The sequence below is a fragment of the Antennarius striatus genome, chromosome 18 (assembly GCF_040054535.1).
Source record: "Antennarius striatus isolate MH-2024 chromosome 18, ASM4005453v1, whole genome shotgun sequence".
NCBI lineage: Eukaryota > Metazoa > Chordata > Actinopteri > Lophiiformes > Antennariidae > Antennarius > Antennarius striatus.
The window spans coordinates 19,848,360-19,916,020 of record NC_090793.1 but is presented as its reverse complement, the minus strand read 5'-3'; the positions used below and the strand labels follow the sequence as shown (position 1 = coordinate 19,916,020).

General features: G+C 46.3%; 9 protein-coding genes and 3 non-coding genes across 18 annotated transcripts in view; 5 read left to right on the top strand and 7 right to left on the bottom strand.

Annotated features, from left to right (window-relative positions):
• LOC137611836 (F-box-like/WD repeat-containing protein TBL1XR1) overlaps positions 1–5,538 on the top strand; it is a 14,118-nt gene extending 8,580 nt beyond the window's left edge. For 3 of the 4 annotated variants that reach the window (XM_068339952.1, XM_068339951.1, XM_068339953.1), the window contains exons 8-16: positions 1–32; positions 115–212; positions 281–341; positions 517–638; positions 1,173–1,247; positions 1,335–1,462; positions 1,691–1,856; positions 1,937–2,038; positions 2,794–5,538. The exon at positions 1–32 is cut by the window's left edge and continues 32 nt beyond it. In XM_068339952.1, coding sequence (XP_068196053.1) covers positions 1–32; positions 115–212; positions 281–341; positions 517–638; positions 1,173–1,247; positions 1,335–1,462; positions 1,691–1,856; positions 1,937–2,038; positions 2,794–2,820 — 811 coding nt within the window. In that variant the 3' untranslated portion in view covers positions 2,821–5,538. Of the gene's footprint in view, positions 33–114; positions 213–280; positions 342–516; positions 639–1,172; positions 1,248–1,334; positions 1,467–1,690; positions 1,857–1,936; positions 2,039–2,793 lie in introns of those variants that run through there. The other variant, XM_068339954.1, reaches the window with a different exon arrangement.
• Positions 5,539–7,220: 1,682 nt separating this feature from the next.
• On the top strand, positions 7,221–11,344 carry LOC137611837 (lactosylceramide 1,3-N-acetyl-beta-D-glucosaminyltransferase A-like). Of its 2 annotated transcripts, none has more exons than XM_068339955.1 (2): positions 7,221–7,491; positions 8,905–11,344. In XM_068339955.1, exon 2 carries the CDS (start codon positions 9,220–9,222, stop codon positions 10,381–10,383), a length of 1,164 nt encoding a protein of 387 aa, XP_068196056.1. In that variant the 5' UTR covers positions 7,221–7,491; positions 8,905–9,219; the 3' UTR covers positions 10,384–11,344. The 2 variants fall into 2 exon arrangements, with proteins under 2 accessions (XP_068196056.1, XP_068196058.1); XM_068339957.1 differs by lacking the exon at positions 7,221–7,491 and adding an exon at positions 7,835–7,983.
• Positions 11,345–15,566: 4,222 nt separating this feature from the next.
• On the bottom strand, positions 15,567–20,368 carry eif4a2 (eukaryotic translation initiation factor 4A2). Its single transcript, XM_068340488.1, has 11 exons — positions 20,275–20,368; positions 19,383–19,440; positions 19,159–19,291; positions 18,825–18,964; positions 18,341–18,509; positions 18,139–18,248; positions 17,575–17,718; positions 17,156–17,293; positions 16,985–17,074; positions 16,677–16,756; positions 15,567–16,587 (listed from the first exon to the last, which is right to left on the bottom strand). The coding sequence occupies exons 1-11, from the start codon at positions 20,322–20,324 to the stop codon at positions 16,443–16,445; spliced, it is 1,257 nt and encodes a 418-aa protein (XP_068196589.1). The 5' UTR covers positions 20,325–20,368; the 3' UTR covers positions 15,567–16,442.
• On the bottom strand, positions 17,364–17,548 carry LOC137612906 (small nucleolar RNA SNORA81). Its single transcript, XR_011038888.1, has one exon. It is a non-coding gene; the product is annotated as a small nucleolar RNA SNORA81 (small nucleolar RNA).
• On the bottom strand, positions 18,598–18,671 carry LOC137612907 (small nucleolar RNA SNORD2). The gene has a single exon (XR_011038889.1). It is a non-coding gene; the product is annotated as a small nucleolar RNA SNORD2 (small nucleolar RNA).
• LOC137612908 (small nucleolar RNA SNORD2) lies at positions 19,043–19,116 on the bottom strand. The gene has a single exon (XR_011038890.1). It is a non-coding gene; the product is annotated as a small nucleolar RNA SNORD2 (small nucleolar RNA).
• Positions 20,369–21,909: 1,541 nt separating the features above from the next.
• On the bottom strand, positions 21,910–24,055 carry setd9 (SET domain containing 9). The gene has a single exon (XM_068340489.1). It carries the CDS (start codon positions 24,018–24,020, stop codon positions 23,178–23,180), a length of 843 nt encoding a protein of 280 aa, XP_068196590.1. The 5' UTR covers positions 24,021–24,055; the 3' UTR covers positions 21,910–23,177.
• A 198-nt stretch (positions 24,056–24,253) lies between these two features.
• On the top strand, positions 24,254–27,255 carry dcun1d1 (DCN1, defective in cullin neddylation 1, domain containing 1 (S. cerevisiae)). Its single transcript, XM_068340784.1, has 7 exons — positions 24,254–24,357; positions 24,913–25,126; positions 25,264–25,432; positions 25,830–25,960; positions 26,040–26,122; positions 26,569–26,665; positions 26,834–27,255. The coding sequence occupies exons 1-7, from the start codon at positions 24,355–24,357 to the stop codon at positions 26,908–26,910; spliced, it is 774 nt and encodes a 257-aa protein (XP_068196885.1). The 5' UTR covers positions 24,254–24,354; the 3' UTR covers positions 26,911–27,255.
• Positions 27,256–28,398: 1,143 nt separating this feature from the next.
• On the top strand, positions 28,399–42,522 carry ccdc39 (coiled-coil domain 39 molecular ruler complex subunit). The gene is given in 21 exon segments (XM_068341636.1): positions 28,399–28,541; positions 36,863–36,982; positions 37,070–37,216; positions 37,297–37,455; positions 37,528–37,620; positions 37,700–37,828; positions 37,910–38,101; positions 38,173–38,276; positions 38,397–38,529; positions 38,601–38,795; positions 38,884–39,048; positions 39,124–39,261; positions 40,065–40,273; positions 40,372–40,504; positions 40,581–40,878; positions 40,881–40,993; positions 41,169–41,309; positions 41,411–41,590; positions 41,682–41,770; positions 41,842–41,940; positions 41,942–42,522. Coding segments are annotated over 21 exon segments (3,030 nt in total). The 5' UTR covers positions 28,399–28,442; the 3' UTR covers positions 42,036–42,522.
• Positions 42,523–50,606: 8,084 nt separating this feature from the next.
• On the top strand, positions 50,607–52,270 carry wu:fc46h12 (uncharacterized protein LOC568958 homolog). The gene is made up of 5 exons (XM_068340286.1): positions 50,607–50,784; positions 51,146–51,254; positions 51,397–51,507; positions 51,984–52,059; positions 52,140–52,270. The coding sequence occupies exons 1-5, from the start codon at positions 50,654–50,656 to the stop codon at positions 52,229–52,231; spliced, it is 519 nt and encodes a 172-aa protein (XP_068196387.1). The 5' UTR covers positions 50,607–50,653; the 3' UTR covers positions 52,232–52,270.
• A 959-nt stretch (positions 52,271–53,229) lies between these two features.
• Positions 53,230–57,513, bottom strand: LOC137612001 (Y+L amino acid transporter 2). 3 transcript variants are annotated; one of them, XM_068340284.1, is made up of 9 exons: positions 56,879–57,513; positions 56,044–56,169; positions 55,827–55,971; positions 55,184–55,307; positions 54,973–55,076; positions 54,804–54,900; positions 54,552–54,701; positions 54,191–54,374; positions 53,230–53,367 (listed from the first exon to the last, which is right to left on the bottom strand). In XM_068340284.1, exons 1-9 carry the CDS (start codon positions 57,396–57,398, stop codon positions 53,285–53,287), a joined length of 1,533 nt encoding a protein of 510 aa, XP_068196385.1. In that variant the 5' UTR covers positions 57,399–57,513; the 3' UTR covers positions 53,230–53,284. The 3 variants fall into 3 exon arrangements, with proteins under 3 accessions (XP_068196385.1, XP_068196383.1, XP_068196384.1); XM_068340282.1 differs by having other exon boundaries at positions 55,827–56,169; XM_068340283.1 differs by having other exon boundaries at positions 54,191–54,336; positions 55,827–56,169.
• Positions 57,514–58,905: 1,392 nt separating this feature from the next.
• Positions 58,906–66,897, bottom strand: LOC137612000 (receptor-interacting serine/threonine-protein kinase 2-like). Its single transcript, XM_068340281.1, has 11 exons — positions 66,386–66,897; positions 65,320–65,473; positions 64,675–64,830; positions 63,932–64,089; positions 63,293–63,342; positions 63,035–63,196; positions 62,620–62,705; positions 61,619–61,720; positions 61,441–61,531; positions 60,802–60,972; positions 58,906–60,728 (listed from the first exon to the last, which is right to left on the bottom strand). Exons 1-11 carry the CDS (start codon positions 66,586–66,588, stop codon positions 60,340–60,342), a joined length of 1,722 nt encoding a protein of 573 aa, XP_068196382.1. The 5' UTR covers positions 66,589–66,897; the 3' UTR covers positions 58,906–60,339.
• Positions 66,898–67,661: the final 764 nt, after the last annotated feature.

Below are 67,661 nucleotides of genomic sequence, written 5' to 3'. Positions count from 1 at the left end.
CGACGGTTTTGCCAGAATATGGACAAAAGACGGTAAGAAGCTGACTTCCTGTGAGACGGTAACTGAGACAGGAAGCGTGTCGGTGCTGTCCGTTAATATTTAATCTGATGACAGGGAACCTGGCCAGCACTCTGGGTCAGCATAAAGGTCCAATATTTGCACTCAAGTGGAACAAGAAAGGAAACTTCATCCTCAGCGCTGGCGTGGACAAGGTGAGAGCGTCACGCGTGAGCTTTGTCCTGACGTGACGATCCTGAATGACAAGGCTCTCCCTCCACAGACCACCATCATCTGGGACGCCCACACGGGGGAGGCCAAGCAGCAGTTCCCGTTCCACTCAGGTGAGTGACAGGAGTCACCTGGGGCGGGCCGCACAGAGGATGTTCAGATTTACGTCCTGTCCTTTCACTCGTGTGTCTGTAACGAACGCCTGAACAACACGTGTGTGTTCAGCAGCGTGTCCTGTTGTTAAATTAAACCCGTTGTGGTTCCTGTCACCCCCCCACACACACACAGCCCCCGCTCTAGACGTGGACTGGCAGAGCAACAACACGTTTGCCTCCTGCAGCACAGACATGTGCATCCATGTGTGTAAGCTGGGTCAGGACCGACCCGTCAAGACCTTCCAGGGACACACGGTGAGACACACACACACACACACACACACACACACACACACACACACATCATGTGATGGATGTCTGTGTGGATTCTTGTTCATCCAGGTCACGGTCATCCAAAGGTGTTTCAGTCAATCCACTGGACAGGAAAGTTCCTGGAGCGTGTTTCACCTCTCATCCGAGACGCTTCTGTTCTTCTTCTGTTCTTCTTCAGTTCTTCTTCAGTTCTTCTTCAGTTCTTCTTCAGTTCTTAAGTTCCGCTTCAGTTCTGAAGTGAAGAAGCTTCTTGGATGGGGGCTGAAACTTCTTCAAGGAACCTTTCTAAAATCCAGTTGGTTGATTGAAACACCTTTGGATGAAACGGTTGTAGTTCTGTCTCAGCCTGCTGCTGTTCCTCTGATCCACTGGGGGAACATCTGACCTGCTTTACAGGACAGAATATACAAGATATATTTGACTCCTTTGTTTTGAGTCTGAATGACCCCCCCACCCCTTAAAGATCCAGGAACACGGTTGTGATCCACTCTGAATGTTTTCTGTCCTTCGCCGTAGAATGAGGTGAACGCCATCAAGTGGGATCCCACTGGCAGCTTACTGGCCTCCTGCTCAGACGACATGACGCTGAAGGTTAGGATGGGGAACACGTGACCCTGGGGGGGTTTGGTTTGAGATCAGACACGTCCTCTGACAGCCTGTTTCTCCTGCCTGACTCAGATCTGGAGTATGAAGCAGGACTCCTGCGTCCACGACCTTCAGGCCCACAGCAAAGAGATCTACACCATCAAGTGGAGCCCCACCGGCCCCGGGACCAACAACCCCAACGCCAACCTCATGCTCGCCAGGTGAGGCCCCCAAAAGCAGCAGGTTTTATTCAGACGTTAAGAGTAGAGAAATACGACGTCCCTGAACGTCAAAGTAAAGAAAGAGGTCATCGGCGTGTTGCAGTAGGAGAAGAGAACAGGCTTCCTGCTGAGCGTGTGTGTGTGTGTGTGTGTGTGTGTGGGCAAACGCACTCGGTGGTGTCAGGAATGCTGCTTGACTCCTTGTCCCCCCCCCCCTCCAACCCCCAGTGCATCGTTTGACTCCACGGTGCGTTTGTGGGACGTGGAGCGCGGGGTGTGTATCCACACACTCACCCGCCACCAGGAGCCCGTCTACAGCGTGGCCTTCAGCCCCGACGGCCGACACCTCGCCAGCGGATCCTTCGACAAGTGTGTCCACATCTGGAACACTCAGGTCTGGACCTTTAGTGAGTGGGGGGTAGGGGGTGGAGCTCCAGGGATAAAGGTGTCGCTGATGCTTTTGTGTTTCCTCAGACGGGGGCTCTGGTCCACAGCTACAGGGGCACGGGAGGGATCTTTGAGGTTTGCTGGAACGCCACGGGAGACAAAGTCGGAGCCAGCGCGTCGGACGGATCGGTGAGTGGTGCTGAGTCAGCGCTTCATCACACACACTTTTGGTTTTGATGCCAATCTTGTACACCTGAAGGTTGACCCAGGAAGTTTGTTACCGACCCGAAAATATCTGATGTAGACGAGGCTTCCTCGTTTTTTTTAGAGCCATTTTCACGTGGTTAAAATTAACCAATGGATGATTTGTGGACATCAAACTGTAAACTGAGCTTTCAGCCTCTGATTGATGCTGCAGTACCGGTAGTCACCACTAGATGTCGCCCCCTGCCTCTCCACTTTAACCTGCGAGGCTCAAACTGTCCAGACCAGAGATGACAAATCATTTCCTGGATGTTCACAATCAAACGCACCCGAGGCAGTAAAACGTCAGAATGACTCAGCGTCTCAAACTCACAGACACATTAAAAACGTTAAAGACGTCTGTCTGCCTGTAAAAATAACTTCGAAATAAAACGATTGGCCGGAGTCGTCGTCCGGACGACGTGCGGCTAAAAGAGTCTGGAGCTCCGCTGGTTCTCCTCCGCTCCCAGAGCGGAGAAGCTAAATGTCGTTATAACATAATGAGACGGGTTTAAACGAGTTATGGATGCTTGGCGTAACCATGGAGACGGTCGAGCGATGCTACCTGTGTGTTAGCGCTGTGTCGCCCTGCTAGCGTCTGCTTCAGGAGGCTCGCTCCACACGCGTCGTTCAGGTATACAGTGTGTGTTTGAGCCCCCCCCCAACAGAAAGCTAAACATTTACCCCCGCTGTTCTTCCAGGTGTGTGTTTTAGACCTGAGGAAATGACCCTCGTCGGGGGGAGCCATGGACCGACTACGAATGTGTACATAGCCAAAACGAGGGGCCGCCCCTGCCTGTCCACCACACTGCTGTAGTCCCGCCAGACGCCATGGCCCGCCATCACAGCCACACGGAACGCACACGCGAGGGGTCACGACCCCACCCAGACGGACCAGGCTGGACCCCCCCCCACCCCCACCCAAACAAACACACCGGATCCCTCCTGCGTTCCTCTTTCGATCCTTCGCTCCAGAATTCTGAGGATTCTTTGTCGGTCGGCGCGTGAACATCGCACATGGCGGCATTTCGTGTTCTTTTGGAGGGGGAGAGCAAACGTTTTCTGTTTTGTTTTATATGATTTATGGGGGTGGGAGAGAAAAGAAAGGTTCACAGCTTTTGGGGGTCGGGGGGGATCAGTCATCCTCCTCACGGCTGGAAAGAACGCAGCTGCAAATCTGTTCTCGCCCAATCGGTTTGTTCCGTTTTTGTAAACAGGACGTCAGAAGCGGTTCATCAAAGGGGGGAACTTCTTTTTTTTGGGGAACTTTTGACCCTCAGAAGTGACTTTCAGGTGCTCACAATCATCAATCAGGTGCAACAGCTGGAGGACAAACACGACGGGTGGCGCCGCTTCAGGTTCCCATCGACGAGCTCATTCCGCATCCAGGCCACGCCTCCGTTTAGCATCAGTTACCATGACAACGTGGAACAGGAACAGCCAGCATTCTGCCGTCGGGTCAGCTTGTGGGATCCGTGGAGGGGAGGAAACAGGAAACGAGCGTCACGAGCGCTCGCGTCCATCCATCGTCAATAATACGAGCCTAATCGAATCTGATTCGTCAATTAATGGCTTGTTCCTTCCCGGCGCTGAATGATGATTGGACTAAACGGTTCTAATTGCTTCCCGTTTCCCCTGAAACACGGGGTCATCATCATCATCTGGAGCGCCATCTCCTACTCACCTCCGAATCCAAACGGATGATTAGCGACGTCGGGGAGGGGTGGGGGGGTGTTTGGAGGGGGGCCCACCTGGCTGTTACATGTTTGTACTCCAATCACGGATCGGGTTTGGCGACGTCCATCCAGCATCAACACACACACACACACACACTCACACACACACTGGCGGGGAGCAGACGGGCTGCGTTCAGGCTGACGCACCGATAGACGGAGCTTTTTGTTTGTAGTGTTCAGAGTCGGCTCGAGTCTGTTCGTTGAAGCAGCATAGACTTGTTGTAACGTGCTGTCTGCATATAATATATATAAATATATATATAAATATAAAATCTATATCTGTGCTTTCACAGGCGTGTTTTTGTAGCCACTCCTGCGCTCAGGGTGGATTTTAAAGTTACGTTTTAAAGACGCTTGAACTCCAGTCGATGGGGGGGTTGTGACCATATGGAATGGTTGTTTATAAAATACCATTGGACAGTGATAGCTGAAACGAAACGAGGGGGCGGGGGTCCATTCTGCACTTTAGAGACTAAAAATGGAGAAACAGGGAGGTGTGTGTGTATGTGTGTGTGCGTGTGCGTGTGTGTGTTCAAGCGATGGGAGACAGAAAGGAATCGGAGGCGAGGGCGAGAGGTGGGAACCCCAGCTGACTTCATGGCATTCCAGGTCACGTGTGTGTGTGTGTGTGTGTGTGTGTGTTTGCGCCCCCCCCACCACCACCACCATGCCCGTACGACCTGACACACACACACACACACACACACACACACATTGTCTGACATTTCAGAGGTTTTTTGTTTAAAATGTTTTCCTTGTTTTAAAACGATTTTGTACGGAAGCTGGAGACTATTTTGGAAGTTTTTTATAACGGCGTAATCAACGATTGGACGATATTTCAAACGATGTCTATGACAGTGGAATGGTATTTTATAATGTTTTGTTTTTAGACACAAAAAAAAAAAAAGCTTTTTACACTGCATTCAAGCGTGTTTGCTATTTTCTGTTCCTACCAAAAGTACTGATGTTTTAATTCTTATCTTTGCTATGTTTGAGAGCCCTTGGAAGTTTTTTGTACTAATCAAAAACTTTTTGTAATTCTGATTTATTTGTAGTCACGTAAACAAAATGAACAAAAAAAAAAAAAGTAATGAAATCTGGATTTTAATTGTTGATTTAAAACACAGAAAAGGTTGAGAAGAAAAAAAAAAAGAGGCAATTTTGAGTTTTTATTTTCTCTGTCGTGCTGTCCCGGACATCACCCATTGTTGGAATCTTTCTGCCACCTCCTGATCGGACTGTTGGAATATCACTCAGATTTCAAGGTGGAAAATAAAATCTATTTTGATAATATCCGGTGTTTTTCTTTGGGGACGATGGGGGGGGGGTGTCTCCTCTGCTGAACGGTTTAATAGGTTGAGTGTGCTTTTAGCAGCCTTCTGATTGCCATTTAGATCAACAGAGACATGAGAGCTGTTTGTCTGCCGCGCCTCATTTTCATGATGTTTCCAAACCACTAATCTTCCATGAGTGCTGCTGTGGGTTCTTCATGCAGTTGTGTGTAGATTGATCACTTTTAGTCTCGCCGGCGTGGAAAAACACATCTTTTGTGTTCCTTGGATTTTCGTCTTGGATAATAATTCATAGAGGGGGGGGGTGTAAGCTGCACATACCTCATTTTTCACCCTGTCTTTGAAACATCCCATGATGCATCAGTCATGCTCAGTAGGATGTGACCTCTTGACAAGACTCTCCTGTAATCAGGTCATTCAGAATATTTTTAGATGTTGGTCTCCAGCGTGAAGCTGTCGTCAAATGAGGTGACGTTTCACCGAGATGTTATAAATAAATAAATAATGACAAATAAGAATCAAATCTCTAAACCTAAAAATTATTTAATCACAAAAAAAATAACCTTTTCATCAATTCAGCATATGTTTCAACGTTGTTCTGAAGTCTCTAAACGAATCGTTCCGGGTGAGAAAGGTTCCGCTGTTTCCGCACGACCCCTAACCTCAGCGGCCCAATCACCTTGCTAATGCTAAACAAACCGATGCTACGGGTCACGTGAAACAATCACATATCCTAGCAACGCGGCTCCCACACACCTGACGTCCACGCGACTTTTTCCACGCGGGGTGGATTCAAAGCATCGCGGGCGCGCCGCTGACATCGTGATTGGTTCGGTGATGTGGGCGTGGACAACGGATTAACAGCAGCCGTGACGTGACGTCATCTCGGACGGTCGTTACAGAGTGACGGGGGGAGTCAAGGAAACTATCAAATCAGGTAAATACCGAACTAAACCGACTGTTTATGACGTCAGACTCCCGGATCCAGACTTCATCTAATCTGATCTAATCCAGTGACGTTTATTCTCATTGGTTCGTTGTATTTCATGATTGGTCCAATCGATAAGCAATCAAAATTAAAATCAATAGTCATCAAATCGACTCCTTTGCATCAGGATGCGGCTCTGAACAAACGTCAAAAGTGACGTTTTTTGGGACAAAACCAGACAAACATTTAGCAGGTCAGGAGGATGACGTCACTAATTAAACCCTTTGATCCCTGGACGGACCAGATTTCTCATCGACAGGCGGGGCATTCAAGGGTTAAAGGTGAGTCTGTCATCTGTTTGAAATAATGACATTATTCATGATGTTTAGGGAAAAAACCCACATGTGAACTAAAGAATTTTATTTTCTGAAGGATGTTTTAACGTTACCAGAATAACTCACGACTGTCCAGGTGTAGGTGCGGCGCTCACAGGTGGGACACGCCCCGACGCCGTCACCCTGTGTGTTCTTATCACCACGATGGCCCGTAAAACCCACTCCTCCCAGTAAAAACCACGTCCTTCATGGTCGTTTGTCTGAGCCCAGACCTCCTGATGATGTCATCGACATCAGCGGCGTGTGTTTGCCCCCAGTTAGACCCCATGATGCCCTCAATAAACCCACAAAACCTGTGTAATGGTTTTCATCTGAGCTGCGTTTGAGGAACTTCTGGATGACGCTTTGTTTTTTTTCTGAGCGGTGCGTTCATGGACCGGGGCCAACGGTGGCTCCAGTGTCTGGATCCGGTTTGATTCGGTTCGTTGGGTAGATGATGGGGGGGCGAGCTGACGGCGTTCCCTTTTCTTTGTTTCAGCGACAACCTGAGGAATCGAGAGGGAATAAAAATCCTTCCTGAAGGTTTTTTATCGTTTAGCGTGAATCAGTTTCTCTGCGTGATGCACAAACCCATCCCAGAGATAAAGCTCAGGCGGAGCCTCTTCAGCCCTGCCTACCCCTCCCTCCCTGCTAGCACTTTGCGGCCACCCCTCCACACACACACACACACACACACACACACACACACACACACACACACACACACACACACACACACACACACACACACTCCTGCTGAAAGAGAAAGGGAGGGCAGAGAGAGAACCAAGGCAACTGCCACACTAACACACAACTCACAGTCCACAGACTCAGTCAGGGGGGGCCGCCGCCGCCGGACAGGAGACAGAACCCTCCCTCCCTCCTGGACGGTCTCTGACGGACGCGCCGAGAGGGGTTCGTCTGCTCACCGGGGGATCCGTGCCCCCCTCCCGCCGGGCGTTTCCCCCCCCCCACACACACCCTGTCATCTGGATGAAATGTAAACTTAGCGCGGAGGATCGTCGGCGTGGAGAGAAAACTGTTGCCTTCAGGGTCTTTTCCTTCGCCGGTGAGTGTTGGAGAGATCGACCGGGTGATGGTGTCTCTCACTTTCACTCCCCCCACCCCAACCCGCTCGACTTTACAATCTATTTATACTAACCGTGACTTTAGAAGTATGCTGGGGGGGCGGTTGGCTTTCAGACAGACCTGAACCGGCTCACATGTAGCATCTAGCGGTTTTCAGGAAGTAGAGTCTCTTCCTGCAAAGACTACAATGCGATGCAAACTGTGTGCAACAGAAGTGGGACATCGATGAGGAACTGACGGGGGTATCTCCAACTGATGGGTGCGAGTGATGCTAACTAGAGCAGGCAAAAAAAAAAAAAAAAAAGACGTTGGGTGGGAATGTTTCTCCTTAAAAGGGCTGCTGGAAGTTCCAACATCTGTTGGCAGCAACACCGAGGAGCATTTCAGGGTTCTGAGCCTCGTCCGGAGGCAGACTAGTTCCTAGTGCTCTTTTTAAGGTGGTATTCCAGTGTTACGAGGGCAGCATTGTGAGGTAAGACCACAAATCTGCCTAGATGACCTCTGACCTCCCGCGGTCGACTTAACTAGGAGCCGTTTGTGAGATAAATAGACGTAAGATAGTCTTTTAATGGGGGTGAAACCAGTTTGACCACAGCAGGATCGTCATGTGAGCGTCATCCAGCAGGTAGGCAGCTTATCTCCATGTGGGGCAGTAAAAGCCTATAAAACCCCAGAGTAGAACAGGCTCATGCTTTATGACGGGGGGGTTATAAAGGTGAAGGGTGCGATAAACACCTGGCTGGTGTTGGTGAACCAGGAAGAGTCTGGTCGTGTCACGCCAGGGAGAAGGGACCTCATCAGGATTGACCGTCCAATGAGGTTTGAAAAGCTGCGTGGGAGTCGTGACCCCCCCGGTGCCAGTCCGCCCCAATCGGAAGCAGGCTATCCTGGTCCCTTATTGTGCCGCCGAGCTAATCTGACGCCGTCCATTGTGTCCAACGCTTTCCATGACTCTCAGCGATTTCAGTGGGTCTGCACCTTAAACCCCTCCATTATGGGCCGCGTTCCACATTTGCTGTGTTGGCTTTTGCATTCAGAACCCCCACCCTACCCGTACCCCTCACCCCACCCCCCAACCCCTCGTCTTCACCCCACGCTCTAACTTTGAACTTTCCAGCTAAATGTAATCAGTGGGTTCAGGCAAATGCCAAGTTCACGTCCGACCGCGTAAGACCATCATTGATTCCTTTATCGTCAGATTAATAATCAACATGAAAAGAGGCTCTTGAGAGCCAATCAGGGATCAGAACAGAGAAGTGTCTGTCATTGTTTTGCTTCCTTATATGGAAGAGACTTGGCAAACACACACTTTATTATCCGGAGCAGAGATTTGGTGTGTACTCCAACCGGACATCCATCCAATCAAACGCTCTCTCCCGTCTCTCCATTTCAGGACGCGAGCCTGGCGGGTGGAGGATGCGTCTCCGGCTGCTGGGTCACTGAGTGTGAGTGATTTTTTGCTGCAATGGAGGGCGTTTCCCAGCAGCCCCGGTGACTCAGAGCGCCGCGTGAGCATCCCGCTGAATGTGGACAGTCTAGAATGGAAGAGCCGCCAAGTGTTGCTCCGAGGCAGCGGACTGGTACTCTCCATCTCCACAGCGCCACCACCAGTGTGTCTCCTTCCCCTTCGTCCTCCCCAGCACCACCTCTACCATCACCCCCAACGCTGCCGCCGCCAACCGCGCCTTGATCGCCACCACATTCCAGGATGTTTGTGAATTTCCGTCGGATCAACAAACGCCAGTGCGTGCAGCTGATGACCACCTGTCTGGTGCTGTCGCTGGTGATGCTCTGCTGGGAGCAGCTGGACAACCGGGTGGTCAGCCACGTCAAGTCCTACTCCTACCGTTACCTTAGCAACCGTTTCGTCTACGTCAACAGGAGTCTCACCATCTCGCGCCAGCAGGCCAGAGTCTTCAGCGACTTCCGCTACCTGTTGGATCATCCAGACAAGTGCGCCGGCCAGGATGTCCTTCTCCTGCTACTGGTCAAAACGTCACCGGAGAACATCGAGAGGCGGAACGCCATCAGGTCCACCTGGGGTAACGAGACCTACATCCAGAACCATTTGGGGGTGACCGTCAAGGTGCTGTTTGTGTTGGGGGCACCTCCGACCAAAGAGGAAGAGCCGTCGTGGAGCAAGAGGAGCGGCGTCGGCTTCCAGGAGCATCTTGCCGACGAGGACCGTCTCCACGGCGACATGATCCAGCAAGACTTCCTGGACTCCTTCCACAACCTGACCCTGAAGCTGATCCTGCAGTTCCATTGGACGCACAGGTGCTGCGCCCACGCCCGCTTCCTCATGACGGCCGACGACGACGTCTTCGTCCACATGCCCAACCTGGTGAGCTACCTGCAGGACGCCAAGAGCAAAGGCGTGACTGACTTCTGGATTGGACGAGTGCACAGGGGGGCGCCGCCCATACGCAGGAAAGACAGCAAGTACTACGTTTCCTTTGAGATGTACCAGTGGTTGTCCTACCCAGACTACACCGCCGGGGCCGGGTATGTGGTGTCCGGAGACGTCGCCGACAAAATCTACCAAGCCATGCTGACCCTGAACGCCTCTCTGTACATAGACGATGTGTTCATGGGCATCTGCGCCAATGCCGTTGGCGTGTCCCCCCAGGAACACATTTTTTTCTCAGGTGAGGGCAAAGCCCCCTACCACCAGTGTATCTACGACCAGATGATGACCTCACACGGTCACGTAGAGGACATCTACGACCTGTGGGAGGCGGCGACGAGCCCGCGGGTCAAGCAGAGGACCTCCGGGCTCGTAGGGAGGTTGTACTGCACCGCAGTGAAGACCTATCTCCTCTGTAGGCCGTATAACTTCAACACCTACCCCTGCAAAGCGGCCTACTCGTAGCCGTACCGTTAGCGCGCGACAGGGTGAGGTGCACCCCGCGAATATTACCTCAGTCCTTGCAGTCGGACGCCCCGTGCCATTCACTCGAACATTCGTTCTGCGTTTTGAGAGGCTAAGAGATTCGAGTTTGTTGTAACAAATCGATGACCTCTGGCTTGTGTCGAGCGAATGCGTTCCAAAGATGCTGTTGTCGATTTTTATTGTTGACGTATCGTTCTTCTACGTCAGTCCAGGAAGAGTCGACGAAAGGTCGACTCTTTCTACCGTTCTGAAACGCCAAACGGTTGCCAAAGTCTTTCCCATCACCTCCGTCAGCGGCAGGCAGACACTCTGTGAAGCTTTGTGGTGATTGGTGTCAAAAGTAGAACAAACTCATTCTGGCGTTGCTGCTGAGTCAGTTTAGCTCAGATCTACAAATGTAGACTTAAATAAGCCTGAATCCAGCCCGACTTAAATAAGCCTGAATCCAGGATTCCAAAAAAAGCTGAGATATCTAGAGTACCGTTGATCTTAATTCGGACCCACTTCAGGAACTTGATGGTCTATGTCTCGCAAATCCGTCGTTACCACGTCCGTCGTTCGTAGCAACGTTGTTCACAGGTAGATGGTAGCAGATGAAGCCATGTCGAGTAATTCTAATGAGATAAAGGTCCCAATCTGCCCAGTTCCCCAAAATCAACCACTAAATTTAACGGGTTCTTTCTTACCACAAGCCCGACCATGCCTACCAACGTTTTGAAAATTTGTCATGCAGTTTTTGTGTAACGCTTAAACTGAGCTAACTTGGTGGAGGAAACATGTCTGCATTTCCTGTGCTAAAATAACGAGCAACCGCGTGTTCAAAGCTGATCGTTTTCTTTATATGAGGTTTTTTGTAATTCTTTTTGTGATAAATGTGTTTTAATTAAAATCAAATCTCCAAAAGTGAAAGCGTGTCTTTCTTTATTGGAGTCGACAATGACTGATTGTTGGTCTGGAAACTTCTATTCAGAAAGAAAAAGAGAAATTGTGGAAAGTTTCACAGGTTTCATCACACGTTTTCATTGGTTTTACAGATTTCCAGAAAATCTCACATTAATTCTAATCTTCTAGTAAAAAATTTCTAGTGTTAATTAGAGACATCATAGAGCGTGCTTATCCAAAATAACACTGAAAGATTTTAAAATTTATGATAACTTTTACTTGAGTTAAAGCCATAAAATGAAAGTAAAAGTATTTTTTTCGTCACCAGAGAAACAGAAGGACCTGGATTCTAAGAACTGAAGCAACGTTCATCCTGCTGTGGTCGACCTTCCTGCCCAGAAGCAGAACAGGAAGGTCGACCACACGCTGACATCACACTCACATTTACGTTTTTTATTTCACATCACAAGTACAGAGTTCATGTTACCTCCAGAAAGTAGTGCATCCCTGGGATGCGCTTCAAGAAAAAACTGTGCATCCCAACATGACATTTATGCATACCAAAGGTAAAAACAGAATATACGCTAGAAGCGTATTCAAGAAAGGATTGAGTTTAGCCGATGATAGAATATAAAAACTAAACAAACTTAATTTGTATTTCTGTTTGGTTCCCTCCTCACAATGCTTCAGTCCTGGCTCCGCCCACTCCACCTGTTCCCTTCCCAGCTCCTGATTGGTGCAGCGTGTTCTCCAATCCCAGACCCTCAATCAGAGCGGGAGCCCTCAAATCGTCTTCAGCTGTTCAGACGGGGGGGGGCTGTTTCCTAGCCGACAGTTTGCTGTGTTTGGTCTCTCGAGTTGCGATGTTTTGTTTCTGTTCCTCTGATTGAGCCGCTTCCTTTGGCCCTTTAGTAATCTTGTAAACCTTTACCCCGTCTAGGGATTAAAATAATCCCTGGTTTATTAAATATTTTTACGTTAACCCTTTCACATCGGTTTCTTCTTGTTACAACTCTTTCTAACGATCTGGGTTGTAACGGCAATCCATCCTGGAACTGGTGGATCCTGTAGAGCAGCGGTCCCCAAACTATGGCCCGCGGGCCGGATGCGGCCCTCCTCACTTAGTTGGGTTTCTTAACTTGTTTGCTTTGTTGTTTTCAGGGAAGTTGATGAGAGAGAGCTGCAGACAGAGTCTACGAGCTCCTGGACCCGACAGAAGGGTCGGTCAGTCCAGCAGGAAGTTAACGTCCAAGACCTTTTTCGCTGTAAGATCCCAGAGAGGTTCTTATTCAGTCTACTAGTAGACGTTACTTCACCTCACAAAAACTGAAACGGAACGCTCTTCGCCTGGCGGCAGCTAACGCACCGATTACAATACATTTAATGTATGCTGATAACAGCAGTAAAAGGTCAGCCATTTCTGGCTCAGGGCTCCATAACCCCCTCTTTCTATAGTCCAGACAACGCGGAGGGGACACGGCCCCCCCCGGGCCTCGTTACTGCGAGACACAGTTTGATCCAGAACCTGCAGCGCTGGGTTGGGACATGAATGTGACACCGGGGGCTCAAATGGTTACGGGCTAACCCACCACGCTACCGATTCCTTCACGCTCACACCTTTTCTCCGGGCGTATTTGTCTTCGTCGTTCAGGAAACAGCCTGAAAAATGATAAGAAGGGTGGGATTTGAACCCACAACCTCAGATCTGAGTTCCTCCTCTCATCTCTCTGAGCTAAACCTTCAGCTGCTGGGATCTGGTTTGGAACTTGTGTTCATGGGTTCACAGGTGGAGGAAACGACCAAAATGTTTGTGTAAACAGGTTTAGAACCAATTCCCACTACAATGACCCCCCCTGGGTGTGTCCTCACACCCTCCTTCACACCTACTATCATGTTAACTTTAACTATGCGCATGTTTTTGGACCCACCAGACACGTGGAGAACATGCAAACTCCTCACAGAGAGGTCCTCAGTGGGGTTTGAACCCCTGACCTCCTGGCTGTGAGGCGACAGCGTTACCGCTGCGCCGCCGTGCTGCTCTGATGGAAGGACGAGGACGACCTCAAGAACAATTCACACCTTTTTCCACCTTTAATGTGACCTTTAACATGTACAAAAACAAACTGAAACCTTTAAGCAAAAACATATTAAAAAAAACTTCAAATAACCTGGTTGTGAAGTAGGTGTGAAATCATTTGTCTTGATTTAGTTCTTTTACATCACAAAAACAGTGTTTGAACAGGTTGTGTGTTGACTTTTTATATCCACTGTAGATATTTTTATTACTGTGTGTGTTTGCATTGCAAACTTGTGTTCCTGGGACGTGCCTGTCAAAAAATGTGCACCAAAGACACAAAGAACGCACGCAAACGAGAAAACTGCAAGTATGGTACAGTTAAAGTACACAAGTACCTCAAGATACGAGTCATTTGAGATACGAGACAGATTTTTGCTCCGCATTCGAGTAAAATCCGAGATATGAGTCGTCAGATCGTAGAACCGACCTTCAACTCAAGATGGATCTTTGGATCTTTGTGAGTCCCTCAAGGGGGAACGAGACAATGACGTACAAGAACACAACGTAATGTAATAACAGTGCAGTAAAATAATTAGCCCAGAGGCGCACGACTCCGAGCAGGAGATGATCCAATCAGTCTGCTGAACTCGTGATGAGTTCAAGGCCCTCGGGATTATTAAGCTACTTCTGCTCTGAGAGCTGCGTAACGTTTTCACCTGAAGAAAGAGGAACACGACATGACATTGGTTATGTCATCTGATGGGAGGAACTCGTCAGGCTGCTGTCATGTGACCATGTGGGATTGGAGTCAGAATGAGTAATCCACTGTAATCTGACGCTGTGGAGTTTCCTTCTGTGTTCTGGTGGAGATGATGAATCCACCTCCGTTTCAGAAGCTGCTTTTAGTTTCCTGCACTGACTCAGGCCGAGGTCACGCCGTCGGCCTCTCCTCACCTCTCCTCCACTGGCTGTCTTTAGGTTTATTTATGGCAACTCATCCATAAATGTGACGTCCCCTGGATTAGCTGTGCTCCCAGCAGCTGTCCTGTTTCCACGGAAGCGAGTGAAGAACAAGAATTCACACCAAAGATTTAGACGAGCTTCAAAAACACCAGAATAAGACCCTAGAATAAAATCACGTTGGATATCTGACTGGATTCAGTCGTCTGGTGCTCAGGAGGAGACGTCAGGACAACGGAGGCATCGCTAATGGAATATAAATATTTGTATTGAAGTCTAAATATAGTTGAAGGCTGAAGGCCGAGACCCCCCCAGCGGGTAAAACTACAGCTTGTTAAAATACTTTGGAAAGAGACTGATGTGAATCGAAGGGGAGGATTTATCAGCTGTTTTCTGATTGGAGAGAATAAACCAATGAAAACAATAGTTTAATAGTTTATTATAGGGGACCGTTAGCTTAGTTTAGCTTGTGACGAATCACAAAACAATCTAAAGCTGAACCACAGCGAGATTAAAAGGAGAGTCTCGTTCAAATTAGGCCACATGATGTGTGTGTGTGTGTGTGTGTGTGTTTAGGTCACCTTAACTGTGTGTAAAACCATGAAAGTTTTGTTGAAGTTTCAAATGGAAAATGTGATTCTGTGCGTTCTTGTCTGAATGACTCACTGCTTCCACCACAACGTGGGAAAAAGGAGCGTTTAGGAGCCGACATGAAGCAGCAATGATTTCCAGACAGCAATGGTTCAGTCACCACACGACCACCACACACACACACACACACACACAGGAAGCTAGGACGAGAACCCCCCCCCCCCAATCTAACCGTGACCACAAACTAACCGTCAGCCTGGTGAAATGTGACACCGTTTCGTTCGTGAAGTCGATGCAGAGAGAAAAGTGAGATATCTGCAGGATCTGTTGGTTTTTCAGTTCCCAGACGTTCTAATCATCAAAGTTTTGTCGTTTAAATGGAGATTCCTGCAACAATAGAATAAAACTTGACAGATGATTAGAATTCTGAGCTCAATTCAGACCTCTAGGATCGGTTTAAGTTGGGACATTTATGAAGGGAGCAGCGTGTGACCCGGTTTGACCCATAGGTCAACAATGTTTTTATTTGCAGGATTTATCAGTTTGTTCCCACAAAAAAATTTCAAAAAGGTTTGACTCAGATGACAAATATGCAATTGTGTCGACTCCCAAAGGTTTTAGTATCATTTCCTTATTATTTGGAGTCATTTCTGATTTACAAGACACACACACACACACACACACACTTTCAAAAAGAAGCAAACACAAAGGATATTTGTCCATGTATTTGTATTAGAGGAAAGCTGTGGGTGAAAGAAGATCAACACTAGTATCAGGTAATGTTCTCACTAACAAAATGAACTGAACTTTACAACCTTTATTTTGTATTTATAGAATTTGTCTCAGAATAAAATCACAGAAGCTAAAAGCTGGATGTAATCTGCTGCTTCGCCTGTAGGCGGAGCTGCAACACAACTCAAAAAGAATCCGCTTCACTTAACAGCAATTTCAGTTTATTAAGACATTCATACAATTGTTAGGGGAGGCTGAAAATTAGTGGGGGGTGGGGGCGGGGGGGTAGCATGAGCTGAAGGCAAAACCACGTCAGCAAAATATGGCCAACCAGTGAGGGAGTCTGATAGAGCAGGTGGTTAAAAAGTCAAGTACATTTAATTTAACAGTCACATAAAAAGCAAGTGAATCTATAATATAACATGACAAACGCCTCTATAAGCAGGCCCACAATACATCGTACATATGTTAGCATAACATAGTTTGCAGACTTTATACAGCATTTATACCTTTTAGTCCACAAGAAAGTTACTAAATGGTGGAGAACATCGAATACACACATCTTAACTGAACATGGAAAGAAATACCTGATAAGGAACTTTATGTTTACACAGCCCATGGCTTTGCAGCTCCAACCAGTCGAGTGTGGAGGTTAGAACCTACAACTGTCCGGGAGGGACCGACATGGTCACCTCACTTTTTAAACACATACCAAAATTCTGAGCCAAGGTTTATCATTTGAGAAGTTTTATTTCCCCTCAGAATAATACAAGCACAATGCAAGTGGACGATCGCTATTCACTGCGGTTTGTTTTTTTTTTAAAAAAAAGGGAAAAAATCTCTGGGGGTGGGGGGCTCAAATCAGATCGGCCACGTTCATGGGCATCTCCTCCACGGTCGTATTGTAAAACGTCTCAATGTCCCTCAGAATCCTCTTGTCGTCGTCCGTGACGAAGTTGATCGCGACTCCTTTTCTGCCGAAACGGCCGCCGCGACCGATTCTGCGGAGCGAAGGAAGGTGAGACGTTACGTAAAAAATAAAAATTCAACAAAATTAAAAAAGCACTGCTAACGGCAACGGCTAACCCACCTGTGAATGTAATTTTCTCGGTTGGTGGGGAGGTCGTAGTTGATGACCAGGGAAACCTGCTGGACATCGATCCCACGAGCCTGCGGAAGCGAGACGTGGCGTTAAAGAGACGTAGCGTTACAGAGACATTGCGTATATTTCAATGTCGCTCGTTTATTAAGTAACGGATTCCTACAGGCGGAGGAAACCATTGTGGAGAACGAGCCCTCATCTCCCAGAACGTTTTTTGCCGCTCAGTCGCGTTGGGACGGTCGCAGCGTTAGACACATTTTGGGCGCCGGTTCAGACGTTCGTTCTCAGACACTCACCAGAAGATCGGTGGTGATCAGCACTCGGCTGGATCCGGACCGGAACTCCCTCATGATGACGTCGCGCTCCTTCTGGTCCATGTCGCCGTGCTGCAGGAAAACGTTTTTTTTTTAAAAACACGGATCTGCGCCTCCGATCCGGGACGGAATCCTCCGGCGAACGCGTCTTACCAGAGCGGAGACAGTGAAGTCTCGGGCGTGCATCTTCTCCGTCAGCCAGTCCACTTTTCTCCTGGTGTTCAGGAAGATGACGGCCTGCGTGATGGTGAGCGTCTCGTACAGATCGCACAGGGTGTCCAGCTTCCACTCCTGAAGGGACGACAAACGGGTTAGGCCGCGCGGATTCAACCTGACGTCTAAAACTTCCGTTTAAAGACAAACGTGTCACACGGGGTCATGGGAGCGAGGACACTGGACATTCAGAAAGAGGTCCCCTCCAAGCCCCACTGCTGACGCCGTGTGTTCATCTCCTTCCCTGGTGTACCCGTGCTCACACGCCCACATGAGCCCGACCCCAAAGGGCCCGGCTCCTGCAGTTCCAGCAGGGTGCTTTGGAGAGAAGGGGGGCAGCAGAACCAAGTGGAACCCACCTCTCGCTCCACGTTGATGTAGAACTGCTTGATACCCTCCAGGGTCAGCTCTTCCTTCTTCACCAAGATGCGAATGGGCTCCCGCATGAACTTCTTGGTCACTTCCAACACCTCTGCAGGCATGGTGGCAGACAGCAGCACCACCTGGAGGAGACATTACCCCCACAGGAGGCAAGAAAGGGGAAGGGGGGGGCGGAAGAATTCAGTTAAACATGGATTTTTTTAACATGTCAAACTCAGGACCCAGCTGAATCACAAATCTATTTTATTGACAGAAAAGCACTTAAGTCTTGAAATTAAACTTTTTAGGTCAAAATATTGCAGGAACAATAACCGTAGTGACTACTTGACCTGCTACTTAAGGCTGTGTGTTGGAATTTCGACTCCTCCTGTGATTGATCCCCGTTTTAAAACATTATATTTACAAGAGCCCAATGAACATCAAGAAACCAGTTCAATAGCCTAATTTTGTGTAAGACAAACTTTACTTCCTGCTATGAAACAGATTGTATGAAACGGACCGATCCGGATCACACACTCCTGTAGCTCCAGAACAAAACTTACCTGAATGTTTGTGCTCAGTTTCTGGAAGATCTCGTAGATCTGATCTTTGAACCCTCGACTCAACATCTCGTCAGCTTCATCAAGAACGAACATCTTGATATATTTTGGGCCTGTGCAGAACAAGAACGTTAAAGATCCAACTTATCCTTCTGCTAAAAACCACACTCAGCCAGCAGTGACCAAAGGGAGCGCCGATTCTTACACAGATGTCCTCTAGTGAGCATGTCGAACACGCGGCCCGGCGTTCCCACCACTATGTGAGGAGCCTCGGCCTGCAGCTTTTGTATTTCGGAACGGAGATTGGTCCCCCCGATGCAGGCGTGGCAGGCTGCCCCCATGTAGTCGCCGAGCGCCAGGATGACCTTCTGGATCTGAGGAGGTGGAGACAAGTTAGCTCAAGAAAAAAAACGTTGGCAGAGAAGACGAGAGGACGCGTCAACATCAGGGTAGAGCCGTTCAAAGTGATCAGTGGTGTTACAAGGAAGTCTCCAGGTTTAGTCAGTCCCGAAAGATGGTATGCCATCATTTCACCCCGGTTCTACAGCGATGCCAGTTAACTTCTAAATAGAGGCCTAAAAAGTTACGTTTTAATCTGGTTTTTTAAAAGGAGATACCTCAGTCCTGTTCTCAGTGTGACCTTTACTCCTACAGACATTGAGGATTTTGTGACCTGAGGTGAAAAGTACCTGTTGAGCCAGTTCTCTGGTGGGGGCCAACACCAGAGCCTGAGTCTCCTTCTGCTCAATGTCCAGCTGCTGTAAGATGGAGATGGCAAATGTGGCCGTCTTGCCAGTGCCGGACTGGGCCTGGGCAATGACGTCATAGCCTAACGGAGAGGACACCATGACAAGTTATTCCAAAATCACAGAAAAAATCCGACATTTGTTACAGCTTGACAATATTTGAGTGATCAGTAGGAATTAAGATCTCCCCATAAATTTGGTAAGTCCCGAAAGATGGTAGAACATCACGTCACTCAGAAATGAACAAAAACTACCTCGTTTAATACAAATTCCGTACCTTTGATGCAAGGAATGATCGCCCTTTGTTGAATGGCAGATGGCTTTTCAAAACCATAGGCGTATATTCCCCTGAGAAGAGTCTCCTTCAGGTTCATATCATCAAAATTATCCGTAATGTCGGTCCAGTTGCTCTGAAGTAAAAAAAAAAAAAGAAATAAAGTGAGTGTTGGGGGATAAATTCAGATTTCTGTTCCCACACAAAGCTAACAGTCTTGATCTTACCTCGATGACGACATCAGACTCAATCGCATCTGAGACCCCATGGTCTCGATCTTTTGAGCTATAACAGAAATGTAGTTAGTTAGTTGTCATAAATACATGTACCATCTAGTGGTCAGGTAATCAGATTACTAACGACACCTGAGCATCGGTTTCACACGTGACCTGTGGCCTTTGGGCTGAACCCGACTGGACCACACGAAGGCCGGTAAAACCGGAGCGATCCTCCGGTGTGAAGCCACCGGAGGGTCTCCGGGGCTCCCGGTGACGCCCAGCGGATCCCGTTACCGGGTCGGGGGGGTTTCGCTCGGGCGCACGTGCGAAACCCACGCGCGAGCTTCGGCTACCCGAGGCTACGAACATTCCTTCTGACGTCACCAGGAACAAAAAAAAACCCGTTTCGGGGCCGGCTAGCTCCCCCCGGTACGGTCGGTGCCAGCCCCGGTATGAGCAGCTTAACGGCTCCGTTGGGCCCCGTCTCTCAACATGGAGCTGGGCTCCAGCTAGCCAACATGTCGGACGGTCGGGGCCTGTTAGCACTGGTGGGGGCTGCTGCCCGAGGACAAGGCCGGGCCCCACCGGAGCGGCCCGCTAACTCTGATCCACACAACCGTTACGTCTTCAAATACGACACAGTCAAAGGAACAAATTCATATTTATAAAAACAGAATCAGGTCTTTACGGAATAAAAAAAGTTTCCCGCGGCTCTTTAAACACAATGTTAGCCGGTCAGAAGCTACCGCTGCCCGGTAACTACTACCACAGAGCCCGGGCCTAGCCAGCTGATAAATTCATTACTAACGCGGTATTATGTGGATTATTTACCAGATTGATAAACTTTAGTAAATATAAACACACTATCGATTACCAAAAGTGAGTGGAATTCTGATTTTACCTGTTATAATCAGCAGAATCACAAGACATGTCCGTTCCCCGCTTCGGCATGAGACTGGAAAGATCGCAGATGGCAATGCCAACTGGCTTTATGCGCTCGGACTGCTTTCATCCATCCAACATTAGAGCTAACGGTCCGTAGCGGTCCACTCATACACGGTAAACCTTGCGATTTTATCACACTTTTTAATTACGATTTATTACAGAAACCACATACCAAATTACTGATTAAAAAACGTTAAAATTAATCCGGACTAGATTTATCTGCGGAATGATATTGCAGTAAAGACCGGTGCTCAGGTTCCTACGGCGTCCTGGACAAGTCAAATCTCAATCGCTGGCCTCGCGCAATAGATTTGGGTCTGATTAATGCGGACAGCTGAACAAAGAGAGCGTCAGACAGAATATGTGGAGTTTCTTCACCTTATTATAAGGTCAGAACAACATAAAGGAGAAACATAACAATTTTAAACACGTCAGAATTTTCCCTGAGGCCTGAAATGTTGAATCCAGTCCAAGACCAGTGATTCTTGTATCAGATTACCTTATTGATCCCTGAGGGGTGATAGCTGTTCTACTTATATTTTTAATTCTTTATCAGCTCCCATCATTTCATATTCTCATATCTGCCTGAATTAGACTTTGTTGATCTGCACAGAACAGTTTCAACAGAGGGAATATTTACAAATCACCAAAGACCTAAGCTTTGCCCCCAGATTTGGAAGAAAAATAATCCCCTTATCAATCACTTTGGGACGATTGTGTGTTGTCTGTATTTGAATGTCACCTGATGTTTCCTTGTTAATATGTTGAACACATGTCCTGACAGCTGGTGTGCCACTGCTTTTTGACTTCTGGATCTGAAGAGGAGATCAGAATTACGAATTAGATCAGGAAAATACCAGAAATTAACACAGATTTCCTGGTGGGAGCCTCAAGGAAAGAAGACATGTTTGCAATAAGATTATTCCAACGCGCACACACGCATATATGTAATATGTAAAAAAAAAAAAGAATAATTAATAATTTGCCCAAAGGAATTATTAAAGTATTTTTCTTTCTTTCTTGAAATTCTTTTTCCACTGCAGCTGAATGACAGGATTGAGTGATCTGAATTTATCTGATTTAAGTGGTAAATCCTGAATGATGGTAGAACATCTCACTCAGACCTAAACAAGCATCTTATCAATCATGTAAGGATTCTGTAGCATCACTGCTGAGTGACAGATGGGTTCAAACCAATTAATAGTTTCTCTTGAGGAGAGTCTCTTCAGGTTCATGTCACCTGAATTATCCTGAATCAATGCTTTTTCTTTATTTATACTTCCTAGTTTTACATTCTCACTGAAGACATCCAAACTATGAAGCACGACACATACGCAGCAAGCAAAAGTGAAAGAATTTGTATTTTATAGAAGAATTTTTATTTTTTTCATATATTTTTTTAATCTATAATTTTTAAAATTAAAATAAACTATGAAGCACATGGAATTATGCAGCAAGCAAAAGTGAAAAAAAATATGTTATATAAGAAATTACATTCATTTTTTTCATATATTTTTAATATATATTTAAAAAAATCTTTTTTTAATTCATATTTTTTAAATAAAAATTAAAAAAAAAAAACTATGGTGCACAAATACATGGAATTATTCCACAAGCAAAAGTGAAAATTTATATTTTGGATTCCTTGTGTGACCTCCTTTAGCTTTGAGGACAACTTTCGAACCCTTGACCTTCTTTCAGTGAGCGTCACAGGAAATGGTTTTTATTTCACAGGTGAGTCTTTTCAAGCTCTAATTTGTGGACGTTTTCTCTTTAGGGAGTCGGGACCATCAGTTGTGTTGAGCAGAAGTCAGGCTGACTACCCTAAATGACAGCTGTCTGAATCTATATTATAGGAATCAGCAGTAAAGTGAAGAGAAGCGAGACTCCATCATTACTTTAAGGACTGTGTTTCATCCCCAGGAGCCGTCATAAAAAACCAAAAGCCACCACAAAACAGGCTGACAGGAGGACAACCAGGAAGAGAAAACCTGCTGCTGAGGACGAGTTCGTCTGAGTCACCAGCCTGAGGAATCACCATTAGGAGATAATGATTAGAGCCCAGACACAAACACACACACACACACACACACACACACACACACACACACACACACACACACACACACACACACAGCAGGAATCAGGCCTTCATGGTCAAAGAGCTGCTAAAGAAACGCAACGACATTCATCCGGACTAAAAAGAACAGGACCTGTTCTTTTTAGTCAATAAAGTAAATTTTAAAAATTTATTTTTAAAAAAGGGTTCATTCATAGTTTTGATGCCTTCAGCGAGAATCTACAAAGTAAATATTGGAAATAAAGAAATCCATTGAATGAGCAGGTGTGTCCTAACTTTTAACTAGTAGTTTATGAACAAAGCAAATGTTTAATTTAGGATTTCAACTAGTTTTTCGTTGCTGGAATGACAGGCTCTACTGGGACACAGGCTGGTTTCAGCTCTTATAGAACTACCTGTCAGCCCATTATCACCCCAGCGCCTGGAGCGGTGCTGTTCATGAAACCTGAACCACACAACCAGCAGTTAAAGCAAAAAATGTAGACAGACTTGCTTCAACATGTATGAGGAACATTTTGTTCCGGTAACGCCCTGCTTTCTGGAACCTTCAGTGCTCCTTCTCCAATACACCTGTAACTCTATACCAAACACACATATACTTGTATGTCTTGATTGGAATAAACCAAACTGGACATGTTTTCTCTTTATTGCAAGGCTAAGTGCACAAAGAGGTGCTCAAGAAAAAAGTTTCTCGCAGGCGGTTACACCTTCAGAATGTTTGAAACACATCTTTTCTTGAGTGCAGACATCAAAACAGAGCAGAGGAGTGTGCATGAACTTTACTGTACAATGGTGTAGTAGTTGGAGAAGAGTTCCTCTCCTGCTGAAATGTCCCTGAGGGCCACCAGCACCACGCAGCGCAGGGGCCTCCGTGCGTCCTGGCTGTAGTTGACGTTGGGTAGAAACTGCCGGAGCTCCACAGGGAACCGATCCGGGACGTCATACTCCTGGTAGCAGACGTTGGCCGGCCTCTGGTTGGAGCAGTTATTCACATACTGACCCACAGCGAGTGGGTTCCGTGGGGTATCCGTCAACCACGTGGCGTCACTCATCCAGAAAGGCCCGACCGCGTCCCTGCCGCTGCACGACCGGAACACCATCCTGGAGATGCCCCGGTCGTTCCCGTCCACCAGGACGCCGTCGATGCACCTGAACACGAACGGGTTGCGGATGGACTGCAGCAGGATGGGCTCGTACACCTGGTAGATCGTCCCGGGATACATGGCAACGAGCGCTCCTTCTGGAACGCACCCCTTGGTGACGAAAACTCCACATCCCGCGGACGGCAAAGTGCTGGGCTTCCTGGAAATGCGGAATCCGAGAGTCTGGAACATGGATTCATCCGGATCTCCTCGATCCCGATCGTCTTCATCACGTATCCGCCTGGGAAAGTGACTTTGGAGGGGTTGGATCCGTGCGTAATGGCTCCGGTGGAGACTCCAGAAGAGGCGCAGTAAACTCCGTGAAACCTGCTCATCCGGTACCAGTTTGTCTCTGGAGCGTTCTGTGACATGACGCAGCGTTTTCTCGTTTTTAGACAGGTTCAGGACGACCCACGGCACAAACCTGTACCTGTACGACTTCCATTTGCTGCGTAATCTGGCTAAAACTGCTCCAAACATCCGAGGAGTTGACGCCTGTCGAGGCGAACAGGACGAAAACATTTTTTTCTCACTTCTTACGTCACTTCTAGTTAGATTTTTTCAAAATAAAAGTAGATGTCTAAACTATCGGTGCAACTGCTTTTTGATAGGTTATCCTCAGTAATAAATCTGTAGAACAGGTCATAATATTATTATCATAATTCACAATGACATCCTAATATGTGAAATAGCTAAAAATGACTAAGGTTGTACTTTTATTTTTGAAAGCGATCTATAAACCGGAAGTACTTGTAAAAACTTAATATACACTAGCCAGCTGGATGGGAGGAAAGGTAGTCGGGCAAAGACAAACATGGTAAGATTTCACTTTTTTTATTCCGATCACAGAACGCAAACATTAACAGAATAATATATTACTCATGTCATGTTCAACATACTAACGACACCGGGGTAATTACTTTTTAATGCCCTTTATGCTACGAAAACGCTTGACGTTAGCATTAGCTTAAGTAGCGCACGGTGAGATTAGCTCAGCTAGCTAAACAGTCCTGTTAGCTTCCAACACAATTCAAACAACATTAGCTTAATGTTCCAGAGAAATGTTGTTAATGAGTTGTTTATGGACATGTTTTTATTTTGTTACGGTGTTTTTTCGGTGTTTATAAATGCAAAGACTTCTATTTTACATGTCTGCTGTCAAGTTAGCTTGATTTAGCTAGTTGTGTAATGTGTGGTCAGTGTAGCCAAACCTTAGTTATTCTGTCAAATTCAGGATGATTGTTTTTTGACCATAAAGTTAGAATATTTCACTGACTATATTGTCAATATATGTTCAGGTTGCTCTTTATTCTCTTGACCTTAGTGCATGTTATAATTGTATGAACAACAGGTGCCTTGTGTTTCTGTGCAGAACAAGCTGAAGTCCTCACAGAAGGATAAGATTCGTCAGTTCATGATTTTCACCCAGTCGAACGAGAAGACTGCACTGACCTGTCTGTCGCAGAATGACTGGAAACTAGATGTTGCCACAGACAAGTTTTTCCAAACTCCAGAACTCTATGTTCCAAATCTAAAGGGGGCCTTAGACAAGAAGAAGCTTGAGCAGCTATACAACAGATATAGAGGTCTGGAAATCACTCAATTTCATGTTCTGCCTCTCATATTTTCTTCTATTTAAATTAATAAACTCCTGAAATTAAAACTTTGTTTCTATTCGGCGTTAAATCTCTACTCAAATCATCCTTCAATTGGTTATTCTCAGATCCTCATGATGACAACAAGATTGGCGTTGATGGGATCCAGCAGTTTTGTGATGACCTGACTCTGCACCCTGCCAGTATTAGTGTCCTCCTCATAGCGTGGAAGTTCAGAGCAGCAACGCAGTGCGAGTTCTCAAAGCAGGAGTTCATGGAAGGCATGTCGGAGCAGGGGTGAGACGTTATGATCAGATGATCACGTTATTTTTTTGTGAGCACTGACTTGTTTAAATATTCCTTCAATGAGCTCTTTAGGGTTTATTAAATGTAAACAAAACAATACTTTGTTTAGCTTGTAAATGTAAATTGATCCATTCAAATATATTGACATTAATACAAACACAACGCCTAATTTGAACAATGAAATATTTCATATACTCATGATGTCTTGCAAAAATTGCTTGTTGATTTGGAGGCTTTGTTTGGAAATTGTCAAATATATAATGATTGTCACTTTGGCAAAGTGACGATAAAGCAATTCTGTACACTAGTGTCATTAGTTTTAGTTTTACAAAGCAAGCTAATCTACTTCACTGTCCAAACTATGCTGTTTGTCTGCCTCATTTCCTAGGTGTGATAGCATAGACAAGCTAAAAGCTCAGCTACCTAAAATGGAGCAAGAGTTAAAAGACCATGGGAAATTTAAGGACTTTTACCAGTTTACATTTAATTTTGCAAAGAATCCTGGACAGAAAGGTTTGGGTAAGAATCTTCCAATATTTGTCATAATAAGTTTTTTGTTTGCTGACTGTTCATCAACCTGTTTGTGTTTTTCTTGCAGATTTAGAAATGGCTATTGCTTATTGGAAGTTAGTACTGGCTGGAAGGTTCAAGTTCCTGGACCTGTGGATCAGATTTTTAGTTGTGAGTTTGATAAACACACTCCGAAGACACACAACCCCACCAAATCCAGCTGTTAGTCAATGTTTACCACAGATTGGTGGAGTCACCAAGACACCAAGACAGTTCTTCATGCTGCATTTATTTACACTGAACAAAACAATGGGTGCATGGCACCGCTCCACTGTATAGTTTTTAAAGTAAGCCAGCATTCCACAAGCATTAAGAGGCATGAGATGTAAGGCAGCAGCTAGTGTGACAGTTTACACGTGTAGCGTGTAGTGATATGCTGTCAGAATGTTGTACACACTGGAGCAGGACTACGTCAGTCCGCTGGTGGCCTTGTTCAGATATATTTTACATGCAAGCGTTCTAAGAAATGCTGCACACATTGTTAATCAGCTGCTGTAAATAAAGGAACATGAGGAACCCTGTCCTCACTTCATGTTCTGTTGCTGTGTCTGCTGCAGGAGCATCACAAAAAATCAATTCCTAAAGACACTTGGAACCTCTTACTAGACTTCAGTACAACGATCACAGATGATATGTCAAATTACGATGAAGAAGGCAAGTACTTTTTTTTTTTTTTTTCCCCAGCATATTAATTTAAGCACCTTGTTTATGCCACACATGGACCCAGTATGTTTTTTTTATAACATTTAAAAATGAGTTATCCAGAATCATGTCTTCAGCTCAGAGCAAAACCATTTAATTAGTTGTGTGTGTTTTCACCAGGAGCGTGGCCTGTCCTTATCGATGACTTTGTGGAGTTTGCACGGCCACACATTGGGACCGAAGGCACGCCGGTTTAAAGTTTCCGCTCACAGAAGGAATATCGGTTTGAATTTTCTGGAGCGATCTGTGGACAAGAGGACAGCACCGAGCTGAGAACTATGTTGCCTTTTCAACCCTCAGGACTGAACTATTTTACACAGCAGAGACTTTATGTATGTGTGTGTATTGACGTATATAAAAAGGCATATCTCTTTGTTGGTCATCATGTGGTGGTTTGGAACTTTTATCTAAAGTATTTGGCTTTTTTGTTTCTTCTCAAGCCAATTAGAGAGGAATCAATACGACGTGTTGATGTTGGAGCTCCACTCAGAAGCGGGTTGATAGACACACTTTTTGACTTGTAATCCGAACACAGAGGCTCACCGGGGGGGGGGGGGGGGGTAGGGTGGGGAGGTGTTCTTTTTAACCATGAAATTTAATACTCTAGTGTGCATTTCTGGTTCTGTTTCTGTTTGACGATACATACGTGCAAAAAGTCAGTATAAATCATTGATTGTAATTTTCTAAGCATAATGCTGTTTGTTTTAAGACAAATGTTTAATGATTAAATAAATGTTTCAATTTGGTATCTTTAAAACTACCAGACCTCTGTGCCTGTCTCTGTAAATACACTAGTTGAAATAAGTTGATAGAGGAAATTTGACAAATAACAAGTATATATTTTGGGATCTGTGATATTTATTTATCTGAAGAAAACTGCATTAAATTAAGTCAAATGCCATCAGGTTATTTGGATAACAATGCTATTTGTTATGTTTTATTAGTAGTAACCACATTGATAAGTGATAAACCTTGTTGGTTGATGTCTTATTTTTTATTACAATGTTTTGTTTTGTTTTTACTAGTTCATATTACCCCTTTACTCAGCATTTTCTAATCATATTTCATTCAAACTGCTGTTTCACGGTGTCCTAGTACTCTTTGTATTCTGTCGAAATCGTTTGCAGTTCCACTAGAGGGCGCTCGCGAAGGCCTCAAAGAGAGGAAATTATTATTTTCACACATTTTGTTTGGATCAAATATGGCCATCGATTATATATCAGACCCGAAATGAAAATTCCAGAGTTCTTTTTATCAACAAAAAGCTGTTTTGTTCTCAAAATTCTGCTCGTGTGTGCTGATTGGTCAGAAAATGACTTACGTTACTGACGGATAAGTGTACGTAGGAGACGAGGTATTCCACAATCCGCTGTAATAAACTGTACCGTAAAGTGTCTTGTGACGTCACAACTACGTACTAAAAAGTGAACAATTTAAATTTAAAAATTGTCTTAATTTATTGTTATCTTCATGTCATTTCGAACCATCAAACAGAATATATCGTGAAAACTCGAAAAAAAATATTTTTCTTTTTAAAATTTGATTAAAATTAGACTTCTCCGTGAACGTCACATTTCCGGTTTGGCCTCGTGAACTTCCCTCGCGCTGCCTCCCCGCGGCGCCGGTTGTCAAAGGCGCGTGCCGTTGCCAGGGGCGACTGACAACAGAGACACGGAAGAGCGGAGAGGAGCTCTGGTCCCGCTGAGATATTTAGATGTTTGAGGTGAAAATGTCGAGCGTTATGAAGACGGTTTTGTCTGAGATGGGCTGGAACGATCACTTAGCCGTCCCAGAACTCAACGCGGAAAACAAGACGCTGGTAGAAAAGGTGAGTTTAAGACTGTTGTCTTCGTTGTGACGTCAGCACTAGGTCAATACAGGTGTTTATGTTAGGAACGACCCGCAGGTCAACGATTACTAGGGTAATGTGGGATGGTCAACTTTTAATTAAGACGTTGTTGTTCCCGAATCAGCCACCAGGGGGCGACACAATACACGAAGTTATGCCTACTATGTGATCACACAGGAAAAACGTTCACAAACATGTACAGTATTTATAGGTAAATTCGACAAATATTTGATATTAAATGAATATCAAATCAAATTTGATATTTAATTACTAAATATAATTAAATTTCATTTAATTTATATGTGACCAGGCTATGTGTGGCCAGCCGGACAACACCGAGACACACACACAGTCTGAGGGCTCCCCAAATGTGGGTTCTATTTCCCGACTGTTCTCCCCCCCAACTCAGGTAGAGGACAGCATTAAATTTGGTCGAATTGGCAGTTTATTAAAACATAAACAATAAAATTTCCATTTACCTCCCCGAAACGATTTGGAGGATAATAAAGGAAAAATAAAAGATAACAAATAAAACTTTGATTAAAACTAAAACTTAACCTTCACAAGACAACACCAGACAAGACAAGACAACAGTAGTGGCAATTTCTATAAAATAAAATACACACTACTGAGCATCATTCTAAAATTACATGTGCAATACAACATCACAGAAACATCTTAGATACACAGTACATTGTAGTTATTACACATACCTTAATATCCTAAACAGGGTTTCACTTCTAGAAATGACGACGAACACTTGAAAAGCACGTCAAGCGGTGTGCTCTCCCCTCTGCATAAACGGACTCAGTCAGCAACATCACCAAAATAATTCTTTCATATAATGCCCAAACTGAAATAACAACCTTAAGATTACTTACGCCAAGAAATTAATCTTATCCTCCACAACGTGGTCAATTTGGCGTCTTTTTCAAACTCGGCGATAACCACCTGTCTCCGCTCCGCATCTGTCTCATCCACAAAGTGAGTGTGCGACTGTAGCGCGCCAATCACGTCCCACGTGACCCGACGTGAGATGCGTGACTTTCGCGCCACTAACATCCCACGTGAACAGACGTCAGATGCGTAACTTTCGCGCCACTAACATCCCACGTGAACAGACGTCAGCCCAGGTAAACGTCCCGTGGACGCAACTAAAAGTGCGACTCCTACTGGCCAACCAACAACGTAACACCAGGCAGCATGAAGAAATGTGTAACCGCTTTATTATAAATGCATTGTCTATTTGACCTGGCTACATTCTCCCCTGCCTGAAGTCAACGTCCCGGTGACTTCCTACACATCATCTCCTGCATTAACTTTTGAAGTATAAAGCACCATACCTGCTAGTACTCGAGACAGTACATCTGGCGTGAAAGACACAGTGTTACATGCTGATGTAGGCAAGTTGAATGGATTTCGATTTTTACCCGCGGTTGTTCTAAGACTTCTACGCGGGGCGGGTGTAGGTGGGGTTGCACTGGTTGGCTCCACCCTCTGCCGCGGCACAGGTACTGGTCTCTCTGACAGTTCTCTAGGCAAACCCGGGCTTTCCATCACCTGCTCCAGGTGAGGGGAGTAGTCTTCATCTGGGCTGTGGCTCGTGTCTGCAACGTCTGACAGTCGCTCACTTCCAGTTTCATTTATGGTCTCGTCTTCTAGGTGGCTTCCTAGGTTATCTAACTCTTGATCACTAGGATTTTCAACTTGTTCCACCAAAAGGAATTCAGGGTCTGAATCTGTGGATTCGGGGTCTGCCTCATCTTCATGCTGGTGAGGAGAAAGATTTGTTTGGTGGTCCTGCCTTGGAGATGGAATGGGCTCAACGCAAAGTCGGAGGTTAGACCTATGAACTCTTTTCAAGGGACCTCCATTCACAGGGACTACTGAGTATGTTGTTCCCTGTACCTCAATAACTTCATAAACTTTTGAGGACCATGCATCTTGAATCTTATTTCTGCCTAGAGGACGATGTCGAAGGTACACATACTGTCCTATCTCAACAGGTGGACAGTGAACTTTTGCATTTTGACGGACCATTCTTTCTGCAGCTTTTCTTTCAGCTACTGCTCGTGCTCTCTCATGTGCATTCTGCAATCGCTCTCTGTGAGCAGCGAGCCAGTCTGCAGTTTCATCTTTGTCTTCTTGTTGCCCCAACAGAGCATCCACTGGGAGATGGGGTCGTACCCCAAACAACATGTGGTAGGGTGAGTAACCAGTTGAGGAGTGTGGGGTAGCATTATAGGCGTATACCAATTCAGCTAGATGTTCAGGCCAGCGGCGCTTTTTCTCGGGAGGAAGTGTTTTCAAGAGGTCATGCAAGGTTCGGTTGAACCTCTCACACTGGGGGTTTCCTTGTGGATGATGAGGTGTAGTACGTGTCTTTTTCACCCCGTACAATCTGCAGAGTTCAGCAATAACAGCACTCTCAAAATTTCGGCCCTGATCTGAATGCAAGCGCTCGGGGACCCCATATTTCATGAACCACTCCCTTAAGATAACTTTAGCAGTGGTGTCAGCTCTCTGATTTCGTGTCGGGAACGCCTGACTGAACTTGGTAAAAACATCGGTGAGTACCAGAACATTTTCACATCCATCACTTGCACGTTCAAGTGTAGTGTAGTCTACAGCTACAACTTCAAGAGGACGGGTCGCTAAAAATGGAGTCTGGGGTGCACGGATCTTGGGTTGTGGCAGTTTAGTTAGGACACACCTCTGACAATTTTTAACCCATTGTTCAACCTCTTCATGCATACCTCCCCAAAAACATCTCTGCTTTAGAAGTCCAAGTGTGCGTTCTATCCCTTGGTGGCCCATCTGATTATGCACACTGGTGAGCACCTTTTCTCTGAGACAAGCAGGTAACAACAGCTGAAAACATTTTCCAAGGCTCACATCCTCCATTTCTCTATACAAGAGTCCATCTTTTTCTGTCAACCTGGGCCATTGTTTCAATAGGGATCGCACTGGAGCAGGTAGAACTTGTCTTTCCTGAAAAGAGGGTTTCTGTTTCTTATCCCAGAACGCTTTCAAAACCCTAAGTGTTGGGTCTGAGGCTTGCAATGTCTGGAGTTCAGTTTTGGTATAACCAGGGAGCGTGGGGGTGTTACTATGCAACAGACCATTCTCTCCATCATTGGGTTCTGAGACTTTTAATTGTCTCACCTGGTGGTGTTCGACCCCTGCGGTCCCCAACTCTAGCCCTACAGCCGTGCCTGTTCTAAGACTGTCACAAATTGCAACACAACCATCAAATTCTGCATCCTCCGACTCAGGATCAGACTCATTCAACGCTGGCTGTCTAGAGAGAGCATCGGCTGCTGAGTTACAACGACCAGGCCGGTACTTGACTTCAAAATCGAACACAGCCAACTGTGCAACCCAGCGCTGTTGGATAGCACCTAACTTAGCAGTAGAAAGGTGGCATAGCGGGTTGTTATCAGTTAGGACTGTGAACTTGGATCCCAGCAGATAACTCCTGAACTTCTCAGTTACAGCCCATTTTAACGCAAGAAGTTCCAATTTCATACTGCTGTAATTTCTGTCATTCTTTTCCGCGCCTCTCAGTCTGCGACTAGCATAAGCTATGACTTTTTTCTTTCCACTCTGAACCTGATACAACACTGCACCTAAGCCAAGGTTACTAGCATCCGTCTCTAGGACAAACGGTAAGTTGAAGTCTGCATAACCAAGCATGGGAGCCTTGGTTAATTCTTCCTTAAGTAGTTCAAAAGCATGGGCACAGGTAGGTGTCCACGCTGTCTCAAACAATTTGCTGACCTTAGCTGGGCACCTCTCTTTACCACATGCATTTACAACCTCATGGAGAGGTCCTGCCACCTGTGAAAACCCTTTAATGAACCTTCTGTAATAACTGCAGAACCCCAAAAAGGATCTGAGTTCTTTTACATTATTCGGAAGGGGCCAAGCCTTCACTGCACTGATCTTATCTGGGTCAGTACCTACCCCCTGAGCTGAAACCTGATGACCCAAAAACTTGACCTCAGACTGAAGAAAGTGACATTTTTCCACTTTTACTTTTAAACCTGTCTCCTTTAACCTCTTAAGGACTATTTCCAGTCTCTTCAGGTGTTCTTCAAAAGTGTGTGAAAACACTAGCAGGTCATCCAAATAAACCAGGACCATTTGGAAAACAAGATCACTCATTGTTGCCTGCATTAATCGTTGAAAGGTTGCAGGCGCATTGCATAACCCAAACGGCATTCGCAGATATTCATAAAGGCCAAACGGAGTTATGAAAGCTGTTTTGTGTCTATCTCTTTCATGGACAGCAACTTGATGGTAACCACTCGCAAGATCAATGCTGGAGAAAAACTCTGCACCGCTCAGGGCATCCAAACTTTCATCAATACGGGGCAATGGAAATGCGTCACGTCGGGTTTTTAGGTTCAGCTTCCTGTAGTCTACACATAGCCTTAGACTACTATCAGGCTTCCTGACCAAGACTATGGGAGATGCATATGAACTGGAACTCTGTTGAATAACTCCCTTGCGCAACAGTTCTGAGATGTGATCCCTCACCTCCTGATACTGGTTTGGTGGGATACGTCTGTAAGGCTGGGAAATTGGGGTTTCATCCCTTACAGGGATCTCATGTGTGACTCGATCTGTATAGCCTAAGTCCTCATCGTGGACTGCAAAAACATCTGCATATTTCAGCAACAAGGCTTTTAACTTTACTCGTTGTTCTGGTGTACCACCTATGTGCAGCCGATCAAAAAGTGTCTGTACTTCTGTGTCTGATTTTTCAACATCTCTCTGACTGACAGTTACTTCTTCATGAGTAGCTGATATGCGCTGAAACTGAACTTCACACAGATCATTTCCAATACTGTGGCATGGGGTCACAATACCCAATCTGACTTTCGGTGGGAGCCAAACATCAACTGGTGACACGTTAACTACTTGCACTGGGAAAATGTGGCTGCTAGCAGACACAACAGTGGGTACTACAATAACTCCACCAGGCAGTGGGGTATTGCTTGACTCAAATATCAGAGTGGAAGCGTCACCAAAGTCTCTCTTAGGGTTTCTCACATTCACCGTGACTACTGATAGCGCAGGCAAGTGACACTTGTCCTTTTGTGCTATACGAGCCATGACTGTCTTTCCACCTACTTCCGCCTCCTGTACACGTTGAAAGACTCCTCGCCAGTCCGAGTCTAGTTCACCTCCAAGCGCTTCATCAAACTCAGTCAGTATCAACTGCTTGCACCGTTTAGCTATGTTCATTCCAATTATTCCTGGCGGGCAAGAGTCAAGACCCTTTGTGTCGGTTGTATTATCATCTCTGATTATCAAAAACCCACATTCAGGAATAGAGATCCCCATGACTTGTATATCCAGCTCAACATAGCCAAGATACGGTAAGGGTAGTTTGTTAGCTGCAGTGATTTTTAGCCATTTTGATGTATGATGCATGTCCTTATCATCTCCATGTAGGTGGTTTCTGAAAAAACGCTCGGTCAAAGTACTTACATTACTTCCTGTATCCAGGAGACACTTCAGGGGGATGCCGCCTATCTGAATGTCTACAACCGGACATTTTCCTACAGCATTCTGCAAAAACCTTTCTTTAGTCAAAGTCTGCGGTGAGCCTTCCGATCTGCCTCGCATTGCGCGGCTCATTGCAACCGAGGATCCTCGTTTCCCTGCACTGTAGGCCTTGGACTAGTTTGGGCCCTGCGTGTAGTGCACTGCCTGGCCATATGGCCTACTCCTTCACACCTTAGGCATATAGGCTGGCCATCTTCCGTGTATCTGGGAGTTACCTTCGGCTTATTAGGTAAGCTTGTCGCACTAGGCCTGGTTTTCTGAGTGGTGAGCTCACGTACGGCACTGGTCAGCTCTCCAATCGCCTTGCCTTGTTCAGCCATCATTTTAACAACTTCCTGGAGAGCTAAGGTTAAATCACTTCCAGAGTCATGGGCAGACACACTGTTCACTGGGTGTCCATCAAGTCTATCTCCCACCATGTTTCTACTCCTCGCCACACTGCTACCTCTGGGTCGATCCTCCATGGTCCACATAATAGCCTCCTCTCTAACCTCAACCAGGCTGGATTGTGGTTTTTCTCTTGTGAGCCTCCTGAGTTCACGACGAAGGGTGGAGTCACGCAAACCTTCAATGAACTGGTCGCGCACCGCAAGCTGTGGGTCACAAACAACGTCAGGAGAAGTGAGTAACGCGGTATTGAACAGCTGAGAGAGGGCATGCGAATAGTCTCTCAGGTCTTCTCCCTCTGACTGTCTGCGCGCGTAGAATGCATGTAGCAACTGTGGTGTGGTGCGTTTCTCTCTAAACGCCTCCCGTAGGTATGAAAACAGATCACTGGGTTTCTTATCCTGTCTATATGTGCGTAACTTAATTTCATCTAAGGCAGATCCTCTTAAATGTGACAGGATAAAGTCTACTTGGTCAGCTTCCCTTAGACCTCTCAGACTTATTGCCCTTTCTATCTCGTCAATAAACTCATCAACAGACTGAGCATCTTTTCCTGAGTCACCATTAAAAGGTACAATCTGCCTTTCTCTTGGTACATATACAACAGACCTTGGTTGTGCATTACCCAAAGAGGCAATACTGGACATCACAGCATCATGTTTTTTACTCAGCTCAGTTAATTGTGACTGTAGACTTGACAGGTGATCTCCACTCGCTGCAGATGATGCAGCCGACTCTCCCCCGACTTGGACTGGCATGGACACCCCTGGGGTTTCTTCCCCTTCCGACATCATGTAATGTCTCTTTTTGAACCTCACAGTCTCTGGGAATTCTTGTTTCTCTGGTCCCCTAGCCCCGTGCTGCTGACGTCTCGTCCTCACGTAGCAGTGGTACTCTCACCAGGCTGGGCAGAACTCCTCTTCACCACTACTGTTGTCTTGTTACTAGGCGCTAGCACTACCAAAATCTTATCAAACCACAAAAAATAATCTATAGGCCAAATCAACCTGGAAATCCCACTTCTGACACCAAAAAGAGGAGCGGTTATGTGACCAGGCTATGTGTGGCCAGCCGGACAACACCGAGACACACACACAGTCTGAGGGCTCCCCAAATGTGGGTTCTATTTCCCGACTGTTCTCCCCCCCAACTCAGGTAGAGGACAGCATTAAATTTGGTCGAATTGGCAGTTTATTAAAACATAAACAATAAAATTTCCATTTACCTCCCCGAAACGATTTGGAGGATAATAAAGGAAAAATAAAAGATAACAAATAAAACTTTGATTAAAACTAAAACTTAACCTTCACAAGACAACACCAGACAAGACAAGACAACAGTAGTGGCAATTTCTATAAAATAAAATACACACTACTGAGCATCATTCTAAAATTACATGTGCAATACAACATCACAGAAACATCTTAGATACACAGTACATTGTAGTTATTACACATACCTTAATATCCTAAACAGGGTTTCACTTCTAGAAATGACGACGAACACTTGAAAAGCACGTCAAGCGGTGTGCTCTCCCCTCTGCATAAACGGACTCAGTCAGCAACATCACCAAAATAATTCTTTCATATAATGCCCAAACTGAAATAACAACCTTAAGATTACTTACGCCAAGAAATTAATCTTATCCTCCACAACGTGGTCAATTTGGCGTCTTTTTCAAACTCGGCGATAACCACCTGTCTCCGCTCCGCATCTGTCTCATCCACAAAGTGAGTGTGCGACTGTAGCGCGCCAATCACGTCCCACGTGACCCGACGTGAGATGCGTGACTTTCGCGCCACTAACATCCCACGTGAACAGACGTCAGATGCGTAACTTTCGCGCCACTAACATCCCACGTGAACAGACGTCAGCCCAGGTAAACGTCCCGTGGACGCAACTAAAAGTGCGACTCCTACTGGCCAACCAACAACGTAACACCAGGCAGCATGAAGAAATGTGTAACCGCTTTATTATAAATGCATTGTCTATTTGACCTGGCTACATATATTAAATGAAACAAGAGTAGAACACGTTCTGGAATTTATTTAATATTTACCTGTTTATAACGTTGATAAAAGCTACTACTATCCTTTGTGGTTCTGATTATTATCCAAGTTACCCCACAAAAATTACGAATAAATTCAAAATGAAACACTAACTTTATATAGTCCAAACTGCATGTATATGCTTTAGTTTGTATATTAATTATGCCACCCTAGATCCAACAGGTAAAATGTACCAATATTTGTAAATAACTGGGGTCTCATTTCGCCTCAAATTCCCCTTTATTTTACACATGTTCCATGTATGTTACACATCTCCCATCCTGACAGATTCGTAGCACAGAGATGCAGTTGTTGCGAGTGGAAAACCAACTGGAGAACAACAAGGACAAAAAGCAGTACATGGCTGAGTACTTGAAAAACGTGGGCCAAGAGCTGAAAACCACAGAGGTAGGTGTGTGTTTCTTTGGTAACTGTGTTCTAGATATTCCATTGGGGTGTGAAGTTAACGTCTGGTTTTGGCGTTTCTACATTCAGGCTCTGTGCAGGGCGAAGGAACGAGAAGAGGAGCTGCAGAAACACCTGACAGCCCTGGTAGAAAGGGAGATGGGTCATCTGTCCCAGGAGATCGCCAAGATGGAGAAGGACCAGCGATCTTTAGCGGAGAGGAGGAACATGCAGGAGGTTTCTACCAATTCGTGACATACATGTGTGATGACTATTGTTGTCTGAAAGTGGAACGTGAACTTTGTTCGTATTGTCAGAACCAAATATTCAAGACCAAACAGACGCTGGAGGACTTCAGGAACCAGATGGAGTGGAACAAACAGACCATGGAGGAGTTTTTAGAGGAGTCTGCACAAAAAGAGGAGGACATGATGGCCATCATGAAATACGTCCAGCAGGATGAGCAGAGGATCAAGGTAAAGTCAAAGAAACCTCCATCCTGTTTTCAGCAGCGGTTTTCATGAGCTTCATGTTCTCTCCTGGTGCAGTCGCTCACGCTGGAGGTGGAGAAGAAGACGCTGGAGGCCAACAGAATGCGCAAAGCACTCGATAAGGAGTTGACAGAGACGATGTCGACACAGGTAACGTAAGAAGAACTTTATGTTCTTATGGTTTCAGTGGAGGTGTCACGGTTTTGTCCGTCTCCTAACTTCTGAACAGATCGCTTTGGATAAAACTACAGAAAATCTACAGCAGACCCACCTGGAGACGCAGCAGCTCCTCCACCAATGGGAGAACACCATCAAGCAGATGAAGCGGCAGGACGCGGAGATGCAGAGATGTGCACTGGTAAAACCGCGATAATAATAAAAACAAGTAGAATGTGAGGAGTGAAGGTTCATCTCCCAGTTTTGTTCCTTCAACTTCCAGCACCTCGCTCAAGCCAATCAGAACCTGAGAGAGAAGAGCAGCGTCATCGCGGAGAGGAAACACATGCTGGAGAGTCAGAGGAGCAACAACAAGGAGACGGAGAGGAGGATCAGCTCCTCCAGCCGCCTGGCCTTCAAGCTGCGTCTGGACCTGAAGGAGGAGGAGAAGAACTGCGTCCGGCTGCGGGATGAGGTCAGTGTCTCACCGCCAGACGCGTGTCGGCTGGGTTGAGATCGGAGATCTGACGACCTGGTGTCCCACAGCTGGACAGCTGCAAGGCTCTACGGGACAGAACGGCGTCCGACGTGGCGTCCGTCACCTCGAACATATCGGCGATGAAGAAAGACCTCAAGGGCAATGCGAGCAGGCCAGTGGAAACAGGAAGTCATGTGGCTTCATGATTGGTCCAGGATGAGTCTGATTGTGTGTGTGTGTGTGTGTGTGTGTGTGTGTGTGTGTGTGTGTGTGTGTGTGTGTGTGTGTGTAGGCTGAAGAAGGCTCAGGGCTTCAACGCGGCGCTGCAGGAGAAGCTGGAGGTGGTGACCCAGAACGTCCTCAGTGAGGAGGAGACGGTCGCTCAGGTGGAGCAGCTGCTCAAGGAGGAGGAGCAGGCAGTCAAGGTGTCCGTCTATCCATCCATCCATCCATCCATCCATAATCCATCCATCCATCCATCCATCTTTCTTCTCAGGAGTTGGATGTTCAGCTTCGTGACTGCAGGTCGGAGCTTTTTGGTCACAAGCAGAAGCTGGACCTCCTCAGAACGAAGGAGAAAGAGTCCCTGACTCGGGTCTCCAGCTCCAGGTCCACCATCTCCCACCTGGAGGTCCAGCTCACCAAACTGGAGAAGGAGTTATCCAGACAGGAGAGGACCACGGTGGGACAGGTCAGCTGATCCCGTCCCCTACGACACCACTTCCTGTTTTGGAGCCACGACGCTAACATTAACCCTTTCTCGTCCGCGTGTCCTCCAGGACTCCCAGATCGCCAGCCTGGCTAAAAAGCTGTCGGAGCTTCAAGGCGACGTTCGCTCGGACGAGAAGCAAACGCTGGAGGCGAAGATCAGCGAGCTGAACGAAGCTCTGGAGGAGAAGAAGACGACGGCCGTCATGCTCAGCAGCTCGCTGAAGGAGTCCGAGGTCAGGCTGGGGTTAGTCGTCTGCGGGGTTCACGCGGCGAGCCTCCAATCACACCTCCTCACGCCTCTCTGACAGGACGACATCCGCTGCTTGAGGAGAGAGACGGAGAAGTCAGGAGCTCGGAGGAGAGAGCTGAACGGGAAGCTGGAGGAGCTGCTGCTGCTCTGCAGCGCCTACGGGAAGGAGCTGAGGAGCATGAGGCTCAGGAAGCAGGTGGGAAGTGATGTCATCACAGTGATGTCATAGATTATATTTACCCTTGGGAATTGTTTGGGCCCAGAAGTGACATTTTTGTTGCTTCTACGTGTTTCTGTCCCAATAAATCATTTAAAAGTCAGTTAAAACACTAAATATATGAAATTTAACCAGTAATTTTCTTTCATCTTTATTTTATAAATTTGTTAACGCCTGTCATTGGAAGTTATAGAATATCAGATTTTCACTGTGTACACACAATACCTAAAATGGTCAAAAATGATCCAATTGACTCCCATTATAACCACATATTTTTCATAAACTATAAGCTTTATATATAATATATTTATATATTTTATTTATATATTATATATGTATATGATATATATAACTATATACAATAATGCTGACATTTAATAATGAAACATGATCTTCATTGTCTGCAGCAAGACAATGGCCCCACAATCACCCCATAACCCAGACACAGACCCATTGTCTGTGTTTACACACCTGCAAAAACATGCTTTTCCGTTCATTCAATAGCTGTAATATTGAGGAGAAAATATTTTTTACAATATATTATTTTATTTTAATTAAAATCTAAAAAATATTTTAAAGCTTAAAGCTTTTTCAAAGCTGTAATATCTTAATTAAATTACATATCTTAATATCTTGATCTTAATTAAATTAATTAAAGTTGTAACATCTTTATCAGAAGTATTAAACTGTGCACTAACTTTTGGAAATATTCCATATTTTGTGTTTTTCCCATTGGAAGAAGAATGTGTTCTGTGTTGACTTCACACGCTCCTCCTCCTCAGGACCACATGGTGGACCACAGTATCATGAACATGGAGGTGAAGCGGAAGCGGGATCTGCTGTACAACAAGGCGGACAGCATGCTGACCTTAGAGAAGAGGAAGCTGGAGCTGCAGAGAGCCGCCAACGAGAGGGAGAACGAGATCAAGACCCGCCGGGAGATGTTCACGCAGCAGCTGAAGATCAGCGAGCAGGAGAACCGAAGGATCAGGTAAAAAAAAAACGCAACGCGTCTGGTTCTCGCTACGCCGCACGTTAGCACCTCTGAATCCATGATCGATCACCTCCATCGATCGGCTCCCGTCTCAGAACCGAACTGAATGAGAAGATGTCCAAAGCCGACCTGATGAGGAGACGCTACGAGGTGATGACGATGTCCGCGGCGGCTCCCGAGGGCGAGGAGGAGGAGGAGGAGCGATCCCAGGCGTACTACATCACCAAGGTCAGACGCCTTTTGAACGCGGCGCCCGTTGGAGGTAGACGCCGGCGTATCCAATCACGCGTCTGCTTTCCATCAGGCGGCACAGGAGAGGGAGGAGCTCAGGAGGAAGGGGGACAGTCTGGACGCCAGGATCCACCAGGTGGAGCTGGAGAACAGAGCTCTGGAGAACAGCATCCAGGTGTTAGACAGCAGCAACTCAGCCAGTCGCACGTCCCTCAACAGGGTCAGGGAGTCCGGTGCGTCCGTCCGTCCGTCTGTCCGTCCACCAAATATCTCCACAACCGTTACAGATGGAAAGATGAAACAAAAAGCACATCACTCAGGCAGCAAAGGGGATAGAAATGAGATCCTGACCTTGACCTTAAGAAAACTTCTGCTTTAGGCCCGGAGCACCAGCAGAAGCTGAAGCTAGAGGATCGGCTGAGGGCGGTGGAACACACGGTTAAGTTCAAGAGACGCCTGGTGGAGGAGCTCCGACAGGATTTACAGGTTAGTCCTCTTTGTTAGTCCGTTTGATTCCTGAGTGCATGATCTCATCTTACACCTGTGGCAGGTACAACAATCATACAGTATGTACATGCAAAAATGTGTGTATGTGTGCGTGTGTGCGTGTGTGTGCGTGTGTGTGTGTGTGTGTGTGTGTTGTGCCACTCTTCATGTCCAGGAAATGAACTCAACCTCTGAGAATCTGCAGCAAGAAATGCAGGCGGAGAAAACGGAGAGCGATCAAAAGCGATCGGTCGTCAGCGTCCTGAGAAAAGAGATCGTCTCCCAGGAGGAGAAAATCAGTCGAGCCTCAAAACAGGTCCCAGATCAGTGTTTAATGAGTCTAGAATGCTCCACAAGCCGTACAGAGATCTGGAATGCGTTCTTGAGCAGGTCTGACTCCATTCTGTTGGTTTCTAGGGTTCCAAGTTGACCAAAGAGATCCGCTCTGCCAGGAAAACCCGGACCGAGACTTTCGAGGAGCAGGACATTAGACTGAAGGAGCTGAAGGAATTCAACAGGAGCATCAACAAGATGCTGAACGAGTCCCTGGAGGGCCGGCCCGACCTCAGATCAGTGCTGGAGGAGTACTTCCTGCAGGTGAGAAGCGGGAAACGTTCCCTCATTGCTTCTCTGAGAGCTTTTAGGTGGAACCGGTTCTTCCTCTCGTGTGTGTGTCGTGTTCTCTCAGGCCGGTCTGTCGCTCCCCTCCACGTCTTCCACCCCCACCAGCGGCAGGAGCTTCAGCACCGCCTCCGGGCGCCGCTCGTCTCCACGGAGGTCAGGGATGCTCCAGGGAGGTCAGGATTCTCTCTGTTTGGATGTTTCGTGTGACTCTTCTTCTTCTTTAGCCCCATGTCGTCGGCCGGCAGCACCCCCAGGGTATCCTCGCTTCACTCCCCCACGCTGAAGACAGTGGAGCTGGGCTTGGACCTGACCGTCACCTCCCCTCCTCACACCTCCTCCAGAAGATCAGGATCCGCCAGCAGCAAGAAATAAAAGAACCCGTTTGTCGGTTGGGTTTAGTCTGATGGTTGAATGGTAACAGATTAATGAGGATTTATTTCTCTACATGTCAGACGTGTTGAACACAGTCGTGGTGGTGTGATGTGTGTATTTGAGGAATTATATTTATCAAAGTCTAGAGCTCAAGGCCCTGGGGCCAAATGTGGCCCTGCACATCAATTTATGTGGCCCGCTAGAGTCAGAGTGTTGAAAAAAAATGTCAAAAGTGTACTACATTTCCCACAATGCAATAACCAAGCCCATTTTAACCATTGTGAACAAAGTTAACGTCCTAACTTGTGTCTGATGTTATTTTTCTTTATTGATTGATAGTTTGATCCTTGATTGATGGAGTTCTGTGGGTTTAATAACCTGACAAATTAAAAGGATTTATGTTAGAACAGAGAAACAAACAAACATGTTTTTTCTGTCTAACTGTAATGTTTGGAACTAGAATCAGTCAGAAATTCAGTTATTTAACATTAAGGAGTAGTTACATTTAGTTACATTACACTGAGTTACATTTAGTTACATTTATTAGTTACATTAAGGAGTAGTTACATTTAGTTACATTACACTGAGTTACATTTAGTTACATTTATTAGTTACATTAAGGAGTAGTTACATTTAGTTACATTACACTGAGTTACATTTAGTTACATTTATTAGTTACATTAAGGAGTAGTTACATTTAGTTACATTACACTGAGTTACATTTAGTTACATTTATTAGTTACATTAAGGAGTAGTTACATTTAGTTACATTACACTGAGTTACATTTAGTTACATTTATTAGTTACATCTGGCCCTTTGAGGACAGACATGCTGATGTGGCCCTCAGTGGAAATGAGTTAGACCCCCCCTGATCTAGAGGAATGACTTGTTTCACAATAAAGAGGATGTGACGTCATCCCTGTGTCAAAGAGAATTCTTCACTAATAAAGTCATTTCTATATTTCTCATTCATGTCTGTAAACCTTCACTAAACACCAACCCGCCATTCTGTCTCCTATAATCTCTCAGGATGATCTAATAAAGGCAGAACCTGTCTAAAAAACAATACTAAGTTGACAAAAAGTGCTTTACACAATGGAAATAACACACACACACACACGCACACACACACACACACACACACACCTGACACATGAACCGGAGCAGTGATTGTCCCGCCACACCCCGTGGGAGGTTTTTCCTCTTCGTTTCCTGCTGGTGGAACTCAAACCAGCGGAGGCTCGGTGCCAGAGTCACGCAACACTCACCGCCTCCGTCTTCACGCATCTTCTGTTAACCGTCCGACATGCTGCTGCTCCTGCTCCTGCTCGGATGTTTGGCCTCATGTGCGGCGCAAGAGCGTGAGTACACCCGCAAAAAAATCTGCGGTTGTTTTAAAAAGTAGATCCTGTTAAATGTGTAAAGAGTCATTCTGTCGTGTGTCCCCGCAGCGCTCACTTCCACCACCGCATCCGCGGTCCCGCAGGTCCTACCGTCACCTGGGTCAGCGGACGAGAGTAGGAGCCTTCAGGGGGAATTCAGTTCAGCCGGACGGGGGAGGAGCTTTCATTTCATTTAAAGTTTGTTTTATTTGCCCCACAGTTGTGGCGATCCTCCAGGCTGCTGTCAGATCCAACGTGGAGATAAACAGCGACACAATCGGTCCGATCCTGAGACAGGTAACGAGCTCCGACGCGTCTTCAGTGCGCGCCCCGGAGCGTCTTCAGTGCGCGCCCCTGTGCGTCTTCAGTGCGCGCCCCTGTGCGTCTTCAGTGCGCGCCCCTGTGCGTCTTCAGTGCGCGCCCCTGTGCGTCTTCAGTGCGCGCCCCTGTGCGTCTTCAGTGCGCGCCCCTGTGCGTCTTCAGTGCGCGCCCCGGTGCGTCTTCAGTGCGCGCCCCTGTGCGTCTTCAGTGCGCGCCCCTGTGCGTCTTAACTACGAGGATGAAGACGCACCGCGGCGCGCAGCTAAGACGCACCAAGTCGCATCAAGACGCACCAAAACGCAGCGTCTTGGTGCGTTTTGGTGCGTCTTGGTGCGTTTTGGTGCGTCTTGGTGCGTTTTGGTGCGTCTTGGTGCGTCTTGGTGCGTCTTGGTGCGTCTTGGTGCGTCTTGGTGCGTCTTGGTGCGTCTTGGTGCGTCTTGGTGCGTTTTGGTGCGTTTTGGTGCGTCTTGGTGCGTTTTGGTGCGTCTTCGTGCGTCTTGGTGCGTTTTGGTGCGTCTTGGTGCGTCTTGGTGCGTTTTGGTGCGTTTTGGTGCGTCTTGCTGCGTCTTGGTGCGTTTTGGTGCGTCTTGCTGCGTCTTGCTGCGTCTTGGTGCGTTTTGGTGCGTTTTGGTGCGTCTTGGTGCGTCTTGGTGCGTCTTGGTGCGTTTTGGTGCGTTTTGGTGCGTCTTGGTGCGTCTTGGTGCGTCTTGGTGCGTCTTGGTGCGTCTTGGTGCGTCTTGGTGCGTTTTGGTGCGTTTTGGTGCGTCTTGGTGCGTTTTGGTGCGTCTTGTGCGTCTTGGTGCGTCTTCGTGCGTCTTGGTGCGTTTTGGTGCGTCTTGGTGCGTCTTGGTGCGTTTTGGTGCGTTTTGGTGCGTCTTGCTGCGTCTTGGTGCGTTTTGGTGCGTCTTGGTGCGTCTTGGTGCGTTTTGGTGCGTCTTGGTGCGTCTTGGTGCGTCTTGGTGCGTCTTGGTGCGTCTTGGTGCGTCTTGGTGCGTCTTGGTGCGTCTTGGTGCGTCTTGCTGCGTCTTGGTGCGTTTTGGTGCGTCTTGTGCGTCTTCGTGCGTCTTCGTGCGTCTTGGTGCGTTTTGGTGCGTCTTGGTGCGTCTTGGTGCGTTTTGGTGCGTTTTGGTGCGTCTTGCTGCGTCTTGGTGCGTCTTGGTGCGTTTTGGTGCGTTTTGGTGCGTCTTGGTGCGTTTTGGTGCGTCTTGTGCGTCTTGGTGCGTCTTCGTGCGTCTTGGTGCGTTTTGGTGCGTCTTGGTGCGTTTTGGTGCGTTTTGGTGCGTCTTGCTGCGTCTTGGTGCGTTTTGGTGCGTTTTGGTGCGTCTTGTGCGTCTTGGTGCGTTTTGGTTCGTCTTGCTGCGTCTTGGTGCGTTTTGGTTCGTCTTGCTGCGTCTTGGTGCGTTTTGGTGCGTCTTGTGCGTCTTGGTGCGTTTTGGTTCGTCTTGCTGCGTCTTCACCATCGCTGCTCGGACGCGCGGCAGAACTTGATGTGTTCCGGGTTTTCTGTGTTTTTCAGGTCTCCGCTATGATCCAGACGCTTCAGCCGAACGTGGACTTCAGCCTGTCCGTAAAGAAAATCATCCGAGTCTGACATCATGTGAAAAACTCGACCGACGGCCGTTGGAAGTAAAGCGGCCAACAGACTCTCGGGACCAGCAGGATCCTCAGTGGACTTTTTAAACGTCTATTTTCAATTTATTCTTAGTGGGTGTTGAAGAATCAATATTGTTTTCTCTTAAAATCTTTGTGAACTGAATGTAAATGATTGTTGAAGAAGTCTGAAAAAAACAGAAATCACTCCCTAACTAGCACTTTGTTTCCCAGCTGCTCTGACGTCACTGAATCAGCTGTTCTGTCCATTTTATTACCTCAATTCACCAGCGTTTGTTCGTCTGTTCACAACAAAATGTAAATTTGTCGACGCTTAAGGATCCAAAGATGTAAAAAAAAAAAGGAAAGAAGGAGTCCCGGGGTTTTTCCAGCGCTCATGAAATACGTAATCCATCCAGGAAGTTCAACAAGTGTACAAAACTGTTTATTTTTCTTGTTAGAGTTTTATAAATGATTAATAAATTAATGATAGCGACATTCTTAAATTCCCTTCGGGGATCAAAATCAGTATATAAAATAAAATAAAATAAAAAAATCACGAGCAACTCGTCATTTTGTGTCAACAGTTCCAATCACAGGAAAGTTTCGAGAACTGTTTGAAATTTGAAAGATGCAGAAATTGTAAACACAGAGGAGGGAAGAAGCGCTTCGGTTCACATGACTGAGAAACTGATGTCACAAATATTCAACATGAGTCAATCAGAGTCAAGGTAAAGGCACTGAACAAAGGTTTGAACTCAGTTATCCCCCACCCCCCAACCCCCCAGGCCTGACAAAGTGAAGGTTGTCAGTGGAGATGGAAAAACCGGTTCTGATGTGTGGAGACATCGGAACGATGAGCATGAGAGAATAATCCCCTCAACAAGGAGAGTCATGCAGGAGAACCTGGAGATAGGAGCTGCTCACATGCCAGCTGTTTGAGATACAGTCGCTCTCTCCTTATTTTGGATTCCACATGCCAGCAAAATCTTGAATGCAGATAAAAGGGATGTCGCTCTGCTGCCCCCTGCTGGACAGATATGCGCATCACTTCAGTCGATACGCCAATATTAACTTCAACTGTGGTTATTGATTTGCAAGCTGTCATTGGACTCCTGGGTCCACCGGAAGGGTTTGTCTTTTGTTTTGGGTCACTTCAGTCAATCGATAGGCATGTCTGCAAAATCTGGCACAAACTGACGGTACCCGCCAATGAGGAAAAGGAAAGGACCTCACTGCCGTCCGTGATCGAGGGGCTGGACAGTTCTCAACTGCTGCCACCTTGTCCACCTGTGGTCTCAAACCATCAGGACCAATGCTGTAGCCCAGATACTGGACCTTTCGTGCAATGGCACACTTAGAACCATTAACTGGTAGCCCAGCTTGCTGAATTCGCTCCAGGACAGTGTCGAGGTGATGCAGGAGCTGCTTCCATGAACGACTAAACGACGACATCATCCAGGCATTCTGCTGCGAACTCCTCACAGCCCTGCAACACCTTGTCCATCATACACTGGGGTGTTGCTGGCGCCCCCTGAAGGCCAAATGGCATGGTCATGAATTGAAAGAGCCCAAAGGGTGTCCTAGAGGCAGTGTGTGGTCTTGCTTCCTTGGCTAGCGGTGCCTGCCAATAACCTTTGCTAAGGTCTAAAGTATTGTTATTTGGCAGAGTTTTTATTAGCTTGTAGCAGGAGCTACACACAGCATCAATAACAACGATCTCACACACACCTGAACCGGAAGTGCTACAGCATTAGAAAACACAGGTGGCACAGAGAGCATCAGTGCATCAGCGACACCACTGGAGGTACATATTGAAAAGTACTATATTCAACACTCCCACTTACCTTTTCAGTTAGTATTAAGCTCCTTTAAATAATATCACAGAGTGTGCTCTCCTTCACAAAACTGTCAATAAATTCTAAACAACAACAAAAACTTTCATTTTTCCTTTCTCAAATACTGTTGTTTTTTTAATTTATTAATTTATTTATTTAATCTCTTTCTCTGTGGAGAAGTCCACTCCATTTACCAGATCTTTTAACTCCTTCAGTTTTGTGGTGTGACCTAGGCGCTGGTGCCACAGGCTGGCAGCCACTGATGCACTGTGACAGACAGATCCGTCATGACTTCATTTGAAAGTCATTTTCATGTTGACATTTCCAATTCCTAGGCCATCAACAACTCTGCCGTCACCTAGTTTCACAGACTGTGCTTTTGAGAATTGCTGGTATCCTTGGAGAATGTCTTTATCACAGGTCATGTGTTTTGATGCTCCAGAATCAATTATCCATTCAACCTGTCGCGGTCTGTCAGTGCTAGCCTCTCTGACTACAAAAGTACTTTCAGAGGAGTCTTCCTCATCCTCACATGTCATGTTTTTAGCCTTGTGAATTTTCCTTTTTGTCTTATTTTTGAAGCTTGGACAGTCATGCTTTATGTGGCCTTCTTTCCAACATTTATAGCATTTCCACGTGCTTTTGTCTACCGCTCCCACTGACTTGGAGCTATCCCGCACATTTCCTTGAAATTGTGATGACATGGCTGATGCACCAGCACCTGGCATAGCACCACTTGAACCATTAGCATTCACCCGCTTTTGCTCTTCATTTATTAATGCTTGCTGAACAAACTTCAGTGTCAGGTTGTCAATCTTTGTTTCTAGTGCAGTGACAATTGTAGCATAGCTTGGTGGTAAACTGCCCAACAGTGTTACAATTTGATTTTCCTCTTCAATTACAGATCCAATTGCTGCTAGCTGATCAGTTAGCTCCTTCATCTGTTTCAAATGATCAGTTAAGGCATCTCCTTCCATCATTTCACATCGGAAATATCTTTTCTTCAGAAACAGTTTATTTGCCAAGGTGTCTCTCTCAAAATGGGCTTTCAGGGTGGTCCACGCCTCTTTGGGAGTCTGGCAGCTTGTTATCAGGTACAACTGGGGTGTACGTACGTTCAGCACCAACATAGAGAATGCTTTCTCTCTCCGTCTAGCGAACTCAGCTTGTGCTGCTGCGTTAGCATCTTGAGCTAGCGTTTCTGTCTCCATTAACATACCCCATAGTCCTTTAGCCTTTAGCAAGTGTTCCATTTGAAACTTCCACGTTGCCCAGTTCTCTGGTCCATTCAGCCGGTCAATAAACAGCTTATCCTCCATTGTGAATTTCCACAACACTGTTTATCCCACACAACCGTGTACAACAGCTTTTTTAGCGACGATCTGGGCCCATAACCTATTGTTATTTGGCAGAGCTTTTATTAGCTTGTAGCAGGAGCTACACACACAGCATCAATAACAACGATCTCACACACACCTGAACCGGAAGTGCTACAGCATTAGAAAACACAGGTGGCACAGAGAGCAGCAGTGCAACAGCGACACCACTGGCGGTACATATTGAAAAGTACTATATTCAACACAAAGTAGAGAAGAATCTTGCTGGACCTAGCCGGTCCAAGAGGTCATCAATGCGAGGGAGGGGGTAACAGTCAAACAGTCCACTTTTCTTTGGTACAAGGACCGTAGGACTGCTCCAAGCAATCTCTGAGGGCACTATCACCCCCAACCGTAGCATAGCATCTACTTCCTCATTTAAGGTGCCCAACAACGTCTTTCACGTCTCTCTCAGTACATTCAGGGGCCCTCTGACCACTTTTCCATATAACAGTATAAATGGGGAAAACCAGTAGAAGCTTGTGGCACTTCTCTGTACCCAAACAGGAGGTATGGAAGCCAGGCATCCCAGTTCTTTCCAGTTTCATTAACCAATCTTCTAAGCATTCGCTTGAGTCTCCACTAACCTGTCTGTTTGAGGATGATAAGGAGTACTGCGTATTGCCTTAATGCCCAAAAACCTGTAAGTGTGCCTTAACAATGTGGACATGAAATTTGTTCCTTGGTCAGTGATTATCTCCCTAAGAATGCCTACTGGTGTAATAAGCTGTCCTAGTGCTTTACCTACCTGTTTGGCTTTTATTGATCGAACGGGAAATCCCTCAGGGTAGCGAGTTACATAATCACAAATGACCAAGATAAACCGGTTTCCTGAACCGCTAGGTAGCAATGGGCCAACTATATCCATCGCAATCTGGGAAAATGACTCATCTATCAGTGGAGGTGGACATAAAGGTGCTCTGTCTGATACTCTCATGCCAGCAGTGACCTGGCACTCTGGACAGGAGCTACAAGATCTTTGCAAACTCCTGTGTACAGGTAATGCCTGGCCAGAAAAACCTTTGCTGAATGCGTGCTAAGGTCTTTTCTCGTCCAAAATGCCCCGCCATAGGAATACCGTGGCCCAGCTCCATCACTTTTGATCTAAACTGTTTGGGAACCACCAGTTGCTTCCCTTCTGCTCCTATTTTATACAGTCTATCACTGCAAACTCAATTTGCACAACTGAACCACACTCATGCATACCAACGACCCACCCCGACCCCCCTTTAAATCAATGTTTGTGTGCCGGCAGTATCAATAGAGCCCTACATGTTTTACCATTCACCTCAACGTCACACAACCGCTCTTTCTGATGAGGTACGGGGGCTAAAGGTATGCTGCAAAAATTAGTGAGTGTGCAGTGAGTGCAGTGAGCTGCTTTATGACCTGACTTCCCACATGAATAACAGCTTATTGTTTTACCTGGTCGTAAAGTTGAGCTGAGGCAATGTCCACCTCCACTTAAGCTTCTCTGGCCTTTCCTGGTCAGCCCAATCGCCCACTCCGCTCTGCACGTTTTTGCCCCTGGATCCGTCCATGACAGCATATTCCCATCCTTGTGCTCCATTGTGTGCTCCTCTGGAGAGCTCTCTCACACCTGAGCCTTACCTGCCTACTTAGAGTTTCCCCACAGGTGCTCTAATTATCTCTCTCTCTCCCCCCCCCCCACACACACACAGAAAACTCTAATAAACCACTTTTAATATACTATAGCTTAAACTCTATTGCAAGGGATGTAATGATATGGAAACGTTATCAACACAAGAAGAGTGAGCATTTAATAAGCTACAGTAGTCCTTTAAATACACAAAAGTAATTCCCCCAATTTATAAATCTAAATAACACAAAAATACACCACCTATACAAATTCTCCATTACGGAACATGATATAAAGTGTGTGCCTGTGTGTGTGTGTGTGTGTGTGTGAGTGTGCTTTAAAATAACTCCACTATATATTAAGATAAAGGCTAAAACAAATACATTCGTCTGGCTCTGGGTGCAAGAACGACCTCCCCTGTGTTACTAATCACCAGCTTCATCCACAGCTAACACGAATGTTCCACATTACCCATGATGCACTGCTCTTTCTTGTCCTTGTGGTAGAGGACGTTCTCAGACGGGATCACACGTCCCAAGATCTTCCTGCCTTCAGCATGGACCTGAGACTCCTGCTGGCATCTTCAGCTGTGCTGCTGACGGCCTCCATCACCTCCATCACCTCCATCACCTCCACCTCCTCCATCACCGTGGAGACTGGTGGGACGTCCCAGTGCAAAGTCAAATGGTAACGGGGATTTTATGTTATTTTTTTGAGTGGAGCTCAGTGAATGAACTGAATATCATTTTATGTGACTGCACTGCAGGTACTGTTAGGAGACCTTTAGGTGAATTTTCTCCCTTTATAAACGCTTTATTTTAAATATTTGCATAGCAGATGTTGCATTATGGGAACAGCACGGTGTAGAGAATGTCTGATGAATGGAATCCAGTGGGGAAAAAAAACAATGCATGCTGCATTAGTGGAGTCCGAGGGTCTGTGCAGCAGGATTCTTCACGGGGGGGGGGGGGGGGTGACTGGACTCACAAGACTGGTGTTAGTCCCGCCTGCAGACGGATGAACGTCTCATCTGTTCTTCGCTCTGCAGGTTGTTCGGCATCTTGTGTCAAGATGTTTCTGTGAAGCTGGTGAATCAGATCAAGACCTGGCAGATCGGGCAGAGCTGTCAGTACACAGGAGAGAGGTGCTCCTACGAGGTCAGAGGTCAACCCACGTGTTGTAGAATTTGAGTTGAATTGAGTCTGATTGAGTCTGACTGAGTTTAACTGAGTCTGACTGAGTTAGACTGAGTTTAACTGAGTCTGACTGAGTTAGACTGAGTTTTTCCATGGGTTGCAGCTCGTGTCTGCAGGTCAGTACCAGATCAAAGCCACGCACACGGACCCAACGACCAAAAAACTGAATGAGCTTGACTTCCTTCTGGAACAGTCCACTGTCTGTAAAGTGACCGTAAGTACAGATGGATTGTCGGTTTTACCCCACCCCCCAAAAAAAATATTTATTTGATTTGATTTAAAAAATGTATATGTATTTATAAAATAGTAATCAAATTGTATTAGTTTTCTTTTTCTTTTCTTTTCAACTTAATTTTAAAGTTATCTGAAAATGTAATTAAATTAAACTAAATAGAATTAAATTAAATTAAATTAAATTAAATTAAATTAAATTAAATTAAATTAAATTAAATTAAATTAAATTAAATTAAATTAATAGGCCTTTTGTGAAATATTAAAACAAGCAAACATGCAGTGTCTTTCTATCTATGAAAAAGACAAATGTTGTTTGTTTTTTTTCTCAAACGATCATAAAGAGGGAACTTCAGCATTTACAGGTTATCAAGTTATATCCACATTTAAAATGATATTTTATATTTATATTTCTGAACACACAGTTTGTCTCAGTATTTGGATGTTTCTGATCCACAGGGAGAAGCCGCCACTGAGGCCTCCAACGATCCAGCTGGTAGCAGCAACTTCTGCAGCCTCCAGAACCTGATGAACGGTAAATGAAAGACAAGAACCCGTGTGAAGTTCTGATGAGCCCTGATCACGTGATCATCATGTTTTTATCCGTCCACGCAGGGAGCGACCTGATCCACGCTGAGGGATACAAACAATTCAGCAACAAGTGGATCTGTCCCGGGTTCGACACCGCAAACTGCTCCTTATCCTGAAGGGAAGCAGTTCTTTTTTCTGTTATTAGCATCATCAGGTGATTTAAAACACAATTAAACTGTTGAGAAACCTGATAAACGTGCAGTTTAATGTTTATTCAAATACTCTTAACACTGAACGCCCCACAAACCTCCCTGAGCACCACGTGACGTATGATTGACAGACTTTTACAATGAATATGACGTAAAAGACAAAAAAAAAACAGTCAACAGGATCCACAAAATGTACAATGACGTCACGCATCGTGATGACGCGCAGCAGCTTCCGGCGCACGAACGAGCGGACCAGTGTGGGGCCTTCAGAGCCGGACGAGTCCAGTCAGAAGCTGACGGGGAGCAGCGCCCTCTGCTGGAGGAGCCGCAGAACGCAGACGCTCCATCAGGACGTGGCGTGAACTTCACCGTGAAAACCGAAGCTGGCGCAAACTTTGCGCGACACGAGTGAAGCAATGATCAAGAAAATGTCTCGGGGTTTGATCGAAAGCTTCACATTAAGAGTTAAGAAACAAATGAAAATTAAAAATAATAATAAACACCACCATCCACCATTATTATAGGTTTTAATTTAAGAAATTCTAACACGCACACGCACACACACACACGCACGCACGCGCACACACACACACACACACACACAAACGAAACAGAGACGTACAAATGAAACATAACGCAGTGAAAGTAAAAACGTCCTCCTTCGCGGAAAATGAGCACGTGACGCGCGTCAGAGCACGTGATCTCTCCCAGAAAAAGAGAAAAAAAATACCGGAAAGATGACGTCACAGCAGATCTTTGAGATCAGTGCAACACAAACCAGAGAGGCGCTGGTGTTCCTCAGAATCACAGCTCATCATCATCATCATCATCATCATCATCATCCAATGTAAAAGCAGTCATCTCACACACCTACAGTCCTCGTCGGTTCCCTGATGTCAGCAGAAAAACAGGAAAGGGTTTCTAGGCGAGGCAGCGGCGCCCAGGATCCCGTTGCCTCAGAGGTCATCTGATACGCGGGGCCTTTTTTTAACCTGACCCGGTTCCTCGCCCGTCTGCAGCTCACTGGCGTTTAGCTCTGGCCTCACCGTCCCAGTCGGTTAGACAGCAGCAGAACAGAACCTGGATCAGTCTGGTGAACCAGCCTGAAGGTCAGCAAAACAGGATGACATCAGAGGATGACATCATCAATCAATCAATCAATCAATCAAACTTTTTTTATAAAGCGTTTTTTATATAAAATGAGTTACCCAAAGTGTTTTACGTAAAAACAATACAAAAACATTTACACAAGAAATATTCCCCCTCTTCTCTAAAACACACACACACACACACACACACACACACACACACACACACACACATACACACACACACACACACACGCACACACACACAAATTTAAAAACACCAGGTAGAAGTTAATTGATATGGAGATAAAAGATGACTGTATAGATTAAAATTCAGTAAATAAAAGTAATAAAACAAAATAAAATAAGGTTAGAGGCCAGATTAAAAAGTTAAAAAATAATAAAATAAATAAAACTCAATTGAAAAAATAGTCTAAAAAGGTCAAATAAATAAATAAATCTGTAATTAATAAAATAAATAACATCCAATTAAGTGCCAGACTAAGAGGTTAATAATAAATTTTTAAAAAAAAAATTAATTAAATAATTATTAGTTAAAAGCCAAGTTAAAAAGGTGGGTCTTGAGTTTGATTTTAAAAATGTCCACATTCTCTGTTTTGGGCCATGATGGTAAAAAGAGGCCTCGCCGTAGCTTTTGGTTAAAACTTTTGGAGTAATTAAAACGGGAGTCCCTGAAGACCTGAGAGATCTGGAGGGCGTATATGTTAAAAGAAAATCAGATCAATAATTAGGCGCAAGACCATTAAGAGGTTTAAAAACCATTAAAAGTTTACACCATTTAAAACCATTTAAAGCCACTTTCAGCCTCAAACCTCACCGTTGAACCTGCGGATGATTTTCGGCCTCCTCTCCTCGGGCAGGTAAATGGCTACATAATAGACCGGCGCCCCGGACAGCGCCAGGCCCAGTCCGATCAGAGAGTTGATGGTGTCTCCGTAAAGAGGGACAACCACCAGGAACAGGCTGCACAGACAGTACAGGTAGGCGAAGAACAAATTCAGCTGCAGAGACAAAAGAACACTTGTGAAACCGGCGTCATGCAGTTCCTCTCAGGTAAACATGATGGGAAGGCGGGGCTAAGCAGGGAACCGCCTCCACATTTGACTAAAGAGGTGGAGCCATGGGTATTTCTCCCTCCTTCTTTGCATTGTTGTAATCCTGGAGGCAGAAATCTTCACCTTGACAGGGCGGGGCCGGTCCGGCTCGGTGATGCGCAGGTAGATGAGTCCCGCCACCGACAGGCCCACGAACAGCCAATTACTGAAGCTGAAATAGTTGATGAGCTGGAAGACGTCCTCCACGCACAGGTAGATCAATCCCATCAGGCCCTGCAGCAAAACAAGTCCCTCGGTCAGTCACGTGTTCCTCAACATGATGAGCACGTATGTCGGATGCCGGATGGAAGCACACGGTAAATGAAGGGTCCTTGCATTGAAAATCAGTGCCGGTATGGGGGTGTAGCGCTCCAAGTGGATCAGACTCAGACTGTTGGGGAGGTGGCCCTCTCTGGCCCCAACGAAGAACAACCTGCACCAGCACAAAACAGGAAGTCTTTAGCAAAATGTCCCGATGCCACGCCGTTAGGCGTTTCCTTTTTACCGTGAGGCTGAGATGATGGAAGCATTGAGTCCTCCATAGCAGGACATGGCCACCGAAATCGGGATGATCCACTTGAACGGACCCAGGACCATGTTCCCGAACGTCTGCAGGGTCAGACGGATGAGGTAAATTCAAACCCTTGACTTCATGCAAAGCTACCAGCGTCTTAAACCAGAGCGTGAAATGTCTAAGCAGAGCGGGGTTACGTTACCACGGCAACTGCATCACTGGCCAGCAGAGACGGCATGTCTAGGACCAGGTAGTAGGCCACGTTGGTCAGCAGGTAGATGATGGTTACGATGGGCATGGAGATGGCAATGGCCAGGGGCAAGTTTCTACGACGACACAACAAACATTTGACAGCTGAGCCATCACCGCTACCCTATCTACCTACCCACCTACCTATCTACCTACCTACCCACCTACCTACCTACCTACCCACCTACCTACCTGCGTGTAGTGCAGTGCAAAAAGGTCATTTCGTCCATGTTGAACCCTGAAGCCAATTCGAAGGTGACGGTTGTATTTGAATTTGGATCAGGATTTAATTTACTGTCAGGCCTTGCGGTTCTGTTCTGTATCCATTAGCCTTTCAGTGCTAACTATTTGGTGCTAACATGATCAATCAATCAATCAATCAACTTTTATTCATATAGCGCTTAATCACATCTGAAGATATTTCCAACCGCTTAACAGATAGAAAGCCAACAGTGCCCTCCAGTGTTTCAAGTTCTGAATTAGATCGATTCCAGCAAGACAGAAAAAAGACATTAAACACATTGGATCTAGTAAGTGACAGGAAGCTGAGGGTCATGTGATCATCATCATGGGGTCATCTGTTTGCATCTGATTACCTGTCTGGATTCTGAATCTCCTCGGTGACAAAGTTCAGCGTATCCCAGCCAGAGTAGGAGAACAGGGCTGAGTAGAGGGCCAAGGAGATGGCTCCAGTATCCGTGGAGGAACCCTCAAACGGGGCCTCGAACCCATTCATCTCTCCTGTGGACAGAAAGACCAAAGTCTGAGGCGGTTCTCCAGCATCGATGTATTCATACTCAACTGTGATCTCACCGGAGAATATCTTCACGATTCCCACAACGATGATGAGGCAGAGCGCCATGATTTTGGCAAAGGTCAAAAAATCCTGAACGAACGTCCCCCACTTCACGTAGGCACAGTTGATGAAGATGAGGGTACCTGAACCAGGATGAGGACAGGGTGAGTGAGGCGTCATCTGCAGGAGTCACATGTCACTCGTCTTTGTAGGTTCTCAGTTATCCTGGTCATGGTTCTCCAAAGATGTTCAAATCAATCCAATAGTTTCTTGAAGATGTTTCACTTCTCATCCAAGAGGTTCTTCAGGTACAGTTCCACAAGAGGCTTCTTCAGTTCTACTGGAACACCAACTGAAGAAGTCTCTTGTGAAACATCTGAACCACCAGAACTGAAGACGCCTCTTGGATGAGAGCTGATGCATCTTCAAGAAACTGTCTTACAGTCCAGTGGATCGATTTAAACAGCTTTAGATGATAAGTCACTTCATAAACAGCCTACACCATCATTATTGATGGCATTTACAAAGCAGACAGAGAAAACAACAAACTCTTGGCTTCATATACCCATAAGGTTTGACCCGCATTTGTTTTAATGCCACAGAAATAGAAATACTCATGGCGCTGCAGCTCTGTAACCTAAATAGAACTTCTGCCAGCTTCTAACTATCCAGCACAAAGCCAGGGTGAAAACAGGAGCGCTATTTTTACACCGCAGGACTGAAGACGAAGCCATTCCACACACTCATACTCCCTGTTTCTCTTGCTATTGCTCAGACTTTTAGCTTCACAAAGTTTATTTCCTGTTAAGTGAACCTGATCTCAAGCGTTCAGTAGCAGACAGTTTTTCTTACAGAGGCAGGCTGCAGCGATGAGCCGGACGGAATCGTACGGCGCCTGGCAGGTGGGGTAGAACGCCTGCACCAGGTAGTTGGCGAAGGTCAGGGAGATGATGGCCTGGCTGGCCGGCTCGATCATCAGGATGGACGTCCAGAGGCGGATGAACGCCAGGAAGCCCCCGAAAGACTCCAGGATGTAGGCGTAGCTGGCCCCGGACTTGGTGATGGTGGTGCCCAGCTCCGCGTAGCACAAAGCCCCCACCACTGAAAAGATACCCCCGATGGCCCAGATCAGCAGGGACAGCCCGTAGGAGCCACTGTGCATCAGAACGCCCTTGGGCGACACGAAGATACCCGAGCCGATCATGTTGCCCACGATCAGGCAGATTCCGTTGGTCAGAGAGATTTCTCTCTTCATCTGTATTTTGTCTTCTTTACCCCCATTTGGGGCTTTTAGGTCGTCCTCAGATGGAACCCGGGAGCTGGGGCAGATGGTCTGTGACATGACCCCCATCTTTTGCCTCAGGTCCCCCATGAGCTGGTGTTGGTAGAATAGAGATCCAATCAAACGGACTGGTTTAGTTTACTGACTTTGTTCCTCTGGACGTAGACGGACCCCCTTAGAAACGGGTCGGTTGATGTCGCAACTACCTCGGACACACACACACACACACACACACACACACTCCAGCAGTGTTTTTCCAGCGCTGGGCACCGGGGCTATTTTCAGAGCTAAGCAGACCCCCCCCCCCCAACCAATGGACACATCAACAACTATGACAGAATGGAGTCGCTGTGATTGGCCAATCAGCTGCTCCTCCATCAGTCCTTCAGATGGCTTCCTTCCAGATATCTCGGTGGTTTTTCTTCATCTTGTTGAACGTTTTGTTGTTTTCATGTTGTTGTTTTGTAAATGTGGCATCTTTTCGTGTCTTTTAGCATCTTTTTTTAGTTAATTTCTAACTTTTTGTGTCCCTGGTTTGGTTTTTACATCCCGCGAAGAGGTGATGTACTGTAATTGTCGGTGTTTGTGTGTTTGTTCGACCGTTAGTCCATCAAATATCTTCACAGCCGTTGCAGATAGAAAGATGAAACTAAAAGCACATTACTCGGGCGGCAAAGGGGATGAAAATGAGACGATGACCTTGATCTTGAGAGAACTAGGTCAAGGTCAAATGTCAACTTTTATACATTTTTTGCACATATCTCAGGAACCAGATTAGATAGAAAGACGAAATAAAAAAGCGTTATATTCAGGGAGGCAAGGGGATGAAAATTAGATCACAACCTTGACCTTGAAAAACTAGATCAAGGTAAAATTTTCACTTTTATACCTTTTTAGGTACACATCTCTGAACCCTGATGAGTTATAATCACAAAACAAAAAGCAACTTTTTCAGGAAGCCAGAGGCACAAAAATGTGGTGATGTCACGGGATGTTGCATCTCTGACTGCCTTGTTCTGGTATGGACTTTCTTTTTCTTGTCTTCTTTCAGCTGTTTTGTCATCAGAGGAAACCCAGGGCCTCTGATATCTCATCCTGGAATCCTGCAGGTTGGATTGTTTTTAATGAACCCTGTTTGTCAACCATACAGTATGCGTTATGTAACTGGTTTCAGTTCATTGACATCACCTCTCAGAAGCCCTCTGCTGGACCGTCCGACGCTCCATCTGTTATTCCGCTCATGTTTGGCTCCACTGGGACACTCCGCTCCACAACACATCCCGTGTGCAGCTCGTGTTCCCCACGCTTTCCCTGGAAATCCGACTTTCTCTTGGGTTTTTCCACAAGTCCCTCATCAATCAAACCTTTAGTGATTGTTCCCGTGAAGTCCTGCATTGTGTTACAACCATCATCGGATTCGGGTCTCCACGGACGCACCCACCTCTTTTTCTTTTCCTTCGGGGGTCTGTACAACTTCAGCAGTAATGATCAACTGTTGGAGCCTTGGCGTTCACCTTGCTGGTGAAACAGACGTTAAACATCACAGCTAAACTGAGCTAATCAAATTAAAGCCCCCCAAAAAGAGCAAAGACAGGAAGTCTTAACAGAACCGACTTTAATGAAACGACACATGAAAAGCCTTCGGACTCAACTCGGCTTGCGTTTTGCACGAGGCAACTCCACAAATATTAAACCCTAACATCATGAAAACAAAACCTTAGCAGATCGCAAATGAACATATGAAATATTTTAGCATTTGAGTTAAAAAAAAAAAAGGAAATAAATCAGGCACAAAAGTCAAAAACATGGCAGAACTCCTTCTGATGAGCCCGTTAGGGTTTAAACGACTGCATCTGTCGTTCTTTTATTGATCTGTAAATTATGTACCTTATTTATTTTATCTCATAATAAAGTGGCTGACGGCGTATCTGGATATTATAGTGAATTTATAGGCGGTGCAGGCCGTAAACGCTGCAGCTGCATTCCTAATGCAGTCAGAAAGGAGAGGCAGCGATAAAGACGGCGAGGCCTCCAATGGCAGACGCACACAAACACACTCCATTGATCCATTTATCAATCGACTGGAAATTAAAAGCAACCCCTGATCATTAATCAGATTTAAAAACTGCCCCTAAATGTGAGTATTTATCACTTTTTTCAGCCTCTTGTGGCAGAAATTTGATCATCGGGCTCCAGAAAACTTATTATCCACAAGAATAATGAAGAAACGGATCCCTACCTAGAAAGAACCGTCCTGAAAACAGACATTTCTTGACTGCTTTCTGCTACAAAGAATAAAAAATGCTGCACAAATGAAAGAATGGAGGGGGATTTCCACACGTCTTATCTGTGTGCAAACAAAAGAACACATGAGCAGAAGACCAGGAAGCTCAAACAACAGCAGAAACAACACTGGAGTCAAACTGAGCCGACGGGACGCTTAGAAAAACTGAAGTTTGTTTTTACACGGCGATGATGTCACCTCTGCAGAAACACGCAAACGGAGTCTTATTGGATCAAACTGGATGTGAATCGTGAACAAAGGAAACTGACATCTGATTAATAACAAATCTAAAGGTGTGTCCACATGAAAAACACACACACACACACACACACACACACACCGGGTGTGTGTTTCAGCACAAAGACGCTCTTTGTTGCTTCACTCAGCTGCTAAATGCTAATCCAGAACATTTTTTACCACAGAGGTAAACCTGGTCTGGGTGTGGGTGCATCATCTGACCTCGAGTCATTCATGACACACACACACACACACACACACACACACACACACACACACACACACACGCACACACACACACACACACAGTCACTGATTCAGTCAAAAACATCTCCATCCTGATTGGACAGAATAAAACTTCCTGGTGAGTGGATTCCCTCCACGTCCAAAAAGAGTCGCTCGTCGCCGTGACTCCTCTTCCTCAGCGAAGACTCACTCGAGTCACGTCCGTGAGTCATGACGGCGTGTAGTGTGGGGTCTCCAGGTAGCGTGACCTGGATGCTGCCGTCCCTAAATGTTCCTGGTGATGTTGCAGGACGTGGATAACAGCGGCGGCGCGCTGGGTAGGGCGGCGGCGGCGGTGGGCGAGCCGATGTCGGGGGGGTACGGCTGCAGGCCCATCTGCTTGTTGTCGTGCAGCTTGCGCACCACCACGCGGCAGAAGTCCTCGTTGTGGCGGTGGCAGTTGTCCAGCAGCTGGCGCACCTTGGCGGTGCGGGTGGGCTGGTGCACCACCAGCTCGTAGTCCTCACGCATCAGCATGGAGCGCGCCAGCAGCGCGTCCAGGCTCTGGTTCAGGCACGCCTCCGTCATCTGTGCCACGATCTCCTCGCGGCGCGTGGCGATCCACTCCGAGACCGGGCCCTTAGTGGGGGGGGCGTGCCACGAAGGGGACGGATCTGTCGCCGCAGAGAAGAAGGTGTGAGTGCGAGGGAAACCCCGCGGACGCTACGCGGCGCATGACGCTGGTACCTGGTAGCTGGGGCTGAGGCTTGAGCGTCAGGTTGTCCAGCCGCGTCTCGTAGTCGCCGGCGGGGGGGGCCGTCCTGACGGCGTTCAGGTCGTTCATCGGCTGGTAGCCGTTCAGGGTGCAGTGGTCCTTCAGGGACTCCGGGGGCTCCAGGAACGACGGCGGGAGCTCGTCTGGAGCGCAGAAGAGAAGGGGTTAACCCTTACAGCCCTATGACCACGCCCCCGTGGTCGGATCACTGTGTTTTATTTTGAAAAACTCCTCTGAAGGTTGGCAAAAGTGACACAAACTGTATATAATTATGTTAGAAGCCTATTACAACCTCTTTGGAGCTCAAAATCAATTTAATGAGCGTGTTTTTGGTTTTTATGTGCAATAAAATACAATTTTTCCATCTTCGAATTTGTCTGTGTGTCTATTTTGCCCCAATATGTCAATATAATAAGTTATAGGGGAATAAAAACCATCTCTTCATGTAGCTGAAGTTGTGCTGAAGGTAAACATACCAAGCATGGGTTTGTTAAATCATTTTTAATCTGCTATATAGAGACAAATATCAAATGTACCAAAAAACGGCCAAAATAGGTCAGGGGTCTAAGGGTTAAAGTGGGCGTGGCCTCATGAAACACCTGTGGAGTTACCTTTGGAGGGGGCGGAGTTGCTGCTGGTCAGAGCCCCCGGCAGAGAGATGTCCGTGTCCTGGGACGAGCAGGAACCCGAACCCGAGCTCCCCTGCAGGACAGAAGACAGCTGTGAGCCTCCGACGCGTCAAACTGGCCCTGATGCCCCCCCCGGGGTAAAACGTGACTGTTTGCTCACCAGGGAGGGGTGGGGTCGGCTCTTCAGCGCGTTCAGAGACTCCTCCTCGTTCCTCCTGTCGCAGGCCGACTGGGCGGCGCAGCAGCTCAACCCCCCCGTCAGCTGGAGAGGAAGAGGGACGAAGAGGGAAATGAGTCAGAGGTTAAAGGTTAAACCACAGCAAAAATGCTGCGTTCACTGACCGCGTGGAGAAGAGAGCGCGGGAAACAACCAGTAAAAGAGGAAGAAACGACTAACGGTTCTGACCGGAGTTAAATATTCACCAGGAAGTTCAACACACACACACACACACACACACACACACACACACACACACACACACACACACACACACACACACACACACACACACACACACACACACACACACACACACACACACACACACACACACACACACACACACACACACACACACACACACACACACACACACACACACACACACACACACACACACACACACACACACACACACACACACACACACACACACACACACACACACACACACACACACACACACACACACACACACACACACACACACACACACACACACCAAGAAGAGGAAGGATCTGCTGAGGAGAAATGATGCGGAAATTTTTTTGACCTTTATTTGGTCCCGTTGGGTTTCCTATTTCTGTAAAAGTACCTTATAAAAGTCTGTTGTGATTAAGCACAAATAAAAGTTGATTGATTGATTGATTGATTGATTGGTGGATTGATTGATTGACCTCTCATCCATTCACTATGTAACACAAGACACTTCTATTTTTCCATGTTACAGTGTTTTCCTTTAATTACACCGTCTGGAGGGTCACACCAAGAATATCAGTCTTCAGATGGTGTGTGTGTGTGTGTGTGTGTGTGTGTGTGTGTGTGTGTGTGTACACCGACAACAAACAGCCTCCTAAATCTTTCAATTTCTCACGTCTTTCTAATAACGTGAATTTCTTCCTCCAATAACTTTAAAAAAAAAGTGGCCTGGCGCTCCTGACCTTTGACCTCTTGATCTCCAACAGGGCTTCCAGGAAGTCGATGTCGTCGTACTTCCTCACCATGGGCTCCAGCTCGATCAGACACTCTGTGGGGGGCAGTAAACGCATCATAACTTGTCTGTGAATCACAGAGTCATGAACTTGATTTTTCAGAACCCGACTGACTTCCTGTTGCTCTAAATTTAATTTGTTCAAACACATTTTCCTCGTTTAACAGTCAGATGTTGATTTCTGTCTGAGCTGAGAGAAACGGCGACGCCCGGCGTTCACGTGACGACGAGGGAACTGATCTGACTGGAAGCCGACTTGTAATTCAGCCCTGAGGGGAACGTTTTCCTCGTGACGCAATCCGGTGAGGCGTGCGTACGGTCGGACCGGTCCGGCGGCGTGCGAGGATCCGGCGGCGTGAACTCACTGAGGAAGGACGGGCGCTCGTCGGGATTGGCCGTCCAGCCGGAGGTCATCAGACCGACGAGGGTGTCACGGCCGGGGATGTCGGCCGGCAGGCTGTCCGGGCCGACGTCGGGACGCGTCCCACGCAGAACGCTGAACATGATCTGCATGGGGTTGGTCACCTCTGGACACACACACACACACACACACACACACACACACAATGTTTAACCTGGTGACGGATCGACGCCTGCAGAATCGTGCCGGTGAAACACGTTACCTTCAAATGGAATCTGCCTGGACAGCACCTCCCACATGATGATGGCGTAGCTGGAATGTAGAAATAATCAATAGAGACGGGAATGACACACACGCACACACACACACACACACACACACACACACACACACACACACACACACACACACACACACACACACACACACACACACACACACACACACACACACACACACACACACAGCAGCCCAACTGTTGCTCAACATCTTTAACGGACGTGTGATTCCCAGCACAGCGGCTTCTATCAAAACAACAAACGCAGCAGGTCCAGTTTGAGGGGGCGGGGCCACGTTTAAGGGGGCGGAGCCATGTGGCGTAACGACAGGTGTGACCTTCACGAGAACATGAAGACGCAAGGCGCAGGCGTCGGTTTGACATTTTAACACCGTGGAGACTGAAGGTCTTCAGCGACGGCGCCTCGCCGCTCCGGTTCTAACCCGGATCCAACGCTGTTCTAATGTGGATCTAAAACGGTTCTAACACGGTTCTAATGCGGGTCTAACCCGGTCCTAACCCGGTTCTAACATGGTTCTAACCCGGTCCCCTAGTGACCCCTCCTCCTGTGGGCCCCTGACCCCGCTGACCCTTCCAATCCAGTACGGGGGCGTGACGTCTCACCTGTACATGTCGTGCTTCACGTCGCCCCGGCGGCTCTTGGAGGGCTCGTACTTCTCGGGGGGCATGTAGATCACTGTGCCCCCCATCTCTGTGGGCTTGGACCCCGAGCCCCTGCTGACGGACAGCTGGCGCCACTTTGAGAGGCCGAAGTCTGCGATCTGGACAGGAGGGGGTGGGGGGGGGGCAGTGTGAGCGAGTTCATCGATTGGTCGAAACACTGATCTGAAGACTAGAGGGGCGGGGCTTGAACATCAGAAAACACTGGAATAATTAGCATACAGCACTGTCATTGGATAATTCTAATATCAAAATGCTAATATAAATAATCTAATATTAATAATAATCATCATAATAATAAGAATAACAACGACAACAACAATATTAATAATAATAAAATTAGCAACAAAAACAATAATAATAATTGAATAAATGAATTAATAATAATAATAATGACAATAATAACTTTATCCAGAATTCTACAGTCTACATCAAGTATACTTAATATTAAAGATGTAAAAAAATATTTAATTTCACTTTTTATATGTTGATTTAAAAAAACACATATATATTCCAACCTGCTAGCATGGGTTAGCTTGATGCTAACCATGAACATAAACACTCCTCTTAAAAAAGTTAGAGTGGTACACACACACACACACACACACACACACACACACACACACACACACACACACACACACACACACACACACACACACACACACACACACACACACACACACCTTTGCGTGAAACTCCCCGTCCAACAGGATGTTCTGCGTCTTCAGGTCGTGATGTAGGAGGGGGGGGCTCATGTTGTGCAGGAAGTTGACCCCCAGGGCGATCTCGTAGAGGATCCGGAGCCGCAGGGGCCAGGCTAGTCCGGGGTAGGTGTCCTTCTGCGGAGACGACACACCAGAAAGAGTGGAAACATGGCGCGTGGAAAAAGTGGGAAACCCCCCACGCCTGCCCGTTCATGGACTCAGCCTTTCTTTCTTTCCTCACCCGTTGCAACAGTTCAGACTATTTCCCAGTTTCACTTTCATTTGTAGCAGAAGAGTTCCTGGCAAACATCTTAAAGTGTGAATCACACAACCCACAAGACAACAAAACGGTACCGGAGTCTAAAAATAAAAGTTAAATGTTTGAAGGTGGTGCTAAAAAACAAAAAAAAAAACTATTTATAGGGTTCTTTAGTTTAATAAATTAATCAGATTTTTATTTCTTGTCTGGTGTTTTATTATTACATCCTCTTTGTGAAGGAGGAAATCAATAGAAATTCCTTTGACTGAGTAAACCCTTTGTGTTTTTCATTCTTAACACACCCTAATCCTTCAGACCTGATTGTGGTTTTCTTGGCGTCACACGTCGGCGGCGGCGTCCGTTACCTCGTGCAGCAGCAGGTCCAGCGAACCGTTGCTCATGAACTCGGTGACGATGCAGAAGAACTCCGGCTCGTTGCAGATGCCGAAAATTTGGATGATGTAGTTGAACCTGGCTTTGTGGAGCACCTCGGCCTCCTTCAGCAGGCAGTTCCTCTCCCTGAAACACAGACGTGGAATTCCAGGTGAGGCTTCATTCTCAGACGGGATTACAGGAACGCCACAGCGGTGACGTCATCGATTGTGTTCACGGTGCTGTTTGAGGAAGAGATGCCAAGAGATAATCCTAGAAGCGGAAGGTTATGGGTGGATGAGCAAATACTTTCAGAAAATCAGTATTTAGATTTAAGAAATCCCCTAAATCTAAAAATAGTAGCATGCTATTAAAAATAGATCCAATCTGTGTGCATTAGATCAGGGGTGTGAAACTCATACTTTACAAGACGAAACGGATTATGGATCAGCTTTTAAATATCAATCACCTCCTATAAAACTTACCGAAATGTGGTTAGAAAATCTATTTGTTCTCCAGACCAGCTTCCTTTTCACTTCACACACTTCAGTAGGCGTGAGAACGGATTTACAAATACAGATCGCTCTAAATCTTTTAATCTGCACAACAAATATGCGTGGAATGACCGCAGCAGTGAACCAGGTACACTCAGATTATAAATGAGATTAATAATGCAGGTAATCTAGAAACAGGTTGTCCATCATATAGAGAAAGTCAGCCAATATCGATATAGAAATACTTGATCAGTTTTTCTGTTATAATAATGTCATAACAATTATTATAATTAATAATAATGTATTAATACATAAATAATAATTATAATAATAATGTATTCATAATAATGTGTAATAATAATTAATATTATAATGTTAAAGTAGTGAAACGCGCTGATTTGAGCGTCACCTCCACCTGTCCTGCAGACTGATGACGTCACCCACACACCAGACAGTCCACCCAACTCGACCCCCACCTATCGTGACGTCTCCCCACACCGGGGTCTCCGCCTGATGTTCGAGGGGTTCGTTCGTTTACCGTCACCGCGCGCACCGACGCCCGTACCTTTCCCCCACGGGGCAGTCGAGCTTCAGGCACTTGATGGCCACGGTGGTCCTCCAGTCGGAGTGCTGCGCCTTGAACACGGTGCCGAAGCCCCCCCGGCTGATGTAGTACAGGTCGGTCAGCTTCTGGTAGGGGATCACCGGCAGGGCGGAGGTCAGGCTGCCGATGTTCACGCAGCCGGCGGCCGCGGGAGGAGGCTCCATGGCGGCGAGTGAGCCTCTAACGGGAAGTCCCCTGCTTTAAGTCGGTCCCTGAAAGCAGAACTGCCCCCTCCGGGTCACGCAACAAGGAAGAGCCCTCTGTGTCCGGCTCGCTGCTAGCCAAGCTAGCAAGCCACCGGGAAACGGTAACGTGCCCGGGAACGACGCTCCGCCTGCGGCTTGCCGTTAAATGTGAGCGCCGTTAACTCCCCACACGTTACCGGGAGGCGTCCACCCGCCGTCCTCCGGAGGGGGTCGATGTGGAACAGCCAGCGGCTGTCACCGCGAGGCAGCTGTGTTTGTTGTTACTACGACGACGCTCTTCCGGGTTTTCGGAGACGCGCCGTCTGATTGGTTGAGGCGGCTGGCGCGTCAGAGCTGTGTTTGTGAGGAGATTGAGCGAGAGGACGCTTCAGGAGCGGCTGGTTTGGAGGAGAACGTTGAGTTTAACGAAACCAAAACCTCCCGGAGGCTCTTAAAGCTCCACATTCCGTCCGTTACGGTTCAGTTGGATCAAATCCCTTTGGGTTCCAGTCCCGCCGTCCGTCCTGAAGTTCGGCTGGAAACTCCCGAAGCTGGGATTTTCCCGTGAGACGTGGTAAAATTTACTGGTTACACTCCAGCAATCTCATCTGTGAAAACATCCCTGGAAATGTTATTATAAATAATTTATAAAACATTATTATTATTATTATTATTATTATTATTATTATTATTAATGATAATAATAATCTATAAAACATTATTATTATTGTTAATCTATAAAACATTCTCGCTGCTGATTACTAAAATCCATCTGAACATCTACAAACAGAAACCTGGATCACAGTTTGGGCTGCAAGTTGATCCATTTTCAGATTCTTATTTCACAACTGTTCAATAAACATAAACAATCTGGATTATCAATTATAAACTTGATGAATTATAATTAGATTTGGGGTAATGATGTCATTTTTATAATAAACTCCTGTTTTGGTCCTTATGCGAAAAAAGTAAAGAATAGTAAAAACAATAAATGCTTTCCATTACATCGATCACGCAGTGTTTTCCTCATGTTCTAATGAGGTTATCATGTT

Coding starts and splice junctions, on each gene's coding strand:
- LOC137611837 (XM_068339955.1), top strand. CDS start 9,220: ATGTTTGTGAATTTCCGTCGGATCAACAAACGCCAGTGCGTGCAGCTG.
- eif4a2 (XM_068340488.1), bottom strand. CDS start 20,324: ATGCCGAAGCGGGGAACGGACATGTCTTGTGATTCTGCTGATTATAAC. Junction 19,441..20,274: donor GATTCTGCTGATTATAACAG/GTAAAATCAGAA, acceptor TTTCTGTTATAG/CTCAAAAGATCGAGACCATG. Junction 16,588..16,676: donor CGAGAAAATTACATTCACAG/GTGGGTTAGCCG, acceptor TTCGCTCCGCAG/AATCGGTCGCGGCGGCCGTT.
- setd9 (XM_068340489.1), bottom strand. CDS start 24,020: ATGTTTGGAGCAGTTTTAGCCAGATTACGCAGCAAATGGAAGTCGTAC.
- dcun1d1 (XM_068340784.1), top strand. Junction 25,433..25,829: donor GAAGGCATGTCGGAGCAGGG/GTGAGACGTTAT, acceptor CTCATTTCCTAG/GTGTGATAGCATAGACAAGC. Junction 25,961..26,039: donor TCCTGGACAGAAAGGTTTGG/GTAAGAATCTTC, acceptor TTTTTCTTGCAG/ATTTAGAAATGGCTATTGCT.
- wu:fc46h12 (XM_068340286.1), top strand. CDS start 50,654: ATGGACCTGAGACTCCTGCTGGCATCTTCAGCTGTGCTGCTGACGGCC. Junction 50,785..51,145: donor TCCCAGTGCAAAGTCAAATG/GTAACGGGGATT, acceptor TTCGCTCTGCAG/GTTGTTCGGCATCTTGTGTC. Junction 51,508..51,983: donor CCACTGTCTGTAAAGTGACC/GTAAGTACAGAT, acceptor TCTGATCCACAG/GGAGAAGCCGCCACTGAGGC.
- LOC137612001 (XM_068340282.1), bottom strand. CDS start 57,398: ATGGGGGACCTGAGGCAAAAGATGGGGGTCATGTCACAGACCATCTGC. Junction 54,901..54,972: donor TCCATCATCTCAGCCTCACG/GTAAAAAGGAAA, acceptor GTGCTGGTGCAG/GTTGTTCTTCGTTGGGGCCA. Junction 53,368..54,190: donor AATCATCCGCAGGTTCAACG/GTGAGGTTTGAG, acceptor GCTGACCTTCAG/GCTGGTTCACCAGACTGATC.
- LOC137612000 (XM_068340281.1), bottom strand. CDS start 66,588: ATGGAGCCTCCTCCCGCGGCCGCCGGCTGCGTGAACATCGGCAGCCTG. Junction 64,831..65,319: donor TGGACCTGCTGCTGCACGAG/GTAACGGACGCC, acceptor TCGTCTCCGCAG/AAGGACACCTACCCCGGACT. Junction 63,197..63,292: donor CAGGCAGATTCCATTTGAAG/GTAACGTGTTTC, acceptor GTGTGTGTCCAG/AGGTGACCAACCCCATGCAG.